Source organism: Cyprinodon tularosa, unplaced genomic scaffold (assembly GCF_016077235.1).
Source record: "Cyprinodon tularosa strain WSP-4 unplaced genomic scaffold, ASM1607723v1 ctg8, whole genome shotgun sequence".
NCBI lineage: Eukaryota > Metazoa > Chordata > Actinopteri > Cyprinodontiformes > Cyprinodontidae > Cyprinodon > Cyprinodon tularosa.
The window spans coordinates 3209945-3281156 of record NW_024039562.1 but is presented as its reverse complement, the minus strand read 5'-3'; the positions used below and the strand labels follow the sequence as shown (position 1 = coordinate 3281156).

The 71212-nt window shown below is 38.1% G+C and overlaps 4 protein-coding genes across 7 annotated transcripts; 3 read left to right on the top strand and 1 right to left on the bottom strand.

Annotated features, from left to right (window-relative positions):
• Positions 1–23774: 23774 nt before the first annotated feature.
• Positions 23775–26031, top strand: trh (thyrotropin-releasing hormone). The gene is made up of 3 exons (XM_038271495.1): positions 23775–23923; positions 24409–24621; positions 24987–26031. Exons 2-3 carry the CDS (start codon positions 24429–24431, stop codon positions 25595–25597), a joined length of 804 nt encoding a protein of 267 aa, XP_038127423.1. The 5' UTR covers positions 23775–23923; positions 24409–24428; the 3' UTR covers positions 25598–26031.
• An 8831-nt stretch (positions 26032–34862) lies between these two features.
• LOC119774093 (NACHT, LRR and PYD domains-containing protein 12-like) lies at positions 34863–39972 on the top strand. Of its 2 annotated transcripts, none has more exons than XM_038271416.1 (10): positions 34863–35056; positions 35135–36701; positions 36783–36944; positions 38157–38330; positions 38418–38591; positions 38685–38858; positions 38978–39151; positions 39237–39404; positions 39491–39564; positions 39678–39972. In XM_038271416.1, the coding sequence occupies exons 1-9, from the start codon at positions 34912–34914 to the stop codon at positions 39558–39560; spliced, it is 2808 nt and encodes a 935-aa protein (XP_038127344.1). In that variant the 5' UTR covers positions 34863–34911; the 3' UTR covers positions 39561–39564; positions 39678–39972. The 2 variants fall into 2 exon arrangements, with proteins under 2 accessions (XP_038127344.1, XP_038127345.1); XM_038271417.1 differs by having other exon boundaries at positions 39691–39740.
• Positions 39973–41110: 1138 nt separating this feature from the next.
• LOC119774092 (ceramide synthase 5-like) lies at positions 41111–53113 on the bottom strand. The gene is made up of 10 exons (XM_038271415.1): positions 52812–53113; positions 48542–48644; positions 48221–48351; positions 48051–48108; positions 46223–46273; positions 46001–46093; positions 43816–43944; positions 43603–43709; positions 43372–43528; positions 41111–41663 (listed from the first exon to the last, which is right to left on the bottom strand). The coding sequence occupies exons 1-10, from the start codon at positions 52988–52990 to the stop codon at positions 41520–41522; spliced, it is 1152 nt and encodes a 383-aa protein (XP_038127343.1). The 5' UTR covers positions 52991–53113; the 3' UTR covers positions 41111–41519.
• Positions 53114–61012: 7899 nt separating this feature from the next.
• slmapb (sarcolemma associated protein b) lies at positions 61013–71005 on the top strand. 3 transcript variants are annotated; one of them, XM_038271310.1, is made up of 10 exons: positions 61013–61276; positions 61510–61571; positions 64094–64222; positions 64319–64393; positions 64479–64781; positions 65829–66099; positions 66256–66427; positions 68594–68728; positions 69904–69991; positions 70383–71005. In XM_038271310.1, exons 2-9 carry the CDS (start codon positions 61520–61522, stop codon positions 69985–69987), a joined length of 1221 nt encoding a protein of 406 aa, XP_038127238.1. In that variant the 5' UTR covers positions 61013–61276; positions 61510–61519; the 3' UTR covers positions 69988–69991; positions 70383–71005. The 3 variants fall into 3 exon arrangements, with proteins under 3 accessions (XP_038127238.1, XP_038127237.1, XP_038127239.1); XM_038271309.1 differs by having other exon boundaries at positions 61014–61276; positions 61513–61571; XM_038271311.1 differs by lacking the exon at positions 69904–69991 and having other exon boundaries at positions 61014–61276; positions 61513–61571.
• The last annotated feature ends 207 nt before the right edge of the window (positions 71006–71212 follow it).

Genomic DNA, 71212 nt, shown 5'->3' with positions numbered 1-71212 from the left:
AATATTTTTCCCCCAGATTTCATTTCCAACTTTAGCTGTGTCTGTTGCTCTGAGAACTCCATTATCTCTCAATAAGCCGTGAAGCGCCTGAGTGTTTCTTCAGCTGGAGACCATGATTAGTGCCCTGCTACCACATGCTACAACTCACTTATCATCAAGCCTTTCTTTGTCTCTCTCTCTTTCCTCTTGTGTGTCTGTCTGCCCTTGGCTTCGCAGCCCTCTATCATAGTCAGCTGGTGTCTGGGACCAGACGTAAATCATGTTAGATTGAGCTGATCTTTCTGTCTCATGCCCAGCTAAGATGGTAGATGTGAAGTTCTGAATAGTCCATTTCAAATTGAAAATATATTGAAAAAATTGATTTCCATTAACACTGATAACACTAGAGGACAGAAGTACTTTTTTATTCTTCTTTCAAAGACCCTTGAAACCAAACCTTAACCGTCTACTTTGTTAATACAAATGAGCAAAAACAAAACTGGTTTGTTTTCTTGTGGAGCTTAAGTTTCTAATGGTGTTTTTTTTTTTTCTATGTCCAATCTAGCAGCATAACAAAAATTCTTAGTGCCAAGGAGAAGCCCAACAGTTTTACTTTCACAAGCGGAGCATGACAGTTCTTCCTATAGTGCTCCACATGATATATAAATAGGGCTGGGTATTTTAGCCAAAGTCCTGAATCGATTCGATTTTGATTCATACAGTTCTAAATTGATTAATTTTGATTCAATCTTTTTTTATAAAAATGAAAGTGGTTCAGCTGTGTTTCAAAATACTTTTTCCTGTCATATTAAACACAAAGTGCAAACTTGTAAATCAGACAGTTTAAACTTGAGATGTGAACAAAGCTGTCTAAAAGTGCAACTTGTTTGTGAAAAGTGAAAAAGTGAAGCCTCACTCGAGCAAGCAGACATGACACAGCAGACATGCATGAGCTGCATCTCCACTGAACAAACCATATTTGCAGCGTTGTCTGTAACAACTACAGGGTGTTTGCTGGTCAGCCCCCACTTGTTAATGTCTTCAGTCAACCTATTGGCTATATTTGTAGCTCTGTCTGGCTCGAAGTAATCTTGGTGGTCTGTAGCACAAGATGCGAGGCGCCACTCATTATCAATGTAGTGAGAAGTCACCTTAATGTCACAGATCCAGGACATATTCTTTAGCAGTTTTAAATCCAAAATGGTTCCAGACATCAGATTTCAGTTGGGCACTGTGTTACTTGGGTCGGCGTTTGCACATGCCTGCTCATTTGAATGTGAACGACAGTAAAACTAATCGATCTCATACCCTACACATCGATTCTGCAAAAATGTAAAGAAATCGATTCAAAACCAATTAAATCGATTTTTTTACCCAGCCCTATATATGAATGTAATAAAGAAACTATTAGCTCTTATTTTGGGATTATTTTGGCAAATGTAATGGTCATGGAGGTGGAAACAAAAGAAAAACAGAGGAAAAATAGAAAGGGAGAGAGATGAGGCAAAAATGTTTAAACAGAGAGATAAGAATAGAGGAGAGAAAGAAGGATAAAGAAAGTACCAGATTCTACACCTGCAGAATAAAAATGAGAAAGAACAATGGAACAAACAGAAAAATTATTGTAGGTACAAAACGCCAAAGCACACAGTATATAACATCACTGAATAATACAAAATATCTGTATTTAGTAGCACCCCTAAATAAATATAAATGTTATCATTATAGATTTGTAATTTAGTGTTAGTGTTAGGATTCCAGTTTGTGTGGGTTGTTTTTTGTGTTCTCCTCTCTCCACCACCAGGCGGTGCCCTGTCCTCGTTGTGCCTCCCTGCACACCTGCGGCTCGTTGGGTCATTACCAGAGGAGTACTTGAGCAGCGGGTTGTCACCACCTTGACGCCAGGGGTTTTGCCAGTATTGGGTACTCTAGCCAAACCGAGATTAGCATTGTCTAACCTTAGCATTGTTTCTCTGAGTCTGAACTTGTTTTTTTTCTTTGTTCTTACTGGATAAGCCTGGACTTTCTTTAACCCCCCCCCCCGATGGATTGACTGAGTCACACTGAGCAAGCGGAAACCTCCACATGATCCGTTCAAGTCCACTCCTGGAAAACCAAGTGACAGTCTGCTCCTTTACTCCTCTGGGTCCAATGTGTGTCTGCCTGTCCGCTCTCCAACAAACAGGATCCAAGGATAAACCAAGAGTCCCCCAAAAGTGAGTGCCTCTCCAGCAATATTAAAGCCTCAGTCTATTTTCCCTCTGTCCCTGAACTGATCACTGTGATATCCCCTTCAGAGGTTCCGGTTCACCAGTCCGCTGAGTTCCAGCATTGTTTCCCCTCAGATTTTCAATCTCCATCAGAGTTTGCTAACCTATAATAAACCGGTTAAACTTATACCCTTGGTCTCTGAGTGGTTCTCTGCATGTGGGTCAGATCTTTAAAGCTACAGTGTGTAATAATTACAGGGATATACAGTCAGAAATGTAATATATTATACATAACTATGTTATTCATCATCATCTACGAGCTCAGCCTCTTAACCTTAATATTTGTGTTGCCTTAGAATTCGTTATTTATAATTACATGGAGCGGGTCTCACAGCCATGGAGGCAGACATCTTTGCGCTAGGGCAGCGCAGAGCCAACAAACTAGCGATTGCGAGATCGCCCATTACGCTCGAAAGTAACTACGGCAAGTTGAGAGAGATGAACTGAGACGGTACTGAATACACAGACTAATGAAATACTATCTGTAAAATTATCTATGTAAACAAACCTCATCACTTGAGAAGGTAGGTGATGCGGACGTCGTGGAAGACATTTTGTCCCGTAACGCTCGCCGCACTGTTGGGGGGGGGGATGTTTATGTTGCTGCGGTCTGTAGTCTGGACGTTAGATGTCGCTGAAAATTACACACTGTAGCTTTAAAGCCTAATATGAAAACCAGTGGGTGTACATGGAAGCAAACCAGTATATGTAAAGTTATACATACATAAAAAAGTGCTCACTAGTGGTTTTGAGGAACCAAAGACCCCCCACCCTTTAGCAGAAGCCCAACTCCACCCCTTTTGTTTTTACATCACATTTTCTGGCTTTAGAAGCTTGTTTTTTTTTTTTTTTGTAGATAAATAAATCACAACCCTTAAGTGTGAAAGCTCCAGAACCAGAGGGTCCCTTATGGATCCAAGAGCGTGGAAATGCACAGAGTAACAAAAAAGCAATGTACAAGCAAATGAAGCTATAGCCTCAAGGTGTTAAAACACTGTGTGCAAACCATCCATATCCTGAATTTAACTAGAGGGACTGTAGACTGACAGCTGAGTCCATTTCCAGTCTCCCAGCTTGAGCATCCTTCAGCATAGTTAATCTAATTGGTAGAGATCTTAGGCAGCAGCAAAGTGTATTAAAAGTATATTTATCACCAAATGAAAATGCCACAACATGCAAATGTTCTTTTTTCTATTGTTGAATTTCCCTACACAGGATGGAGCACTTATGTCGTACTTATTGCACAGAGGAAAAAAAAATACACTCATAGAATTTCTTTTGGGAATCTTGCAAGACAATATAGCAGTCTGGAAACTGTTTTGTATACTTGGTTCACACCCTCCCCCCTCTTACTCCGTTTTATGGTCTTTTATTAAACATATGTATTTTCTGCAGAAACCTCAGTATGGTAATGTAAAAAAAAAAAAAGAAAATGCCCCATATAGTGAGAAAAAAGAGAACGTCTTCAGTTCTAATGGTTGATAAATTCTTCATGATTTTCTTTTGCACACATTTTCACAAGTTCTTACCGGAGTTAACAAGGACTTGTCTGGATGATACGATTGGGGGGGAAAAAGACTGAGGCCTCATTAACATCATATAAGAGGAATGAGGAAGATGAGAAAGACTGGCCCTTAGTATTTTTTCTGGAGGTTCCTTTAATCTACCTGCATCACCTTCGCAGAGGTGTCCTAATATGATTCAGTCTCCTTGAAAAGTAAGATGACATGGACAATTTTTTTTTAGATTGCTTAATTTTTTTTTCACATGCATTAATTCAGGAAAAAAATGACTGCGGATTCAGTTATTGCACTCTGGAAAAAAATGATTCCTTTCATGCACTTTATAGAGTCACGGTTTTCAAAGGAAATAGCTCAGTGGTTTTGAGAAGAAAGACGAATGTGAGTAATATGTAATATATTGGAAGGGAGACATGCACACAGTTTGATAAGCATAGCAGCTGTGGGCATGCTGGAGCTCATCGATGGACTTTTCAGTGGCCAGCCCAAAAAGTATTAAAACAACCTAATGGCTTTACAAAAAAAAAAATCCTATTTTATGGCTTCTCTGTGTAAGTTTTAACCTAAATGATCAAAAACAGAAAACCAGAATTGTAGCAATAGGGGCTCCCCAAAGTTTACACAATCTAAAAAAAAATGAGGCCGTGATATGCTTCCTACATTTCACACATATGCAGGCACATCTCAAGACATACAGCAAAGAAAATCTGTATTTGTCACTCATTTTAGGGAGTGAACTCCTAGTTCAGGCAAACCGTTCAGACTGGAACAGGCAGGTAGAGAGGTTGAGAGGCAGAACCGGTCAGGATCAGAAAATCAGAAACAATAAAGCACGCTAAAAATCCTCTCACCACTGGCACAACAGAACGAGAATAACCAGGCCCTGATGACTAGATGCAAGCAGCTTAAATAGAGGCAGGAGCAGCTGGCAATGAGCAGTGATTAGAAACCTGACAGGGTTAGGCAGGTGAATAGAGTTAGTAATTAAGCCAGTCATGAGTGCCAAGATCACAGCTAAGTGATTAATCAAAACTGAAACAGACTGTAGGCAGTTTTTGCTTGAAAGTCAGGTGCAAACTTTTATGCAAACATGTTCTCATCCTCTTGATGTTGCTTTAGCATGATGCACTGTGACAAAGTGGTTCAGTTTGTGTTCACCACTTGTCCCTAATTCTTATTTCTGATTCATAATGCTTACATTTAAATATTAGTTTGTGACTTTGCTTCACTGACCACTATCCCGGGTTTGTTAGTGTTAGCATTATGTTGCGTTTTCCATCTATTTATATGTTTAGATTAAAGCTACTACTTCTGGATTATTGGTTGAACTTGTGTATTTTATTTCAAAGTATATTCATGGTTTTTGTTTTCCTTTTTATTCACCATTGTTTGTCCCAGTATTTCCTCTACATTGGCTTGATGATCTCATTGATTACCTTGCTGGGTTTTACCATTTAGAGGGTTTTCTTTTGAGTAATGTTTTTTTTTGTTTTTCTATATAGTAACTTTTTGACGTATGTTGTATCACATTGTTTATTTTGCAGACTCTTTCGTCATGTAGATGAGTTTCTAAAGATTAATAATTATATTCTTGTTTCTCTGTTTAGACTTTGTTTGTTTTTCTTCTACCTGTTTATATGTGGCTTGGTCCACTCAAGTGCAGGTGTGTTGCCAATAGGTTATACAAGCACTGAGTTCTTGGAATCTCAGGTTGTCAGAGTGAAAAGTGTCAAATCAAAATTCTCTAAGGAATTTGGAACTGACCATACTACTTCACATGCACCAACAATGGAATCCATTGACTGGAGAAAACGGATTGTAAAGGGTCAAATTAATAAGGCAATGTTAAAGATGGCATGTAGCGACAGGAAGATGGCGGTAGGAAGTACAGGTGTGCTGGTCGCTCTGCTACTTTACACATTTTTTGTAAAGTCCACACTGCCGATAAAAAACTGCTATACTAAGGACACAATTTTTAATAACATTTTAAACAACTGGGTTGACAAAGAGGCGCATTGGCGCAAGCAAACAAGCAAGATCAATGGCGTTTTTGGGTATGGAGAGTACACCTTGGCTGTTACACTTGCCGTTTCAAATCGCTACCACCAAAGGAAAAAACGCAAAGAAACGCCTTGTAAGAAATCAACAAACATTGCGATGATAATATGCCTTTGCCTACTTTTGTCGGGTGACATCCACCAGTGTCCAGGTCCAACTGGTCAAACAACAGACAGAGCAAACCTTCCTGATGCGACTAACGCTACCTGTGGCTCCAGTGCATCCCCAGCGGCGGTGCTCCCAGGTGGTGTCTGCAGGGACCCGGCGATGGCTCAGGTGAACCCCTGCATCGACCTGAGATGGACCGATAGGATTGGTTCCTGTTCGGATGGTTGTTTGGATCTGCGGCGTGATTCCCCGGGGAGGCAGCGGTTCACGTACGTGGAGAGTGCATCAGCCGCTGCCGTTGTCAACCCTGAGCTTGGTGGTGCTTCTGTGCGGCGCTCGAGTCCAGACGGTCCGGGATTTCGCCGTGGTTCGCTGGGTGGACGTCCTGCAGCGACGGGTGCGTCTCCCGCGGATGTGAACGGCATGGCGGAGGGACCCAACGGAGAGAATCCTTGTGGAACCGGCGCAGTGAGCACCGCCAACATCCATAAACGCTACACAGTAAATAAAGCGATACGCATGAACCGGAAGTGGAAGGTCGTTCACACTGTAAATAATGCACGCATAATCTGGGATCATAAAGTCAAACCAAAAGGTCTCTTTGGCGGGCATTTAAATATCCGAAGCTTAAAATCAAAAAGCGAACAAATTATCCACATGATGACGGAATCAAATCTGGATTATTTCTGCCTATCTGAAACTTGGCTGCATAATAATTCCCCTACTGCTGCGCATTTAGTTCCGGGGTATGTCTCATACAGGAGAGATAGAGCTGACGGCAAAGGGGGAGGGGTAATGATTTATGTGAGAGATAACATACAGTGCAGTGAAATCCAGTGGAAAACTCCAACTGATTTAGAATGTGTTGGAGTAAATTTATCTCTTGCACCTCAGATGTCTCTCACATTAATAGTCCTATATCGACCACCATCTGCAAAGATAGACTTTTATGATAAATTCAAAGAAATTTTAAAGCAGTGTGATTTCAAAAAGGAGGTTATAGTGATGGGTGATTTCAATCTACATTGGGACAGTTACAGTACAAGGAAAAAACTTCAGCAAATTATGGATGGATTTAATTTTGTCCAGATGGTTAATGGACCGACACGGATTACAAACACTTGTAGCACTAAAATTGACTTAATCTTTACCAATCATCCTGAACGGATCACAAAATCATACAATATGTTGACTGGTCTCTCAGATCATAACATGGTGCTGATAACAAGAAAGTTAACCAGACAGCGATTCTCAGCCTATTCCGGAAAGAAGGAGTTCATTGGCATTCCAAGGAATAAACAGGAACAATTTCACACTGCAATAAGAAATATGAACTGGGACATTTTACTATTGGATAATAAACTAGAAATAATTAGTCAGAAATTCACTGAATGCTTACAGACAAAAATTAATGAATTTGCAGTGACAATTAAACACAAAAGCAGAAAGTGTTCTCTTCCCTGGCTCAGTGACGACATCAAACAATTAATGAAAGACAGAGATAATGCCCTTAAAAAAGCCAATAAGTCCAAACTATCTTGTGAGAGACAAAAATTTGTTTCATTACGGAATAAAGTGACAAGACAACTACGAAAAGCAAAGGCAGACTTTTTTATCACAATTTTTAAAAACTGTCATGGAAACCCAAAAGCTATTTGGGAACAGATTAATAAATTAACAGGTAAAACTGTTCCCAGTAACAATTTAATACAGTTGATGAACAATGGCATGCTTTTGCAGGATCAGTCTGATGTGGCACAGACACTAAATGAATATTTTGTTGATTCTGTTGAGACCATAGTCAAAAGTTTTCCTGTGAAATATAACAACATACCTGCCATTAGTTCAGAATTGTTAATTGAGCCCCCACTAAATCCAACATCTGTATCCATATCCGATGTGGAAAAGGCAATTAAACAGCTTAAGTATTCAAGAGCAAAAGACGTGTATGGGATGGACACACACATGTTAAAACGAATAGGTCAGTCAATTATTGGTCCACTAACACATATCATTAATATGTCACTAGACCAAGGGAAATTTCCTGAGCCATGGAAATTTGCTAGCGTCATTCCCATATTTAAAGGTGGCAACTCTCTTCTGACATCTAATTATCGACCTATTAGCATTTTGCCAACAGTATCTAAAGTTTTTGAAAAACTGGTTGCTAAACAAATCATTAATCATCTTAATTGCAGTTCCTTTCCTTTACACTCAATGCAGTTTGGATTTAGGGTTAATCATTCTACAGAGACGGCAACAAGTTATTTTCTGGAAAAGGTTAAATCCAATATGGACAAAGGAAGGATAGTGGGAGCAATTTTTTTAGACCTTCGTAAAGCTTTTGATACAGTTAATCATTCCATTTTACTGTACAAACTCAGTACATTTAATTTTTCCCCCAAATTCATTAGCCTCATTAGTTCATACCTTTCATCTCGTTCTCAAAGTGTAAGAATTGACCAATACAATTCCACCCCCTTACTATTATCAACTGGTGTTCCACAGGGATCAATTGTAGGACCAATTCTTTTCAGTCTATATATTAATGATTTACCATCTGTGTGCAAGAACTGTGACACTTTGATGTATGCAGACGACACAGCTATCTTGGCTTATGGAAAATCCACAGAGGAAGTTGCCGCAAAACTAACTGAGGCCATGTCACTGATGTCAACCTGGCTTGAGCAATCCTGTCTGCAACTGAACATATCTAAAACAGTTACCATGTTTTTTTCAAAAAACAACCTCATAAATATAGAACCTGAAATTTTAATATCTGGAGAAAGATTACAGGTCGTCACTGAATATAAATATTTAGGTTTACATATAGATTCGCATCTCAATTTCAAAACTCATATCCAAAAGGTTCGTAATAGGATTAAGTTTAGTTTAGCAAACTTCAGATTCATTAGGGATTTTCTTTCAACTGAAGCTGCTAAATCATATTTTTTCTCCATGATTTTATCCCATATAACATATTGTATAATAAGTTGGTCCAATACTCACTCTACTACAATAAAACCATTAGAAACATTATATAAACAAGCATTAAAAATACTGGATAAAAAACCTTACCACTACCACCATTGTAGTATTCTGAGGAAATATCAGTTACTTACCTGGAACAATCTTATCAAATTCAAAAACATCTGTTTAATTTATAAAATCAGACATGGTTTAGCACCACCTCCACTATGTGACTTTGTACAGTTCAGATCCAGTGAGGTCAGGGTAACCAGAGGGGCAGTGAGGGAAGACTGCATCCTCCCCCAGAGAAAAACAGCCTTTGGTCAGGCTGTTTTCTCCGTAAGAGCATCTCAACAATGGAACACAGTGCCAGAAACTATCAGAGACTCTTTGTCATTCTCTTCATTCAAAAAGAATGCAAAAAAATGGCTTGTAGAGAGCCAAATTTGTGGACACTAAGGTTTTTAGTGTGTATTTAAATAATTTTACAATATATTTTTAATAATTTTACATACATTTTACTTCTTGACCATAATGTTTTTATGTAATTGGTATTGTAATTTAATCTTGTGATTTTATACTTGTGTTTATTTTTAAGGTTGCCTTTTTAATATCTGGCTGGGGGACTACCGATGAAAATTAGCACTCCTTAGCTAACTCGGGTATATTTACATTGTTTTAATGTTTATTAATGTACACTGTCCCCTTTCAAATAAACAATAAATGAAATGAAATTAAAGATATTTTTCAGTAACAAATAAAATAAAAATATCTTTTTAAAGATTATCTTTTTTAAACTAAAGGGTTTATGAACTTTTATTTATTTGGAAGCTGCTCATTCCTACTACACTTGCAAAGAGGAACACTTTAAAACTAAGATGGAGCAGGAATCTTTCTACTTTTTCAGCCAGGCCTTAGGTTAGATTTAGACTATTTAAAATCAGATAGACTTTCACACTTCTTCCACTTGTTTTTGAGGCTTTTTTGAGCTATGAGTCAGAAGCTGGATTTCAGGCTAACCAGGATATTTACGTCCAGAGCACTGATCAATGGGAGACGCAGGGGAGCTGTTTTTCTGGATGATCCACACATAGATCCTCAATATGATGTCAGACTAGCAACAATCCTCAACATATGCTCACTTGGAGAAGTTTAAAAAAGACACCTCTGATATTCTCTATATTAGAGGATTCATGCTGGCTCAAATGAGAGCCCTAATTGGAGGCAAAAAAAAAAAAGAATCCTTGTTCAAACCTGCCTTACGGTTCATTAATGAAGGCTATTTCCAGTTGTAACTTAGATTACTTTTACTTATCTGCTTTCTTAATGACTATATACCTAGGTTTTATGCATATTAACCCACATATAGAAAAAGACTTGCTTTTTCACATTGCACCTGAATAAAAAACAGATCGTTGCCACACCAGGTGGTGATTCTCCCTGCCGATCTACTCCCAGGAGACAGCAGGTGGGCTTGCTCTGTCAGTTATGGTGAGGTCTGCAACTTGGAAACAATTCTTCAAATCTTTATTGGCTTCTATTGCTGAGCAATGGACCTGCATCAATACAAACAGAATTTCTTTCCTTTACATTAAGTTCAAATCAAAGCTCAACCCATTAGGTGACCACTATTGTTCTTAACTTTCCCTTTATAATAGATGCTTTGTGTAGTTGAAACAACAGCTGCCATTTCCCAACGCTGCTTTGCTTCCATCTGAATTTGGCCCATGCTGTATCAGTCCCACATCTGACCCATCTCTTTAGAGGCCAACAAGGCCATCGTTTACAGCGAAGAGCTGGGCCGACAGGGTTGTATGGTCCACCAACCTAATTTTCTTAGGTATAGATGAAGATGTAATGTCTGTCTGTGCACTTTGGAGAGTTTCTAAAGGTCAGACTGTAGAAAAAGTGGACTTAGGTAGCAGATAATGTCTTGTTGAGATTGAACTCCTGTCAGAGCTTTCTAGGATGCTGATGGAGGTGTACAGCTTTTAAAGTCAGACATTGACAGGATTACTTTAAAAGTACTAGCTTTTAACTCTGAATCAAATCTCCCTAAATCAAAGCATTCCATTTAACAAAAGCCTTGGATAATTAAGTGCCTCTTTTGTGGGTTATATCATGGAACATTGCTTGAGGTTCCCCATGCATTTTAACTATCCCATTTCTCTGATAAAAACAGTCTGCATAAATTATTCAAAGGCTTAAATCTTTAAAAGACTTTGCAGAACCCCCCCCCCCCCCCCCCCCCCCCAAAAAAAAGGGCTAAACTAGACCACTTGCCATTTTGATTTATCAGGTAAAAAAGTTGTTAACTTGAGATTTCTTTTTACTTCTGAAGAAATGTACTCAAACAAATAAAGTACATTTATAATGAAGTCCTACCTCCTGCACTGTGATTGGTCCAGCAACATCTGGCCAGAGTTAACGGCAGTGTACCAGACTAGATTATAGTATAATTCAGTCTAGCTGCCAAGGCTAGGGCCTTGTGGAAGTCACTGCCAAAAAAAAAACACTTCTAAAATTGAGAATGAAATTATGCAACTGCAGCAAAACATTAAAGCAATTTACAAATTTTCAGCACATAAGTGCAAGGCCTGCTTTTGGTAACACAAGTTGCAGATATGTTGATGCTGTTGTAAGTATTCTAACCTTTCAGCAAGAAAGTCCTTTCTTTCATCCCAGTCTCTAATTTTCCCTGCATGAAATGTTCATATTTTTCCAGTGCATGAATGGGTTCTTTCTGGGTACCCCAGCTTCCTGTCAAAATACAAAAAAATGAACTTTAGAATAACTGCCCTAACCAAATTGCTAGGACTTAGAGGTACATGTGTGCATAAATGGTTGTTTGTCTTTGTATTCGTGTTGACAGGTGGGGGACTACTAACTTGTCCAGATGGTACTTCACCTCTTCCCAAACGGCAGCTGAAGATGAAGACCAGCACACTGAAAAGCTGTAAGAATAACCAGGTAGAGAAAGTAGTCCGATCGAAGAAGACAAGTAGGACTTATTTCTTTTAACTGAGTAAAGTGTTTGAATCAATGGAGGACTTTTTAGATAGGTGCAGGCTAGTCTAGATTCGTGATATTTTTTATGCCAGTTCTCATTTTCACATTTTTCAGATTTTTGTTTTCATTAGATAGAATTTACATCCAAAAAAAAAAAAGATCACACAGAATAAAAAGTCACTGAAGGTCAAGAAAATGCAGTCACAATGTGTGGCAGGAAGTGATATCCAGGGATGAATCACCAATCTGCACTGGGCAGCGATATAATGCTGGAACTTCTTTGGTACAAAACTGATAAAAGATAAAAGAATGACTGGTCGAAATAAAATATACATATTAAACACCTTTTGTTAACAGTTACTGAGTATGTGGATTTACCTATATTGTAAATAGCTGCCTTTAGAATGGAATAAGATAAAAGATACCATTTGTTGTCCTACAGTAAGGAAATTTCAGCATAAAAAAAATAATAAAAATTTAATCAAATATCTAGGCTTACTGACAAAAAAAACCCAGCTAGATTTTATAAATCTAGCTGTACAGAAGAAGCAAAAACATCTCAGAAAATAAAAAAATGTGTGGTTCTCAATTAGAAAAAGTATTATTAGAGGAAAATTAGAAATGGTAAAATAAAATAAAAATAAAAATTAAAAACACCTGCCAATTTAAAGAGAGGAAAAACTGTGCAACAAGCACTGTTTTATAAGCAAACACTTTCGTTCCTGGTGAAAACTATAAATATTTATTAACATCTGTAGCCATTGACATGTCAAATAGATGCATTAATTTGATTAGAAGTAATGCAAACAATTCTTATTTAAAACAAGAATCTATGCAACTAGTTCAGTAGAATAAAAGAGAATATATTTTCCAATATTTGGGAAATGTAGATGTCTTGGGGGCATGCAGATCACAACATAGCAAACAATAAGAATAAGCTTCTAGAGTAAGGACAAACTTAAAATATAGAAATATATACAGTAACGTCAATAAAAACAGAATATGCAATACACAGATTAAAGAAATGTGTAGCTAAGTGGGGAAATTTAAAACATACAGAAAATGCATTTATATTTGTGCATGCAAACAAAAGGCTACAAGAAAAGAACCTACCTGTATTAAAAAAAAATATAAACACTTGTTAAGTTTGCTGTAGGCAGTGATGGAGGAAGGATCTGCGATAATGTTTCTCTATGCACCCTCTGTAGGATGCAGCAGTATTTCAATGAAAGTGCTCTCTTATTCTGCAGCAATCTTATGCATCCGATGTGAGACATTGTTATTTTTGCCAGATTCCCTACATCCCACTATCTGCATGAGTCAAGGGGACTTCCAATGACAGAGAGGGCCTTCCTGTCGAGTTTTTTATAACCTTTTCGCCTCAGCTGTAGAAATGCTGACAGCTTTCCCAACTTCACAATATAATATAACTTCGGTCAAAGTCAAAAAAAAGTCTCCAGTAGAGCCTCCTCAGCAGGTAGTCTGGACGGACCCTCCTGTAAATAGTATCAGCCTGGATTGATTACCTTTAATAAAGGTTATTTTCCCTCATGTGCAATTTTTTTTTTTTTTTTTTTTTGCAAAGGCTTTTTGCAAAATAGCAAAATAAATTATTTATCAGGAAAATGAATACAACAACCTGGTTGGTAAAGATCTTACATGTCTATTTAGGAAAATAACACTCTGTAAGCTATAGACTCTGTTCGGAATCATTCTCTAAAGCTCTAATCTTCTAGTGGTTTATGAGAAAGAAGGAGCCTATGTAGTGAATATCAAATATATTTTTCTATTCAGAGTCAACATTTTTTCTTTCCTGTGATAGAACATTACTTTGCCTGATAATTCAAACTTTTTTTTCCCCACAAAATAAAAAAAAAGTAAATTCTACATCCTGAAGGAATAATTTTTCCCACCTTCACTTAGTTAACAGAACAATATGAAGTCAATCACAAGCATATTCAAAATTTTAGATGGACTGTGCATATTTGGTGGTTGTTCATAATGACAGCTTCAATGAGTTTTTTCTATGCACAAAAAAGATGAGCTTCTCTTTTTTTCTAGGACAGGACATTTAACAAAGGTGGGACAGATGGCTTTAAAAACATGTAACTGAAGTGATTTACTAAATCACTTTACCTTTGTTTCTCATGACTAACTATTGAGCTTTGCAGTAGGAAACCTGATTTCACTAAAAGACTATTTAAAAGGAAACATAATAGAGTGTTGATTGTGGAGTAGGTGGCTTTATGGCTTGTTTGGATATATGTACGGTTTACTAGTACAAGGAAACACTCTCTACAGTGCTCCAGATGGTAAGAAATTAAATTACTCAAACGTGGACTGAACACAATCAATATGTACCAAAATTGGTTCTTCCATTGTTGGTTATTCACTTCTATGGACTAATTATTGTCTAAAAAAAGAGGAAATTAACATTGCTTGAAAAACGTTGTATGCTCTCCTTATGCTGTTAGACAAGTGTCAGATTGCAGCATCCCACTTTGTTTTAGGCAAAGGAGAGGAACAAGGAGAACACCATTGCTAAAAAATAAATGATAAGAAAGCCAGACATGAATTTGCCAAACTATATGTTGACAAGCCACAACGTTTCTGAGAAAATGTCCTATGGAAAGATGAGACAAAAATATAACTTTCCGCTGAGGCTCATCAGCTCTATGTTCACAGATGGAAAAATGAAGCAAGTCAAGAAAAGAATACTGTCCCTACTGTGAAACATGGCGGAGGCTCTGTTATGCACTGGGGCTGCTTTGCTTCTACTGGCACTGGGTGTCTGAATCTCTGCAGGGTACAACGTCATCTCAAGACTTTCAATAGATTATAGAGAGAAATGCGCTTCCCAGTGTCAGAAAGCTTGATCTTAGTCTTACAACAGGAAAATGACCCAAAACACACAGATAAAAACACCCAAGTATGGCCAAGAGGAAAACATTGGACTACTCTGGAGTGGCCTTCTATGAACCCTGACCTAAATCATATCGAACATATTTAGAAGGAGCGGAGACATTCTGTCTGGAAAAGTCATCCTTCAAACCTGAGACAAAAATATCTTCTTAGAGGAGCAGAAGTCTCATTGACAGTTACAAGAATTGCTTGATTAAAGTCATTACCTCAAAAGGTTGTGCAACAAAATAATAAGTTAAAAGGTCCATCATCTTTTTCCTAGCCTGTTTAATGAATTTATGTTTTTAAATCATTCCATTGAAGCATTGTTGAAAAGCAATGTCTGAATTTAATTTTTTTATTTTCATAGATTTTTTATTCATTATAACTTTTGTCAGATTCAAGTTGTTTCAGTGACCATTGAGGGTTTTTCTTTAATTAAATCAGTGATACCAGGTGTTTTGTCCAGGTGTGTCGCAGTGGCCATCCGAAGCCAGTTCACAGTTTCTTATTAAACCTGCAATTAAGTTCAGCCTTTTGCACTTCTATGTCAGTCCTTGGGATTTGCACTGTTATTGCAGCTGAAATCAAATATTTATTGTATTTTTTTTTCTTAGTTTAGCTATATTCGACTATTCTTCAATTTGGCATAAATTCCATTGTTTTGACTTTTACCTCTATTTCCTCACATTTGGTTTCCCTTTCTTTATAACGGCAGCATCTGGCTTGGCATTGTATTTAACTGTTAACCATCCTGAATGGGGGCCTTGTAGCCTGATATTTTGTACAACTTATACATGCCTTATTTATCTGCTAGACACAGCGGGATTTCAAAGGCGGGACTTTTTGTAATCTGGCCGGCTAAAAGGCTCTGGCTCGGGTTCTGGCCCGCTAATGTTTAGTGATGGGAGTAACGGCGTTAAAAGTAACGGCGTTACTAATGCTGCTACCTTTTTTTAGTAACGAGTAATCAAAATGATTACTCTTACTGTAACTATAATGCAGTTACAATTGCCGACACCCCTTTACTGCACATTACTCAGGTCGCACAATTAACCTTTTTTCATGATAGGACTTGTGCACGCGTCATGAAAGAGGGGAGGATGGAGAGTGAGGAGGACTCCAGCGGCAAAACAGCATTTTCCAGATGGAAATACCGGTGTTATGTTGAGCTGCGTTTCCCCATCAGATACGGTTTACCCTGCATCTCCGCACAGCTCGGCGGCACGATTCACCACGCCAGCGACAGGAATTGCGCATGCTCGCTGTAACAGCCGCCCTGTGCTTGCGCCACAGGGGAACTACGGAGAGCGTGAACGATCATTAGCCTATATGCAGAAAGAGAGATGGATGGATGGATGGATGGATGGATGGATGGATGGATGGATGGATGGATGGATGGATGGATGGATGGATGGATGGATGGATGGATGGATGGATGGATGGATATAGCTACATGTTGCAGTATCAGTAACAACCCAAACACAGGATTTCAGAATTAGACATCCCCAGTTATTAATTTCATACACTCGCAAAAGTAACGCAATAGTTACTTTTACTAGTAACTAGTTACCTTTATTGTGGAGTAACTCAGTTACTAACTCAGTTACTTTTTGGGAGAAGTAACTATTAACTTTAACTAATTACTTTTTCAAAGTAACGTGCCCAACACAGCTAATGTTTTTGTAATTTTGCGGTCCATTAAACATGTCAAGCCGTTGACCTCTCCAGAGAACGACTTCTGCCAGTTTTGCCCTAACAAATCTGGGGATATAAGGTGTGCTCTCTGCAATTTTCTGTTTCAGATGCAAGCTTGTTGTTATGCTAGTAGAAAAGCGCTGCTGCATTATGGGTAATTCTGGCATTATGAGTCGCGCATAATTAAGTCCTACCTCCTGTACTGTTATGTGAACAGCCACATCTGGCCAGAGTTAACGGCAGTGTATCAGACTAAATGATTGTGTAATTCAGTCTGGCTTCCAAGGCTAAGGCCTTGAGGAAGTCCCTGGTGCCAAAATCATGTTGCCTTTTAAAGTCTATACATGTGGCCATATGTTTAATGGTTGACCATCTCTCCTAAACACAGCGATTGATTACGTTTTTACAAGAACTAAATATATGTTCTCTGACGTCTATTTTATCTGCTTTACTTAGTTTGGGAAGCATCTAAAAAAATCATGGCTGTCTGCTACCTTTTAGAGTGGGGTGTGGGAAAAATTTGACGTGGTGAAATATCGCGATTTTCAGGCATTCATTGTAATTTCAATCTTGCAGCTTCTAACATTTTTCTCTAAAACATTGGGAGTAGATGTTGACAGCACCGTAAAGCCCTTTTGTTGCAATGTGTCATTTCTGTAGTGTAAGCAGTCACAGTGCTAGATGCTGACTGATTTAAACCCCGAACAGCATGGCTATCAAAAATACAGAATAACTGAATGATAAATAAATTCTGATGAACATATATGACACTTGGTTTTTCATCTCTAAATTTAAGTATGATACTAGTTGGGTAGAATGTTGCAATATATGGTGGTATTGCAATATCATGATAATATCATATTGTGATTGAAGTATTGTGATGCATTTCATATCACAACACCCTTACCAATACTTACAGCTACTTCTCAATTATTATTATTTTTTTTAATCTTACCTCTTTCCTAGGCTAAACCATTAAAGGACCCAACTGTTGCTGCCATCTATCTTTTGATCCCTTTGACTTTACTAATAGCTCAGAGTTTTTCTGTAAGAAGAAGATAAAAGTTTTACTTCTGCCTTTAACTATTTATAGAAACATCCTCCTGTTAAAATTGAGCTATTTCTCTCTACTGTTGCCTCCTGCTTGCTCTCTAGGAGCAACTGCTCCAAGAGCAGTAACTTGATGCAATCAGATTCAAATTTTATGTAAATTGAATCCAGCTGCACTGTTTCAAACTGCAACCTATGTACCTGAATTAGAATCTGTCAACAATTTGGATGGATTGATCTGTGGTGCTAAATGATGAAAAGTAGCATTGAGATAAGCATATAAGAAATAATGGTCTTACATAAAGCACAGGCAGCAAGGTTAAATGAACATTTATTTTTAGGTTTTTCGAAAGCATTTCCTATGGGCGATGTTTAAGAATGTACAAAGTGAAAAGAGGCTGCATTTTAATCACATAGAGTCAAGAGAAGAATAGCAGAAACAATTGCCCCCGCAGTTATTCCATCTGCTTGTATTGTTCTTTTTTTTGTAAATGAAGATGTCCCTTTGACACAATGTATCCTTCAGGACCCGTTCAGCTCCTTCGTCTTTGACACATGCTGGCTTTTAATGCCAGTGTAAAAATCTAACAATGCACTCGCATTAGAGATTAATTGGAGGCTTTGAATGTGCTTTAAGGGTCTCACAGGAGGGTGGGACCTTACATGTCAGGTGTAAAGACGTGGACACCCACATGGATCAGATATGTTTTAATTGCCCTACTGTCGCTGCATGTGTTAAACTGAGACAAAGGAATTCAAAGAGAGAAGCAGACAGAGGTTGGCACTTTTAACTTGGATGATATAACTCTTTAGTGCCTTATTGAGTGTAAAAGTGACAAATGAATTCTTATAGTGTAATTTGAACTCTTCTTTAAGCCCAAATCTGCAATCTTGTTTTGTTTTTTAAACATGTCTCTTTAACCTGGCAGAAAAATGAGATTGTCCTGTTCTCCTCATAGTGATAAGTCAACGTGACTGTGCAATAAAAACTATTTTCATAACCTATTGAATAATAACCACAACAGTTCTGATGTTTTGAACAGATCAGGTCTAAACTTCTTTGAAATATTGGATGTGACAGCACTCTGATAGCAAGCAATTATAGAATTACACAGTCATTTCAATTCACACTCATTTTCAACCCTGACTGGGTGTGACTATGAAGTTCCTCGTCCTCAAAGTCGAGGAGCTCTGCATGATGGAGAAATCACTCTACCTAAGGTGGAGAAGAAACAAGAACTACAGTGTCCTGAAAAAAGTGCTTCATACAGATTTCTGCTCCTTTTGTATGTTGTCATGTTTATGCAACCGGTTGAATAAAAAAGAAATAAATTTCAGATCATTGTTTAAATTTGAGAATTAGGGTGATGTAGGGTAAATGAAGATTAAATTTATTAAAGGGAAGAAATTAAAACAACCTGGCCCATTTCAATACATTATTGCGCACCTTTTTAAATCATGACAGAGATTACCACAATTATTCTTTAGTTTTAAAAGACCCAAACAATCCTTATTACAGGATTAATCCTTCTGCCCTTTGGACTGCTTTTAAAGTTTCTTTTTCAGTTTCAGTTGTTTGTCATTCTGTCATTCTTTTGTGTTATATTTAAGACGTGTTGCATTTTTTTAGTTACTTTCTATTGCCCCCTTGTGCCAGTCTCCTTTCCCATAGCTCCCTTCTTGGTAGTTCTATCCATAGCTGCTCCATATCAGCTGATTAGCCCAGTCTTTGTTCTGTCTCCCATATATACTGTACAGTTCCTGGTTGCTAGTTTGTCTTCCTAATTTGACTCCTTATGTGTTTTCGCTTTTTGGTTTTCTGCATTTTTTTCTTTGATTTTACTTCTGTTTGCCATTAAATCAGCAAAAACTGCATGAGGAGGCAGAGGTGAGTTTTTGGGTCCTCAACCAACCTCTAAGTTGACACCAGGTGTAAAATTGACAACAAAAAAACGAACACAGAACCTGTCTGACAACATAAAGTAGGCTAAACTGTCTGAAAAACTAAAGCCCCTCTCACGCCTTGATGATTAGCCAGCGTATGCCTGACATACGGAAAATCGGCCAAAACGCTGGCATAGGTTTGATAAGGTATTGATCAGTTTTGTAGAAGTTACGAGCAAGCTGAAGCACGCTGGCACAAGTCGACATATTACATCGAGAAATTTTGAGCATTTTCTAAATTTCTTGAAGTATGCCAGTGTTTGCCCCTACTCATACTTGGGCCATTAGTTACATAGTTACAGGTCAGTTATTTGATAGTTGACATACGCTAAGTGTAAGTTACCCCTAAGTCGTTGTGTCTAGCTTATCCAAAACCTACGAGTGCATAACTTATGCGTAACTTATAAAGACCTTATCTCCAACGCATATCAACATATTTGACGTGTTCCAAATGAGTATTGAACATATTTCTAACTTACAGCTAGTGTATAATGGCATATTGTCAGCATTTTTTTATAAAAATGGGTTCACAGGCGGAAACCGTCAGTACTCCTCCAGACGTAGACTTAGACACTTAGACTTTTATTGCCATTTTGTATACACAGAGTGTATACCAAACAAAATTTTGACCGTTTCTCAATTCACAAGAACACTAGTACGGACTTGTGTCCTCACCAAGTATGTTTCTAAGAATAACACAGGAAAGTGTGAACTCTGGGAGAATGGGAGCACGCAGCATAAAAATGGTTCAATTGGAACAGAAGCATACTTGTGACGTCACCACACTCTCTGCTCGTCGGGAGTTGCATTTCACCTTCTGTTATTAATAGTCTCTAGATAATAATAAGTTCTTACCTTTTTCGTTTGGGTGGAGAAATAATAATTAACACAGTCAAATAAACACAAATCAAATGAACATTTGGCCAAATAAAACAAAATAATCGCCATCGGTCTGTTTTTCAGTGTAGTCATGTTTTACTGATCGTGACTGGCTGGATGTGCTCTTTTCATCCTCTGACATGGGAGTTGGCTCGGAGCTCATCTGCCTAGCTGTGTGTTTCCTGGACGGGGCCGCCTTTTACAGCTGCCTTTTGTATCTCTGCTTCTGTCTCCTTGAACCCCAGTCGGCCTCAGCAGATGGCCGCTCACACTCAGCCTGGTTCTGCTGGTTTCTTCCTGTTAAAAGGGAGTTTTTCCTCTCCACTGTCGCTACCAGCATTCTTAGTGTGAGGGATTGCCTTCGAGTCAACAAGTCAATGCAATTAACTGATTTTCCTTAGATACAAAACTTTGAATCAATTTGACTGTATGATCTGGTTGAATTGTAAATTGCCTTGAGATAACATGTTTTGAATTGACGCTTTATCAATAAACTGATTTAAATTGACCCAACGAAAGACAAAACTGGAGCTGAAGAACTGAGACATAATTACAGCTTGATGTAGGAACTAGTTAACATCAGGAGGCAATGGCAGGATCAAGCAAAGACATGTAAAACTATAGGTAAGAGTGGAAAAAATGCATGGCAAATATCATAATCAGGAGGAGATAAGGAAGCTGGAAGGGGGAGCAAGGATTGAATGAACAAGAACAGAGAAAAACACAAGGGGATTTTAAACCAGGAGGCCAACAGAAAAATATAGAATAATACATACATCTAACAATATTGGACAAAGGGAAATGAGCTGAAGAATATAACATTTGATACACCTTTTCCTCTGACCCCAGCTTTATGATTTACTCCACTGACTCACTGCCATCTGGAGTTATATAATAACAGCAATGAAATGGTAAAAAAAAAAAACTCAAATGAAAAACCACGACTGAAATACCTGGAGTGTGTGACATTCAGACAGGAATATTTCAGAGGTTAGGCATTGGGGTGTTTTGGAGCTACTGTGCTTCTTCGGGACTAGAATGACTTGAGGATTGACGTGTAATACCTGTAAAGTGCTTAAAGAAAGTTTTTAGCCCAGGTCAAAGAGACAGAGCTTTCAGAAATATTTCTATCCTTCCAGGGAGAAAACAGTCAGAAATAAATTCTATCGTTATCAGATGTGCCACCTAGCAACAACCCTTTGTGTGAATGCACCCAAGACCAGTTCAGTACTAAGAACATCAGACACACCAACCACCCACAGACCCAATTTCTGACAGCTTCCTGCTGCTCTGCAGCATATGAGTTCCTCAATCTTTCATCCCCCCTGCACAGACACATCATCAGATTAATGCTGTGTGTTTACATCCGCATTTTTGCAATTAGGTTTCATCTAAAACTGATGGTTACATGTTGATTTCTACAATAAATAGCAAAATCTCTCGACATGTAAAGATAAAACTATCAAATCAAATACCCAAAACATTGATACAACAAATACAATATTTATTAAAACAACAATTCTGTGTGTTTATTTCAATCCCAACACAATTTTTACTTAGGAGTATCTGTATTACTTTTACTACACGGTAAAATGATCTTTTGTGCCTTTTTGCAGCCTTGGCTTCCACGCAGAGCAGATACCTAAACCTACATTTCAGTTGTTTTCCTGATTATTTATCATCTTGCCCATCAGTTCAGGTGGACAGTCATGTCTTGATAATATACTTTCTTCCATTTTCAGATGATGGATTGAACTATGCTATGTGAGATGTTCAGACCTGAAGTTGCTTCATAAGTTGAAACTGCTGCAAACCTCCCATGTCTCCTTGACTGTGGACAATGCGCCTTGTTCTCCACGGTGCTTTTTGTTTTTTAATGTTCTATCTGAGGCTTTTTTTGGTTTTTTTAGCAGACCTGACATTAAATGACAAACATTTGGAACTTCTTAGAATTTGCACCAGAGTTTATGAGAGAAATTTAAAAAATTATCAATTTTATTCCGAAATTGTGAAAAATATATTTTTTTCATGCTTTTTTAAAATAATGTATTACTTCAATTGAATCTATTTGAAATCCAAATTAAATAGTTTGTTTTTGAAAAAGTTTGGGAAGGGGATATGTATACATTTGTTGAATAAATTCGTTTTGATTTCTTAGTTATTAAAGATGGTAATATTCTGTAATATTGTCTGTTTTAAAGAAAATAAAGAGAAATTGCAGAATATACTAGGTTGTAATAAAAACCTCCACACTACATAATTTCTCTCTGTTTCCTCTGGTTGCTTCAGCATCCTTTGCTCCCATATTAATATTTAAAACTGCCAGCATGGGTGGTTCTAGAGAGGGGCCAATGGTGCCGTAGACCATGTCCTGGCCCCTGTACTGAAGACATAATACTCAAATTCTAATGATGATATGCGTTGGAACAAAAATGGTTACTGATAGGTCTTTTGGATCTATTTAATTTGTTTTCTTTACAAATTCTGTTTTACTAATTATTAAAAAATCAATAAGGTGATAGCTTTAGTGGTATTGTGATAGGATCCCTGTTTTCATCTGGTAAATGTTTTTTTTTTTTTTTGTTTCAAAACAAAAAATGCTCTCTTTTTACAGCTGAATTGATCCGTTTTTCTTGAGTTCTAATTCAGATTTTATCGAAAACTTTAACTTAAGTCAAAAATATGTAAAATTCCTAAATTATGATTGTCTATTGACCTAATAAGACATAGAATTTTAATTCAACCTAATTGAATATAAATTTGACTTCATGCAGCTCTCTTAATATATTTGAATCCCTTGCCCTGTTTTTTTTATTTCATGCTTTTTTGGGCCCCCATGGACACACGCGGCCCCCCTCCTGGCCCCCTAGTACATTTTTGTCTAGAACCGCCACTGACTGCCAGTCTCTGACTCTGGCACATTCAGCAGCGCCGCATCGTGACTATAAAGTTTATTCTTTGTGCTACAGCGCCAAAGCAGCTTTGCTCACCATCCTGTCTCCTCTGACTTTGGCATTTATATATATATAAAATAAAGTTCATCTCACTTCAGTCATGGGAGACCTTTAGGTTTCTTAACAGGGACAAATAAAAGAAAATGAAAGTCTGACCTGAGGAGACAAACTAGATAAAGAAAATCGGATTAAAATGAAACAAAAGCATTAAAGTACATAACATCCATTAATGAAAACAATTTTTTTTAAACTAAACCCATAATAGCCTTTAGTGCAAGGTTTATCTTTGTTTTTCAAAAAGCCAAAGTGGGAATCAGTTCTTGTAGAAGCGTTCATTCACATAACCCATTGCGCACGAGTTGGTGACATCAGTAGGATCGAGGGATTCAGAAAAATTACTCCGGGGATTGTGTGACGGCAGTGATCGGGGAGTATAAAAGCGAGGGAAGACGCTGTCAGCTCATAAACCTCCAGGATCTGTCCTTAAGGACCACCAAGAGCTCAGAGAAGGGGAGAGAAACCATCATCATCACTGCCAGCGGTGCCTCTGGGTGGGAACGAAGAGAACTTCAATACTTTTCAGGTGAACCTGCAGCTTTGCCTTCAAACACTTAAAACACAATCTAGATTTGAGTGTATGCTTTATTTTACCTGGCTGCATAGAGTTTTTCTGCATCTAAGACTTTGAAATATTTTATGTGTGTATTACAGTCTTACACTGCAAAAAAGTTAAGAAAATCTTCAATTAAGTGCATTTACCCTTAATTTTACCCTTAAAAAAGATGATTTGCCAATAGAATGAGTATTTTTTACGCTTACAAGAAGATAATTAGATAATATGTCCTTGAAATAAGACAATGCAATTTTTTTTTTATTTTAAATGTAAAGTGTCTTACTTTCCTCCACAATTCAAGAAAGAAATCACTTATATTAGGAAAAAAAAAATACTTACGGTATTTAGATTTCATTTTTTTGCAGTGCATACGACTAACTTATTACAACTCCTCTTCTAATTGAAACATGACTGGTTATAACATCTTAACTAGATTTTTTTTCTTTCTATCTTAGTCCAGGGAAAAATAAAAGCAATGAAACCGGCAAGCCTCTTCGTCTTGGCATCTTTTCTGATCTGCAACTTGGCGGTGTCAGAAGAACAGGGTCTCCCTGCTGAGGATGAGATGGACCGAAGTACCACTATTGACAACATTATACTACAGAGGGCACAGGACATCCTGTTACGCTCTATTCTCAAAAAGCTGCAAAATGAAAACGACAGAAATGGTGCGTAAGACTCATGATTTGCGTATGTTTTGTGTTTTTTTAAGAAAGAAAGTCGACAATGAAGCAGATCAGAGTGACTTAGGTCTCAAGAGGGAATTATGTTTTAAGTAGATTTTGGGAAAATATTTCCTGTGAACATAATTCTGAATGTATCCATAAATAAGTAGGCTATATGTAATAATGTTGGAGATTTTATTTGTATCCCCAAAAGGTGTTTGATTGCGCAAGAAGAAGCTATTTTGTGCGCATTTTACGCACGACCCAAAGTGTGGTGTTACTGTAAAGTCATTCCTGTCGCACTCTAGCCTACAAATCCAGTAGGTAAAATAATACTAAAGAAGTCATCCATCCCTTTTTTTTTCCAGATGGGATTTTCTCTCAGCCAGAATGGGTGACAAAAAGACAGCATCCCGGTAAACGGTACTTGGAGGATCTGGAGAAGCGGCAGCATCCGGGCAGAAGAGAAGGGGGCGACGACGCGCAGCTCTGGGATGTGCAGAAAAGACAGCACCCCGGCAAGCGCGAAGACGAGATGCATTCGTTCCTGGATTTCCAGAAGAGGCAGCATCCAGGGAAGCGCTCCACCGTGGAGTACATTCCCGACAGCCCCACCGCACTGCTCGGCGAACTTTCAAAGCGACAGCACCCGGGCAAGCGCTACCTGGTGCTGCACAGCAAGCGCCAACACCCAGGTAAGCGCTTTCTGGAAGAAGAGGACGGAGAGGCGGGCTTGTTTGAGGATGGAGAGGAAGATGCGAGCGAGCTGGAGAAGCGTCAGCATCCAGGGAAACGCTTTTGGGATAACTCCAGTCCGGAATTAAGCACCAGCAATCCATGTGAAGTTTTGGACTCTGACAGCTGCAGTAAGACCAGCCTGCTGCTCGACTTTCTGGAAAACATCAACAAAAGTCAGGAGAAGAGACAACACCCCGGGAAAAGGTTTGCACCAGAGGAGGATCTGGAGGAAAGAGAGTAGCAAAGAATATACACAGCTCCTCTGCTTTATATGTATTATAAATAAGTTATCAGAATGAAATATTAAAAAAAATATTTTAATTATTTAACCCTTTGAGCCACTTTTCTTTGGCACACAGTTTGTAACATTTACGCAAAGGATTAATCTGAAATTCTTTGGAGGGCTTGTGCGTAATCTCAAAATCTTCGAACTTTGCTGTAAATACAGATTCAACAGAAGGGATATGCTGATGTAGATATAGTTATTTTTCAGTTATGTTAGTATTTAATTATGTTTACTGGAATATTTATGACACAACATAGGATTATAAGTACTGGCTTAAGCAATGTTGCCTCTGTGAGGGAGCAAAGCTCTGTCAGTGTAGCACATACCCTGAGTCCAAAAATAATGAAAACTGCCTCGCTTGCATTAAATAAATTTATTGAATGATTGAATTGTGTTTTATTTTGTACTAATGTGAGATATAAACTATTCTACTGCAAATTAAGTGTGACATTTTTTATTGTTTTAAATTGCCCAGAGGGTTGAGCTTAGGATGCATCTGGTAAGCAATGGGGGGAGTGAGCTATGTGCAGCAGATTGCAATGATGTTGCAGCTATATCAGCTGTATCAATTCCATAGCAGTCAGCCAGATGTATTGAAGCATCATTAATGCAAAACAATAACGGAAATATGTCAAGTGCCCCCACTTTAATTAGAATCCTTCCATCATTAGTGGTCCTTATTTAAAGTATCATTTAGGATCAGATGATTCAGACAAAACGTTTCACTTTTGGCACACACATTTAAAAAAATAGATGTTTAAATTTCGCCAGTTAAAGTGGTGTAACTATTTGATTAAATGTTTTTTCTATTTTGGCTGATTTAAATTCATATCTATGAATAGAAGATGTGTAAATTCCAATGCTGAAAATGTTCCAATTAAGTTTGATAAAAGACCTTTTTAGTTAAACATACAACCTTTTTACATCCAGTTTATTCTTCATTTTAAAAGGATTGAAAAATAATAATTAAAAAAATAAAAGTTTACTGAAGTTGTAATAAAAATTTAAAATTTATTCTAAAATGATGCCACGATTTTCTGTTTCTTGGATAATTCTGCCTCCGGGTTTGAAATCCCAGCAAGGTAGCAAAAAAAAATTTAGAAGTAGTGCTGCCACTAAACTAGTCCGTCCGTCCATCCATCCATCCATCCATCCGTCCGTCCATCCATCCATCAATTCATCCATCCATCCATCCGTTCATCAATCCATCCATCTGTTGAACCATCCCTTCATCATTCCGTCCATCCATCCATCCATCCATCCGTCCGTCCGTCCGTCCATCCATCCATCCATCCGTCCATCCATCCATCCATCCATCCGTCCGTCCGTCCGTCCGTCCATCCATCCTTTCATCCATCCATCCATCCGTTCATCAATCCATCCATCTGTTGAACCATCCCTCCATCCATCCATCCGTCCGTCCATCCATCCGTCCGTCCGTCCGTCCATCCATCCATCCTTTCATCCATCCATCCATCTGTTGAACCATCCCTTCATCCATCCGTCCATCCATCCATCCATGCATCCGTCCGTCCGTTCTTCCATCCATCCATCCGTTCATCCATCCATCCGTCCCTCCCTCCCTCCCTCCCTCCCTCCCTCCATCCATCCATCTGTTGAACCATCCCTTCGTCCATCCATCCATCCTTCCATCCATCCGTCCATCCATCCGTCCGTCCATCCATCCATCCATCCATCCATCCATCCATCCATCTGTTGAACCATCCCTTCATCCATCCATCCATCCATCCGTCCGTCCGTCCGTCCATCCCTCCCTCCCTCCCTCCCTCCGTCCATCCATCCATCTGTTGAACCATCCCTTCATCCATCCATCCATCCATCCGTCCGTCCATCCATCCTTCCATCCATCCATCTGTTGAACCATCCCTTCATCCATCCATCCATCCATCCATCCATCGGTCCGTCTGTCCGTCCGTCCATCCATCAATTCATCCATCCGTCCATCCATCCATCCATCCATCCATCCATGCATCCGTCCGTCCGTCCGTCCGTCCATCCATCCATCCATCCATCCATCCATCTGCTCCATTCGCTCGTCCAAAGCTGTTCTCTCTGCTTTGACTATTTTCTTTTATAAATTCTGTTTGAGGAGGTATTTTCCTAGTTAGATTTGCTTTAATCATTCCCACCCACTCTTTTAATGATAGTGGCTCTAGTTATAATCAACTTATGACAGTCTTTTGACTTGCTAAAAGAAGAATCAAGATGTATTCTCCTAAAAGAATGATGCTTGTTGCAGAAGGAAACACAGCCACAAATATTTTGTAAATGCATGTGAATCTTGATCAAGTAGAACATCTTACAAGATGTTTCTTTTACACACTGTCTCAAACTTTTTGATACAGAAAAACTTTTTTAAAGGGTACTAATTTTTATAAAGGTCACAGATGCTGATTTTGAAAACGTTGTTTATTTCACTAGTCCTGATTTTAAATGACCTACGTCCCTCTACTTTCCACATCTCTTAAAATTTAAATATAAAAGGGCAATAAAGGAGATTGAAATCTCAACAAAACTTTAAACCTACATTCCATATGTATAGGAAAAAATGGATCCTATAAATTTATTTCACACAGACGGACAGATGTATTTCAGGTATTCCTGAAGGTTGCTACTGAAGCAACCTTTAATAATTTAACACCTCATTACAGCCATGTGTTGATTGGATCCATACTTCACCTAGATGCTCTTATTCATGATAAAGGATCCCAAACCAAATATTAAATGTGAGTCACTTAAGCTAAAATTTAGAATGTGGCATTTAGTTTTTTTCAGTTCATTTCTTTAGTTCTTATTCAAAATGCATTCAATATAATACAATCACACAGACAGTTAAAAGTGTTTAAAGGGATGTGCCGGTGAAGATTCCCAGTCATCCAGGTCATAGTCATTCCAAAAAAGTTTCCAACTTTGAAGACGTTTCGCTTCCTAAACTTCCTAGTTTTTTCAATTTAAAATGTCAGAAATAGCCTTAAAATCAATGCTGTTTCTGACATTTGAATTGGAAAAAGCTTCCTGAATAGGAAGCAAAACATCTTCAAAGTTTGAAACAAAATCCAGTGGATTGTTTTTGAGCTTTTTTGGAATGTTAAAGGGATTCATCACCATCTAGCAGTGCACCTAATGAATGAAAAAAGTTACAGACTGGTGCCTGTGTGAGACCTATGGACGCTGTGGAGTGACATCTATTAACAGCAGGTAATAAGTTTTGCATCCAAGCTCATCCAGCGTAGGCTAACAAACTAGCCCTCTCTGCCTTTTTTCTAAGGGTTTAACTTTGTGATGAAAGTTGGTGAGGACATTCGGGTGGTGGCTGATGGACCTACAGTTACTCGACCCGAAAGCTTTCAACAGGGTTTTGAAAAAATACAGATCCGATGATGTTATACTGATAGGTGGGGCTCAGGAGGAGAACGAGGGAGGAAAAAAACACATACTCAAAACGCTCTGAACACAGACAGCTGCACCCAACCCCAGTTACTGCTGGCTAAAGTAAATGAGCAGAAAGGGGGGAAAAGCTGATATTATTGGTGGGCACTGTCCCAGCCAGTCCTCCAGAAAGTTAAACCTGTGCTTGTTTCTAACAGAGCAAAATAAATGACACTGTTATATTGAATTACATCAGCAGACAGTCTGCTCCCTTGTAAATTATCTATATTCTAAAATCTAAAATGTTGTTTTTTAATTACTTATTATTATTTTCATTTTTTTATTTGTTTCTTTAGCCTCTCACTTGATATAAAGTACAGATGTTCCTCCATTGAAGCAGAAAGTGGAAGAATGAATTATTAAACAATTGCTTTTGCTTGTTTTTAATTCTTTGACCACCAGCAGCACATTTCCAGATACAGCTAAAAACATGTAGGTGACATGTAAGTTTTCCTCTTTCAACTTCTCTAATCGAAAATCCAGACTCAACATGGCATCTCCCATTGGGTGCACCACCCCTCATGTATTTATAAACTACTAATTTGAAGCTATAAGAATGCTCCCAGACTTTCTTATAGACTTTCACAGTATATGTATTCATTCAAGCAAAACAAAAATTTTGCAAATGAAAAGCCAGAATTGTTAGACACTGTCCCTTTAAATCTAAGAGAAACCCTACAGATTTGTATGAGTCATTGTGAAGAATCTCTTGCTTTTTCAACTATGAAGGCATTATACTTTACATTCAATCAACTTGGTTTAGTGGATTTAGGTGACATTAAGTAAAGTGAGTTTGTTTATTCGGTGGTAACTCAGAGGATGGTGGTTCTGCGTCCCTGCTTGATCTCCTGCTAGTTCCTCACTTCAGTTAAGTACAAATTGCAATCTACTGTATATAACTATACATAAAACTTCATTTTGGTTTCTACCCCAGTTGCAAGGACATAAAAACATAGACGAAGATTTTGACCATGAAACACACTGAAGTCTCTGTCAGTCAGCCCATCTTTTTCATCACCTGAATCAGGATACAGACATAACCCATACTGATGACATCAGCACTACAGGAGAGGCTTTGCTCCTCTACATATACAAGCTCTAGAGAATAAAAACATTCAGATACCTGTTTAAAAAAAAATAAGACAAGAGAATATCTTTATCATTTCTAGGTTTTAAACCAAAGTAATTATGAAACTGTGCATTATTTTTTTTCTCAACCAAAAACCAGTTGAGCACCAGCAACAGCCCCGTTTCTGAAAGGAAATTAAATTTCTTCCTATCAGCTAATATGTCAAAGAGATTGTTCAGTAACTCCTATCAGTAACATCCAGGTGCTGATTCATAAACAAATTAACTTTTGACTCAACTTTTTGCAGGTATAGATATAAACAGCGCCCCCCTGTGGTACAACTCGAAATCAAATGTGTTTTAAAAAGAACCTCTAATAGAAGCAAGTGGTTCCATTTCGATGGATACAGGAACCTTTCTAACCTTTTTCACACTATTAGTAGGCAGTTGGTTAGTTTTTATGTTGAAAAAATATAACCTTTGAAAAAGCATTTCTTCAACCTCAAATCATCATGTTTATATTTTTTTATTTAATTCTTTAAAACACACTAACTTGTATTTAACTTATTTTGTGTTCATTTACATCATTTTAAACAGTAAATCAGATGTTATGATCACCATTGAATCATATTTTTACCAAATAATTTCTTATTCTAACTTAAGTAACTCTTGGAGGTGGTACTTAACTTTACTTGAGTAAAACTTGTTACTTCAAGGCTAGACTATTGTAAATCTTTACTATCGGGAAGTAAGTCCACAAACTGTAGTTAAAAGCCTTCAGCTGATCCAAAATGCTGCAGTCAGAGTTCTGATGAAAATTAAAAAGAAAGATCATATCTCTTCTATCCTAGCTTCTCTTCATTGTCTTCCTGTTAAAAACCAGAATACGTTTTAAAATCCTCCTTCTCACATATTAAGCCTTAAATGGCCAAGCTCCATCTTATATCAGAGATATGATTGTTCCTTATGTTCCTAAAAGAGCACTTTGCTCTCAGGTCTCCGCAGGTTTACTATTGGTTGCTAGAATTTCTAAAGTAGAATGGGAGGCAGATCTTTTAGTTATCAGGCTCCTCTCCTGTGGAACCAACTACCAGTTTTAGTCCATGAGGCAGACACCCTGTCTACGTTTAAGAGTAGGCTTAAAACTTTCTTTTTTGATAAAGCTTATAGTTAAAGTGGCTCAGGTTAACCTGAGATATCTCTATAGTTATTCTGCTATAGGCTTAGACTGCTGGAGGACATAGGGACCCCTATTTCATCATTCTGCTTCATTCTATCTCTATGCTCCCACTCCTCAGAATTTGTTAGTTCAATCTCAAACGTCATGCTCTCTTCACTTATTGTTCACTTACAGCTTAAAGTTTTACAACCTAGCATACTGAGCAGGAAATGTCTTCATGTTTCTTATGTAAAAATCTGCCCACAACCTTCAGAGGTAGCATGCATGTAGAAACACAGCAGGCCTCTTAAATTCGCCACACTTACTGAACTGAAACTAAGCCTTGTTTATTTTTTCTAATGTTATGTTTGAATGTATGTCCAAAGAATAATGTATGAATTTGGTACTCTGGAGTATAAATAGGTAATCATCCAGAGGCCCACTGTTGGAAATATGTTTTCTTTCCTTACATCAAAAATAAACCTGTAGAGTTTGCTAAAGCTTCTGTCACTTAAGCTCTGCGCTTTGGTTCAACACTTTAAGTTAACAGACACTGCTGACTGGTCTGATGTGAATCAGAGGACCAATTTGTAGAAAATTAGAGGTGGTGGAGGCTCTGTAATGCTGCGGGCCTAATTCACTTTGAAAGGCTGTGGGAATCTATGAGGAACTCTCCTTAGTCCAAAACAACTTAGATTAAAAGTAAGGAGAATTTGATCCAAGTTTTCTTTTTTGTGGAAAATATGTTTAAACTATATATAAACTCATATTCATCTACAGGACCTTTTATGTAAATATCTTAATCCTGTGAAGATTGCTAAATCAAGCTTTTTTTCTGGTCTGGTCTCTGGTCTTCTCTAACTGTTCTATTTAAGGCTTCTACTGAACTTTCTGAGGAATTTCTACAGTTTTGAGTTGGAGAACTTCTCCCAATAGAATAACTAGTGATAAAGGTCTCTTCATGTCAGTTAGGGATTGTCTAACTATTATGTCCTGCTGCTTTTAAGCCTGTTTATGAATACATTTTAACAGACATTGTCAAATGTTTGAATCCAACAAACTGTTTTTGAAAAAAAAAGTTTCAATTCGTTGGGTTATTTGTTTTGTTGTTGATAAAGACTTAATTCCAGATGTGTCCCAGTTGCTTTTAAACATGCTTTGATTCAGTTATTATTAAGACCAAACATTAAAACCGTTCTGAAGCTTCAGACTTATTTCCCAGCTGCCGTCTCTTTCCAAGGCTCTCAAAAAAACAAAAAAAACTCTTTCCAGATTCAAAATGTTTTAAGATACAACGGTCTTTATGAAAAATTTAAATCTGTGTCAAAGAACGGTCTATCTCTGGACTCTGAGATTTTAAAAGACCTCATTATATAATGCTTTATATGCTACATTTGATCCTGCTGGTCATAGTTATCTTTCATCCAGGCTTTAGCATGGTGTTAAGTATTAAATAAACAGCTCTAGAGTGTTTCAAGTCTTACTTAATGAATATTAGCTTTGTTCAGATGCTTATTCCTCAATGGCAGTACTTTTTACTTGATGCATTCCTCAGGGATCCATCCCAGGACCAGTCTTGTTTTTCTTACATATATTGTCCAAAAGAGCCTATTTTAAGGAAATATAACATACATTGTTCAGCTGCTTTGCTGAAGATATTCAATTTTAGCTACCAATCTATAAAAATATATATATCTTTAGAGCTGTTTTTGGCAGTCTTGCTTATCCAAAAGCCTGGATTAGGAGAACAGATGTTTCCAATGACATTCTTGAGCTTTTTTTATATATTTTTTTAAATCATTCATTAACTCTTCTGTCAGATATAGTGGTGTATTATTTGAAAGCTAATTTAAAATCACAAAGCAAACCAGATAAGTTGTCAAGATTAGATTTTTTTTATGACAACTACTTGCTAAAGTGAAGCATTGGTTAATTTTTTAGGATAATAAAAACCTGAGCCATGCTTTATTTCATGAATTAGTGTAAACTAAGATCTTTTTTTATGATTGTGTAACATCCTGTTGCTTATCCTCTAATATGAATGACAAAACAGGAACATATTACTCCACTTTTGGCTTCTTTCCATTTGCTTCTTCTTCGTTTGAGAAGTTTTTAATTGCAACTATTTTATTGGGTTTTAACTGTATCATCCCCTTACATTCAAAAGATCAAATACAGCAACATGTAACCACAAGAACATGAATATCAATCAAGCATTTCCTCTTAGGTTTCAAATCAAGTAGATAGATGTCATTGTGATCTCCCTGTTAAAGCCCCAACATTCCCAAATATTCCACTGATCCATAGAGATGCTCAGAATCTTAAGATCTATAAGTGCTTTTAAAGACTCACCTTTACTCTCTTGCTTTTGAATTAAATCAATGTATATCTCAAATATATATTTTGTATTTGTTAGTTAATCATTTTGCTAATTAATTATTTTAGTCACACCCTTGTTGTGTTCCCTTTTTAAAAGCTATAACTTTAAATAATAGCAGTCTTGCTGTGTAGCATGTTGGTACAACTTGTCACGGAGTGCTGGTGTTAGACCATATTCTGTGATGAATCATATTTTGTGACCCAAGGGTGTGATATTTATACTTCACCATAGGCTTCTTTAATGCTTATGTATTAGTCGACAGTGGCGTCGGATGTAGGAGTATGCCCTGAAATCGAAGGATTGACGACTTTCAGTGTCGTTGTGTCCTTGGGCAAGACACTTCACCTGCATTGTTTACTGATGGTGGTGCCAGCGTACGGCAGGCCCGCTTCTGTCAGTGAGCCCCAGGGCAGCTGTGGCTACAATGTAGCTTGTCACCATCAGTGTGTGAGTGTGTGCATGAATGACTGAATGTAGTGTAAAGCATTTTGGTCAACTCTACTGACTTGAAAAAAATATAATATATAAGTACAGGCCATTTAGTCCTATGTGTTTAGGTTTAGGTAATAATCCTGTGAGGTTAGGGTTAGTAGAAAGCAGACTGGTGAGGAGACTGTGCCACAGCAGGCAGCTTGAGTCAAAACATAATATATATAGAGAATATGATGGGTCACAGATTTTGTTGCAACACAGAAAGAAATTTAAAGGGTTAATTCACATCTAGATGAATATTTCCTTTTCTAAGTGGGCCACTAACTTTTTTTTTCTTTTTTTTTTTTTATATTTCACTTATTTCATTTTTTTTCAATAACTAAAATAAGCCTCCCCCCCCATTGTACTGCAAAAAGAGATATAAAAATAAGTTTTTTTTTTAATTAAATAAATGTATCCCCTCTTTATTTAATTCAGTAAATAAAATACACTGTCAATTGAATTAACATTTTTATGAGATAAATAGATATTATGCACTTGAAATAAAAGACTGCAGTTATTTGTGCTTATTTTAAATGCAATTGTCTTATTCCACTGGCAAAGTGTCTCGCTTACCTGCTCTATTCTGGAAAAAAAATCCAATAATTTTAAGAAATATTGACTTACTTCAATTTTTTACAGCGTACCTGTGCCTGTAAGACATTACTCAGGGTATTTTGACCCTCTCCCACTTCCTGGTTTTAATAGCTTGTTCCGTTTTCTGCTGTTGCTGTTCTTCGTATGGTTCTTCGACCGAATCAGAAACTTCTGCTCGCTCTCACACAAAAGTTTGCATCAATTACAGGTTTTATAAATTTACTTTCTTTCCATCGAAAGGGGAAACAGATTTACGCGGTCGTGGTACGTTCACGGGTCTCTTTTCTAGGTAGGAAAACTGAATACCCTCAAGCAGGAATCCATATGGTCTGCTCTGAATGATTTGTTATATTTTGATGTTCCTCAGAGGTGGACAGAATGGACAAAGCTGAAGTGTTGGCTCGCATCCTGCAGTCAGAGGACACCTCAACGGTTCTTGGTGGACAATGTCCTGCCAGCGTCATTAAAAGCCGGAAGTGTGTCCCTGTCACCGCTAAAGCTCAGGGTGGTGAGCTGGGCTTCCTAGATGAGGCCATCCGGACTGCCCTGACTGGTCAAACCAGAAATGTTGTATTGGTTGGTTCTGAAGGAGTGGGGAAAACCACAGCTCTGCACAAACTTGTTGCAGACTGGGCTAAAGGAGACTGCCTTCAAAACTTTGCACATGTTTTTCATTTCCAGTTCAGACGCATGGGGTCTATAGCAGATGAGCTCTGTTTGGAAACTTTAATCCAAAAAAGCCTCCATCAAATCCCAGCAGAGTCTGCTGGTTTGGTTACAGAGAAGCCTGATGCTGTGTTGTTTGTTTTGGATGGTCTGGATGAGCACAAGCACAGCCTGGACCCCTCGGCCCACAGCCTGACCTCTGACCCCACACAGCCGGTGTCCGTGTCCTGTCTGTTGGCCAGTCTGCTCCACGGATCCCTGTTGAAGGGAGCCGCCTTTCTGGTGGCAAGCAGGCCCACGGCTAACCTGAAGTTCCTCAAAGGGACTCAGGTGGAGGTGTTGGGCTTTCAGAAGCCCCAGAGAGAGCTCTACTTCAACACCTTCTTTACTGAACCCGCTGCAGCCAACAGAGCATTGGAGCACATGGAAACAACTCTGGGCTTTTATGATTTCTGTGCTTCCCCCAGGTTTTGCTGGACAGTCTGCTCTATTTACAAGTGCCTCATTTATTCAGCTGCCAAACTTCCCGAAACATTATCTCAGCTGTTTATAGATATCCTGGTGCACCTGATTCAGAGTCTTTCCCTTACCAAGGCCTGCAGTAGAGGGTTATTGTTAGCCCTCGGTAAAATGGCCTCTCACTGCCTCCATGACCCACATGCATGCTGTTCTAAAGACATTCTTGATTCCTGTGGGTTTCAGCAGCAGCTTACCGCCTTGGGAAGTTTCTTAAAAGTGCATGATGAAAAGGAGTTCTCCTTCCACTCCCAACTGATGCAGGAGTTTGTCTTGGCTGTGGCTTTCTTTCTCGATGCGTCAACCTATGAAGACGTAGAGAAAATGCTGGGAAATCACAAAGGTTGTACAAAGTTACTAGATTTCTTTATGTCAGGGCTCTCTGAGCCTGTCCAGTACAGATCGCTGGAGGAGTTGCTGGGGATATTCAGCAGTGATCAAATTAAAGGTTTTAAAAGCTGGTTTAAAAGCAGCTCAGAGAAAAAACTGAAGGATTACAACAAATCTGAGCACTACAGATGTTTCCATTTACTGCATCAGGTGCAAAATGAGAGCCTGGTAAAGGAGATCCTCACCCCTCCCGCACACCCGTGCATCTTTCACGAAAACCTGAGCCTCGCCGACTGTGCAGCTCTGAATTACGTCATCACATGTCTGGGAGAAAGGGAAAAATTAAGTTTGTCCAGAACTACAATATCAAAAGAGATTATGGAGGTGTTGCTTCCATCTGTGAGGCTGTCGCACACTGTGATGTAAGGAACGTGTTTTTGAAAATTCCTTGTAAAAGCCTGGTGTATTCAGGATCTTATTAAATGCAATGCTTTCTCCTCCAGATTGTCAAACTGCTCCATCCATATAGAATCCATCCCTCTACTGGCTTCAGCTGTCTGCATGGGAGCCACCAGGGAGCTGGTTCTCTCTCACTCCAACCTCAGAGATGAAAAGGCTCAAGTCCTCTTTACAGGACTAAGACGAGCCAAACTGCACAGACTAAAGTAAGACTAAATCCTTTTTTAAATGACTTCTGTTTATGGGGTTTTAAGAAGTTTTTACCCGCTAACAAATTTTACAGATGTTTTTGGGAACATTTCTTCAAACAGATACTCTAAATAAAAAAAATAAAAAAACATCTTAATCCTGTGTGATTGAGCAGATGTTTTAGAAAGCTAGGGTCAAACTGACTTTTTTACCTGATTACTAACAGACCTGCAGAATTATTGAAAAGAAAATTCATTATTCTTGTTATTGTTACAAATCCAACGCTGAGGAATCAAAACCACTGCAGGCTCCATTTGCCTCCAAGAAGATTAGTATTCTCTGATATTTTTAAAAAGAAAATATCGGCACTGATTTTGTTTTTTGTATAATCACACTGATCCAGAACAACGTGGTATTCTGGATGATATAGGTACTGAAGAGGAAAGGCTTCAGCCTCTCAATCTCTCATAGCCAAACTAAGCAAAGCAGGTAGTAGGGCTGGCCTATTTAAATGTTAAAGATTAGGTTTAAACAGGGTTACTGTAAAAAAAAAAATAAAAAATTTCAAATAAGTAAAAAAAAATACAGATTTATAATTATCAATATCAACTAAATTGAAGAATCAATTTTTTAGACATATTGCGCAGCTGTAATTGGAGGGGGCCTGCACTGAATATGTCAAACCCATCTTAGACTGTCATCAGCATTTTGGAAAAGGAAAATAAATCGTACATTAGTCAAACAAGGTGGTGGCAGTGTGATGGTCTGGGATAGTTGTTCTTGATCTGTGTATCTGGGTTATCGTTATTTGAGCTGCTGTGACCCTTTACAGGCTGTTCATTCAATCCACCCACACTGGTTGGATTGGACGGGTTGTTTTAAATAGAACGAGGGTGAAGATTCCTTCACAGTGATGTAAAAGAGTTAACTGCTAGTTATGAACACACCTGATGGCAGCTTTTATTGAGTGGTAGATCCAGTTCGTAGCTTAACGAGGCAACCGTTTTTTTGTTTTTTTTTAAAGGCCAGGTTGCTTTGGAAAGATTTTCTCTGTAATTATTAGAAACATTTTAAAAATAGCTTGTATTTACTCAGGTTATTGCAGATACTGAAATTTGATTGATTTGAAAATGTTTAAGTGCGACTAAAAATTAAAAAGGAATAGAAAAAATATATATATGTATGTATGTTTCACCATAATCTGAGTTGTTGATCTCTCCAATCTGAAGCCTTAATGTCTGTGAACTGACTGCGTCCTGCTGTGGTGACCTGGTGTCTATGCTGACTTCAGAAACCTCCCAGCTCCAGATTTTAGAGCTGATGTTTAATCCGATCTCCGACCAGGGCTTCATGACACTGTGTGAAGCAATGCATAGTCCAAACTGCAGACTGCAGGAGCTCCAGTGAGTACTGAATCTGGCTTCATTGCAAATAGCCATAGTCTGATCACCTACTTGATTTTGTAACATTTTCTGAATCTTATAAAACAGGCTTGGAAATTGTGACTTGACTGAAGCATCCATGGAGGCTTTCGCAGCTGCTTTGTGTTCTGGTGAATCCCGACTGAGAAAAATCGACTTAAAGGATAACGAGATTGGTGACAGAGGAGTTGAAGCTCTTTGCAAAGCCCTGCAGCAGCCAAATGGTAAACTGCAGAGCCTCGGGTACGTCAGTTTCAACATTTGAAAACCCCAATCGGCTCCTTTACTTTTTGTTACCCGAGGTGGTTAGATTTCATAAAAGCTTCTTTGTTCCAGGTTGTTCGATACCTGTTTAACAGGGGTGTGCTGCTCCCATCTGATGAAGGTCCTCATGTCTGAACACTGCTCTCTGTCAGAGCTTGATCTGTCATTGAACGATTTGGGACAGGAGGGGGCGCTGCTGCTTTGCCAAGGCGTAAACAGACCCAACTGCCCCATAGAAATCCTTGGGTAAAGTCCTCTGCTATGTTATTTTACACTCCATCAGTCTTAGTTCTTACATTTTTAGACGCAGATGAAAGCAAACGTTCCTTAAGCAGCCCTGCTCTGCACTCTCACTGTCTCTACAGCTTGACGCGGTGCAAGTTAACCCAAACGGTCTTCCAGGAACTGGGATCGGTGCTTAAAAATGGAACATGCCAAATCAAATCTCTGCTTCTAGCCATCAATAAGGTGGGAGACCAGGGGGTTAAATATATTCTGGAGGCTGTTGCTCATCCAAGCTGCTTGCTGGAGGAGCTGAGGTGAGTTTATGACCAGGAATCGGAATCCTTTTTTAAAAAAAACCTTTTTCACTTTGTGAATCTGTTTGCTTCCTGTCTAACATAGTTTGGAGATGACTACTTTGACGGATGCCTGCGTAGAAGACCTGTGTGCTGCTCTCAGAGCCAATAATACCCTGAAGCTCCTAGAGCTGAGAAACAACTCTCTCACCGACGCTGCCGCCCCTCCCATCGTCCAAGTTATGAAGGAAAAACACAACATGAAGGAATTAAAGTAAGCCTAATTCTCTTTAGTCAGAACCTATAAGCACATTTTGTTCTCAGCAATCTAACTGCTGCTTTGATTTCATTTCAATTCAGCCTGAAGTATAACGACTTCAGTGAAGATGCTCTTTTAATTCTGGATGAATGCCCCAACATAAGATATTGAGGAGGTAAATGCCATCAAGTCCAATTCCACCTGAAAACCTCAAGTCAGGCTAAGAAACATCTCTTAAGTTCAGAACAATTTGTCCTCTTAAATATTTTTCTTTTCTTTTTTTTTTAGATCACTTTTCAAGGATTCAGGAAAACGACCAAACTGAGAAAAAAGCAGCAGCTTTTTCAAATGTAAAAAGAAATTGCCCCCTAAACATAATAACTGGCTGCCCATCTCTTGGCATCAACGACTTTCATTAATCATTTCCAGTATTTGGCAATGATCCTATGGCTGGGGGAGGGATGTGTCCCGCTCTGGTCAGTTTGACACCAGATGTAAAATATTCACACTTTCTAAAATCGTATTATTCCACAGAATATATTCCCAAAGCTCACATTTTTATAGAAAATTTGAACTCGTGTTAATATTTCTAGTAAAGGGAATTAACCTCAAGTAGCTAACATATGTCTCTCAGTATATAGGAAGGTAACTTTTGTAAAAGGGCAGTGACTGCTACTTAAAGTGTAAAATACAGGTCTTTGAGATGTTCTGTTCAGTTCTAGAAACCTAAATCCATTAAACAATCTTCAGGCTGCTCTGAAATGTAGAGAGCTTGATACAGGGCTCTGTGTGACTTTCAGAAAATATTGTAAAAGACTCCCTTTGAGTATTAAAAAATATTCCTTCACCAATTATCTTTAGATTGAAAGTTGGGGTTTTCTAAATGTCCATGTAGGAGAATGTGTCACTGCAGTAAAAGATCCGTCTGTTTTGTTTTTGTTTCTACACATCCCACCAGAGACAACAATGGTGGCCGAGCAAATGTCTAGATCTAGTTCAGGGGTCTACAACCTGTGGCGCTTTAGACATTGTACAATGGCTCTTCGTTACCTCGGCTAAAAACGATAGAGAACACACTAATCTTTTAAAATATATACTAACAAAAGTAGGTTTTTCCATTTTCTCAGTTGCCTAATTGCATTGAACCTCCAAAATAACTGGACCGCAAATATGATAAATATTGACTTAACGCATTTTTCACAAATTCTAGTAACCCATTAAACATGCATTTGTCTTTTTGCATATTTTTTTCTTCATTTTAAAACCTTAAATGAGCAAGATATTAAACATAAGTTAATTTTTGTTTTTAACAGTCATGTTTGCAAGTTTTGTGAACAGTACTGAAATCCTAAATGACTCTTTACATTATAAAGGTTGCAGAACCCTGATCTTATTAATGTTGTTTAAGATGCACATCATTTATTGAACAATCTTTGAGCTGTTCTGGATGCCATGGAACATAGAAGCCAACTAGAGGGGGAGGACGCTCAGTTCAGAATAGCTATGCTTTAATAGATCCAAGATTTGCTCACCTAAGCAGGACCTGTGTAATGTGCCTTATAGTATATTATAAATAAAAATTTACCAACAGGATATGTGTGGTTTCATGTAGCAACAAAACAGAAAATGATCTGAGAAAGTCGCCTTGGAAATTAAGGCAACTTAGTCAATGAGGCTCTGATAGCTTAAACGCTAAAGGTGTTGAAAGATAAAAGTTGGCATATCAGAATCACTGGATTTATTGCATTTTTTTGTTTCAAATTGAGAAACCTTTGGGATGTTTGAAATCAAAAGCACACAAGCATATTTAACTATAATACAACAAATACGATGGAAGCAGTGATTTGTTTCACAGCAATCAAATACATAAACCATTGTCGATAAGAAAATCTATTTACATGCATAAAGCATTGTAAGCAGTTCTTCAGTTGCTGAAATTCTCATGTGTTTGTGTACTTTGTGAGAAAAACAGCAGATGTAAACATTTCAGGGTCCCAAGGCCGTGCACCAACCATTGAGTTTAACATCTTTGCATCATCTTTGGAAAAATAAATCGAGGTTCACTGTGATAAGGCACAGAGTCGGTCTCACATGAAGTAAAGGACAGCATTTGGAATAAAGGATCTTCTCTCAGTGGTCATGAGTTTCTCCGTTAAGAACACCGGTATGGCTGCTGTCCTTCAGTTTGGAGGGTGGACAACAGTTTTTACTGCCGTTGGAGGAAATGTCCTCGTCCGTGCTGCTCTCTATGTCGCTGCGATCGTCTTTTGATACCTGAAGAACACAGAAATGTTTATAATTTTTGCAAAAAACTTCACATCTGTTTATCTTTTGTTCATCTGAAGGACATATTTCTTATTTGTAATTTTAGTCAGGAAGAGCTATGGTCATATAAGACCTACATGTAAAGTACAACATGTGGCATCGCTTTACAAAATGCTAAATAAAACACTACAGGAACGTTTTTTCTTTACGAAACTTTTTTTGGAACGTCATTGAACAGCGCTGACGACCCGGTGAGTAGCATATTTTAAAAAAAGAACGTTTAAGGTTGTTTTAAGGACATTATCGGACATGCACAATGGAAGCCATTCTGAAGCAGCCAGGGGGGGATTCTGCATGAGCCAAAAAGCAGAGACAGGACCAATTGTCAAAATGTTGGTGTCGATCATTCGATTTCATCCTGGACACTACAGAAAATGGGCTAAAAGTGTTAAAAACCGGAATTCTCCTTTAAGACTTTTTAATGCCACTAGAAATAAAAATTTAAGACCAAATTCACAAGAAACACAAGAAAAACCTGCTTGCGACAACTTTACCCAAAGGTTTATTTTAACATAAACCACTGCACCAATGTTTCAAATTTTGAAAAGCTTTCCATACAGGAAGAAAGCTAAAAACACACAAATGACAGATTTTAACAATTATTTACCTGAATTCACAAACTTTGTTTTAGCAGGGAACGAAAATCAGTTTTAAAGCCACAACATAACCAGTGCAGTCTTTTTTGCAGCCATTTTTCTTTGTATCATTTTCTTAATATGTTTGATTTGGTGATAAGTGGAGGTGTTGCAGAGACAAGGCTGGAACAAAACTGAGAAATACCAGTAATTCTCTGTAAGTCGATTTTGACAATTTGTGTTTCGCGCTTCGCATGCGACTCCACTGCCTTAATTCCCATCGTTCCGAGCTTTAATCGCTTCTTGCACAAAATACACTGTGCCTCATGCATGTTCCCTGGTTTTAGCCATGGAGAAACTCTTGGCTGGAGCCAATTTTCATTACATTTACACTTGCTCATATTTTCCAAACAAAAAGTTAATGGCGCATCTCCCAAATGTCCCGGCCGCAACAAAGCTTTTATTGGTTCCGCTATCGGGAAGGAACCAATAATGGCGAGTCGTTATTTTTTTTAAATAAAAAAAAAATTTGTAAATTTTAATGTTTTATTTAGATTACAAAAATAAATCGTAATAAAAATAATCCCATGTATGATGTTTTAAAAATTAAGACCTACGAAAGACTGATTTAAGACATTTTAATACCAATTAAAGCCTTAGTTTTATTTTGAAGAATTCAACGCCTTTTAAGACTTTTTAAGGACCTGCGGGAACCCTGTTCATAGCATCTGTAGATTACTGTCATTTAATGTAAAAAAATAGAAAAATGTCACATCAGTATAAAGTCTATGAAGTCTATAAATCATGTACTATAACCTATACAATCCATCACAACAAAATTTGTGTGATGGAGTACGAAGAGTGCGGCAGGTGACTTCAGTTTTTTCCGGCCTATTAGCAATCCAGTGAATAAACAGAGATCAGTGGGCTTTGCCCTAAATTGTCCCCATCGCCCTATAAGGCAGGAGCATCAGGATGCGGGGGTTCAGAAGGAGGATGGAGATGTAAAATAAAACATTTTGAAAAAGAGCATGAAAACATTTCCAGTTCTCTGCAGCAGCTGTGTGAAGCTGTAAACATACCTTTCCCTTGAAGATAGCTTTGACAGCAATGCGGGTGATGGTGTAGAACCAGATGATGTGAAGAACCTGCAGGACCAGCAGAAGCCCGTTCAACAGCCACCAGGCCCGATACGGCCCAATAATCTCCCAGCTCTCAAACAGCACGCTGTGAACAATCCTACAAGGAAAGCACACCAACAATTTAGGAAATGCATTTATTTTATCTTCTGTAGTTCCTGGATAAACTCTCACCAGAAAGGATAGATGACGAGCCGTGCGATGAAAAAGCTAATGCTGAACACCACAAACATGGTGTCACATAGCCTCTGGTATTTGGCATAGTTGGCCAACTTGGCTGCCTTTGAGAAATAAGACAAACAATGCAAAGCCCTCAGAAATAATCAAACCAATTCTTCTTTAAGTTAATGGCTAACTTGCATTTCAGTGGATGATGCCTTTATTTACCTCGAGGAAGATGTCTGACGCATCGTGCACACACATGACCAAAGTACCAGCTCTGAGCATGTTGTTGCCATAGGAGATTGTGATGAGGAATATGGTGGCCAGGTGGTGGACAAGCATGATCATGAAATCCTGACATCGACACAAAGAGACAAAAGAATAAAGAGATATTTACTTCTGAACAATGGTAAAACTGTACATAGTAATACGACAGGTGAAGTTATGACGCTGTATAGATTTTATAGAGCACAGAATTCAATAACCAATATGGGAAATAAACCATTTGGAATAATAAAAGCCCATTATTCAAATTAGTTATTGTGGTTAACTTTAATTGATCATGTCCTGCAATAGTTTTTCCAGCAGACTGTAGAGCAGTGTGTTGTCTAGAAGGCGTACAGTGTTTTCTAAGCCTGACACAATAAATCACATTAATCCTGCCTTATCTATTAGTTTTGATAGTCAAAATCAGATTGTTACCCAGAGCAACCTTTATCAAACCGGCTCCTCCGGCAGCACCGCCCTGCATGTTTTGGATGTCTCTCTGTTGCAGCACACCCCATTCAAATCATGGCATGACATCTTCAGCAACCATCAAGTGCTGCAGAAGCCTGTTAATCATTCTTTTATACGAGTCAGATGTGGGGCAGCGAGGCGCTGTCAAACAATGGAGGGCATGAAGACCAGGATTTATACTCACTGACCTGGAGTATTGGTACACACACTGTAAAATATGCTGTTTTCTTTTAGCAAAACTCAGACTTTAGAGTCTGTGTCAGATGTAACATAATCTACTTATAGCAGTAATCAAGACATAATAGATAGAAATATTAGCCTAATAAACAAAGAATAGTTACAATTTTCCCATTAAAGAGGAAATTGTTTATTCATATTTTGTATAACCAAGTGTATTTTAAAGGTTTTTTTTTTGCAAAAAAATTTGTAACCAATTATTTTTCTTTAATCCACATATTTTTGTATTTACCAAAAATGCATAATAGATAAATTAATAGATTAGAGATTAGATTAATATATAATGTAGGAGTACAAACCACCTTTAAGCTTTGACTTTACGTCATCTTAAAAGTTTTCAACTTTTAATAATTGGAAAATACCAATATGACGGTATTACAATGCTAACAGATGGTAAAACACAACATCAAATTATTTTATATGCAGGTGAACTTGCAGCTGCTGATTCTGATCGTTTACTTTATCCAAATAAACATGGAAATCATATAAATACCCTAAATATTAAAGGATTTTGTACCTTATGGTATACATTTTTTTCTGAATGTCTTTTTTTAAAGACTTCCTTAAAAACAGCACCATTTCTAGGAATGTTTCGTAACAAAAAGGATCCAACATGTTAGTAAACCACGTGGCCATGTGCAGACGCAAGTTACTGAAATATACAAAGAAAGCAGAAGGTGTGTGACTAACCATGGTGTTATTATAGTTGTGTACTGGTTATCTACACTGAAATAAAACAATTGATTTCCATTAATTGAACCCTCTACTCTGAAAACACCCTCATTAAAGTCCAACCCAGCCAATGACCCTTTGCAAGAGGTTACAAAGTAGTTTGAAAGTAAAGGCTTTGTTCTTTATTGCATCACTCAAACAAATATAAAAATATTTAGGACTGCACAGACAATTTTAACTGTGTACTTTGGTCCAGTAAGATTAAGCATTCAGTAAAAAAAGAAAACACCCAAAGTTGAGTTGGTTTAAGTAAAGGATCAATACGATAAAACTCGTCTCATTCCATCTGTATGGGGGAGGTCCTGTGGTGCTGTGGGACGGTTTTTCTTATGAAAGCCCTGATAAAGGCTTTTTTCTTCCTTTATACTGATTGCAAAAATGACATATTTTTTTTATCTGTGTGTGCAGTTTAAGATCTTATTTTTTTTACTGAAAAGTATTCCATAAAATTAAGCAATTTAGCCGAGTTAAATAGGTTATATTTAATCTAATGTGCTATCTGTATGTTATACATTGTTTTGGTTTTTTTTCCGTTTTAACCCACTACACTTGCATGCTGAAGCATGTGATGCCTTGACACCAATACAAAGAGCATAACAAGACAGCAAAGAATACAAAAACTAAAACATGACATCTAGGAAAAATGCCTTTAGGCACAAAATGATTTATGGGGCAAGTCCAATAGAGCTGGTTGTTGACTCACCTTTCGTTTAATATCTGTGAACTGGGACACCATCAGAGACCAATAGAAAGCCAGCTCGGCAACATAGTAGTTGTATTGTCCTGGACTTAAAGGCTTTAGTGGGGAATAGAGAAAACAAAGCTTTGATAAATATGCATGCATATTAAACTTTGAATAACATGGAGCTGGACTGATCAGAGTAACTCTGTGAAAATAGCTAATTGTTCAAATTAAACTGCCGACCTGAAAAGGGTAGTTGTACCAACAGTGTCTAGTATCCCACATCCAAGGTGACTAAAAGAGACAAAACAAATATGAGACCAGTTAAACATTAAAGAAGAAACAAACACACTGCATGATAATACATGCAAACATTGCTTAAGGAGATTAAATTAGGATATAACTGTTGGTAATTATTATCAATTTATTACTAAAACATACTGTAATAAAAATAGACTCCAAGACTATTTGTACAGGAGGGTTTTCAGTCCCATCGCAGTAAAACTACAAATGATATTACTTTGATTGGGACTTTATTAGATAAACACCAGTCAAAACAAAACTAGACGTGTTTTTTATTTTATTTTCCAGATTAAATAAATGTATATGCGTCATGCCTTTGTATTCATCTCCAAGGAAATACTGTCTAGACCCACATATCCCTGCAAATCACAGCAGCAACTCTTCACTTTAATTATCTTTGCAAAGCTAGAAACTAAAAATGTTCCCCAGGCCTCCTTAAAGTTTATTCAAACTCTATGGAAAGTATTTTTGCAAATTAGTTTAAATCCTGCCAGACATCCCCATTTGGATTTGAGTTCTATTATTCTATTCAACAAAGACATTTAGCTTCAACCTTTGCAGTGCAGATCTGGCCGAGTCAGAGTTGTTAGCTAGTTTTACTGTCCTGTTGAAAGTGGAGCTTCAGCATGATTGACAAGTCTTTTGCAGTCTATAGTAGATTTTCTCAGTACTGCCTTGTATTCAGCTCCATGCAGCTGATCTTGCCCTGCTGAAAGAAGCCACCACAGTGCTTCAAAGGATGACATCCAGTGTTAGCTTTCCATATAGCCTGTTGCTATTTTCCCTGACCAGAGCACCTTTATCTTCATATTTACCGTGTTCATCACAAGACTTGTAGCAAAGACTGCAATGGCTGGCTTTGTACAAGATACAGTATACAGAGTGCATGACTAAAGGTCATTGGAGACTCAGACTCTGCCAGAACCAAGAAACATGTTCTCTTTCTCAAAGCAGGGAGAGGAAGAATGTGATTCTTTGCTTTTAGTGTTGGCTCGGAGGTCGTTTTAACTTCTCAGCTTTGTTGTGTCCAGCAACTATTTTGCCACTCAGCCACCCACGGACTTTAACCATGCTTAAAGGAGGAATTGTCCTGTCCTGCATATTTCTTCTGTCTCTCCTTGCCAGCACCTCTGTACTTTGGTTTCTTGTAAAGTACAAAATGTTTGGGACCGAACCAACTTTGTTCTCGCTGCTGCTACCTCCAGTAAAACACGTTCCACGGTTCCCGTGGAATACGTACACCTCTTAAAGGCTTCTCTCAGGAATTAGCCGTTAAAAATAAGGCTTCACAGTGGCACTTGCCTTTTAGCAGGAAGTTCCTTGGTTTGAATCTGGGGTTAAATACTAGAGATAAGCAAAAGCCCCCCATGGATAAGTGGGTATAAATAACTGATAGATTTATGGAAACCAATTCTTATTTTGCATCCTCTTCAGCAGTTTTTCCTCTCCACCGTCGCTACATGCATGCTTAGTGTGAGGGGTTGCCTTCTAGTCAATGAGTCGATGCAATCACCTGGTTTTGCTTAGATAGAAAACTTTGAATCAATTTGACTGTGTGATCTGATTGAATTGTAAATTGCCTTGAGATGACATTGTGTGAATTGGCGCTATATAAATAAACTGAATTTTATTTTTACTAATTAGCGTTGGTGTCTTACATATAATCCAAATAAAATATAACAGTATTTATGGTAGTAACATGGTTAAATGTGAAAAGGTTCCAAATTGTATTAATACTTTTGCAAGAATCTGCCTGATTTCAACTTACCGTCCACAAATGGCTAATGGCATAGATAAAAATCACCAGGTAAAAGGTGAATCTCCACCTGTAATTAGGGGGAAAAGAAAGAAAAAACAACTGGTTTGAGAAAATATCTACAATCTTAAAAGAAGATAGACATCTATGTTGTTAACTCTGCATTCCTTTTTGAGACATACATGCTTTCACAAAACTTCTTCTGCATGCTGGGCCTGTCCTGGTTCCGGCGGACACGAAACCATCTCTGAATTTTCCGTTCCTCCCAGTCCAGCTGCTTGGAGAGTCCCTCCATTTGTCTCGCATCTGGGCACTAGTGGGGACAATTGAGCAGTGGCTTGACTTTACTTCAAAAGTTGCTGCTTGTAAAACCACAAAGGTATTTCATACAACAAGAGGTGCTTACTGAACATATAATTATGCCTGCGATGGTATGCACCACTGCAACAACACTGTGCTGCTAAGTGTACAGAAGCAACAGAACAAACACAACCCCTATGTACCGTGTTGGACTGATAGAGCCTCTCCAGGACGGCGTTAGGCTGAGCTCGTCGGGGCACTCCTGCCTGAATCTGAAGTATGTGGGCACAGGGTTTGGCCACTAGCCTGTGTACACACAGACAGAGGGGCAAAAACCAGAGGGTGGACACACACACGTTATGTATTAAAGAGACATTCAGCCACAGAGACATTTAAAGTCACAGTAATTTAGCAGTACAGTTCCCCCATAATAACACGTTTGACAGGAATGACTGTATCCGTCTATGACAGAAGGACAGAGAGCAGAATAAAGGCTGTTAAAAGGGAGGGACAGAGACATGTCTCAGAGCCAGGAGAATGTTGCACATAGTCTAAACAGAGTGTGATGACCTGTCATGTGAGAGTATTGAGTCCGAGTTCAGGAGAGAAAAACTCTGGCCAAAATACTAAAGCGTGTCACAGGATCATCTGGTTGAGCTGGCCATTGGTATTGATGAAACACAGAAACCGTATAGAATGGCATTGTGGTAAAAACCTGCTCGTCTTGATTTGGTGGAAAATCAAGTCCTGTTGTATCTTTATGCTTCTGACATCCTCCCTGTTTGAATAATGTATGTATACTGACATCAAGGATCAGGTATTTACTATGTTCTGTTGCATGAGGACAGGGTATGTTCATGGCCACCCCAAGGCAGAAATTAGGCTTTTCCCAGGACCCCAAAACTAATGAACCGTTTGAGGATTTTTTGCATGTATAATGATTTCTATATAGATGTAACAATGAAACTTTATAATAAAATAATGCATTTTTCCCCAATATATCTTTAATTATGTAGAAATCATAACTTTCTACATAACCTTACTCTTGGAGCCAGACTGACGCACAGATGAAGAAGCATTTAGAAACAAACACATTCTCACAGACAAACTTATCTTTGGAGAACAAGCCGTTAGTGATAAGATTGCACTGGCCTTCAGTCTAGAGCACAGATGACCTCATTTACTCTCCAACTTTCCTAAAATGTGATCCGAGTTCTACCCAAATCCTCAGGACGGCCTTAACTCTACCTGTGACTATTAACTTCTCCAAACTCTGACTAATGCAGAAGTAGCTGAGATCTGTCATGGTGGAAGCATGATCGGCATGGCCTGGCAGTAACCATAAAAAAAAGGAGTCTGTCAGGTCTCTAACGCTGATAACATCAGTGACTCTTGCAAACAGAAAAGCCTGTAAGCACAGGTTTAAGAGAGAGGAGAACGGAATAACCTTAAAATTCATTTGTGAGGGTAAAGCTTATTTTTTTATATACACATTTTGCATATAGGTAAATACATTCACATAGTTTTACATTTTATTCAACAATGTACTTGGTTTCAAGAAGCTTTTAATTTCCATTATTTATTAACATAATTTTTCTTTTTCTTTAATATTTTTTGCTATTTTACGCTATTTTGTTTGATGTTGTTCTTGAATTACAGGTTATTTTTGCACATTGCTGTTATAGTTGGAACCAAAAACTATATTTAGTAACCATATGACACTCTGCCTATAAATAAACTGCATACTAGTTTATTTTTACTACTTTAAGTAACACTAGCTGATACATGGAGGCTTGGGTTTTCAACATCTGGTTTTGTTTTTCTCCTACAATTAAAAAAGACTAACTGCACATCTGGCAATGGATCCCCAAGTGGTTGTTAAGCGATTTAATTTAAAAATCATAGGGAACGGTGTCAGTATCAAGCATCTGGCATCCTGAGGTGACTGAATCGTAATAAAGTGCCTTCATTCTGTTCTTATTGGGTTGCATGAAATTAAATGTTAAAATTGGGCCATTGCTATAAGGTTTTGACATCCCCCAGGTAAATTTGGTAGCATGTGCAGTGTATATGGGGTATGAACCCTGTCACACGCCTACTGCAGAATATTCGGCACATTTAGAAAAACCATGGCAACATGGGTTGGGTGGATGTCGAATTTTGTACACTACAGTGTTGAGAGTGAAATAAAGTGATACTGGAAGGTTTTTTTTGCCTAAAGCAGTGCAATTTTTTTCATGACAGTGAAATGAAACATGATATGCTTCTGCATTGCTTCACAATCCTAATTCAAACCATACTAGTTCATACAAATTTTCCAATCAGATCCAATCCGATACAGATCCGCTGATCGTAATTCCAGTACAGAACAATTTCAGAGCACTCCAAATCTTTTATAATGTGTTACTATTGCAGCCATGTTCTGTAGCTAAACTCATCACTTCTTATCTGCAGTTTTTCTGGTTTTACATGTTTTGTGTTAGATAAAAGTAGATAAACAAGCATTTGCCTTTTTCTGCAGTTACATGAAAGCAAAACATTAAAATGTTGCCCTTCCCAGGGGCAGAGCTAGATGGGGGCCAGGGGGGGCCATGGCCACCCGTACCATTGTTTTTCGTCCATGGTGGCAGCAGTAATACTCTCAAGGGGACTGTTCAAATTTATTAAAGATTTGAATTTTTCATATATTAACTACTTGACAACTAAAAGCTGTGTTTATGCACATCAAAATACTAACATTAAAGTTGATATATACAGAAGTCATGCTCTTTTCAGAACTATATTTTTGTGCCATATGAGGTAAAGAGAGAATTGTCTCTGCAAGTCATCTAGAAGTCTTCAGGGAAATCATAGATAAATAACTACTTTAATAACTTAAAAATCCATTAAATGTAGATATTAGTAGACATAAATATGTTTTTTATACAGATAATTTTTTTTTTTAAGTATGTAAGTAATGACAATGGAGATGTTCGCCCCAGAAATTTTGTCCTCTACAACTTTAATTAGTCAGCACAGATGTTTAAATACATGTGTGGTTTTTGTTAGGAAAGGCTCTAGTAAAGTATAGTTAGTCTTTATTTACAAAATATGGATGTTGTGGTCATTCCTTTTGGAAAGTCTAGATTGACCCTGAGGTTCTGGCGCCTATTCGCTTTCGGCCCCCCTCAGTGTACATTGGTTATTGCCTGGCCAGACTTATTAAAATTTTCTGGCTCTGCCTCTGGCCCTTCCTCCAAGAATCTACAGTCTACAATAATCATGATGTCTTATCTGGATAGGGCCCCAAAATAAATGGCACTTACTGCTTCTTACAACCTTTGGTCGGCTCTGCTTTCAGCAAAGCACTCACAGCAAAATTTGAGCTCCGTCAAATCACTTTTAGTATGGAAGAAGATTAGGGCCACTGAAAAAAAAAGTTAACAGATTTTTAAATATTTCAGTTTTACATGGGAAAAAAGCCAGAATTCTGACTTTAATCTCAGAATTCGAACTTTTTTCTCAGAATTTGGACTGAATTCTGACAGCTAACAAACATGTTAGCATCAAGCTGTAGCCATGTCTGTGTTAGAGACTAGTTCTCTTGTTTTAATTAGCTTCTGCTCCTCCATCAATGAAATAGCATCACGGGGATCCCTCTCGCACCTAAAAAGTTGCTTTATTTAATCATTTTGAGTGATTAAATAAAGCGAGTGCCCCACATGTCTTCCTTCATGGTGCCCATCTACATTAAGATCCAAAATTCTGAGATTAAAAGACAGAATTCTGAGATTAAAAGTCAGAATTCTGAGATTTAAGTCATAATTCTAAAGATTTAAAATCATAATTCTAAGATTAAAAATCATAATTCTAAGATTAAAAATCATAATTCTAAGATTAAAAATCATAATTCTAAGATGAAAAGTCAGAATTCTGAGATTAAAAGTCAGAATTCTGAGATTAAAAGTCAGAATTCTGAGATTAAAAGTCAGATTTCTGAGAATAAAAGTCAGATTTCTGAGAATAAAGGTCAGAATTCTGAGAACAAAAGTCAAAATTATGACTTTTTTTCTCATACTGAAATAAAATGTAAAAGTCAGTTAACTTTTTTTGTTCTTTTCAATGGCCCTAATCCTCTTCCGTACTTTTAGTCATCGTCTAACCGGAATCCTGAAAGGATGTTTACCAATTCTTTACATGCTTGACTTCATTTAATTAATTTATTTTCACAAAACGACTGGAGCGGGCAAACTTTCCCAAGAAAAGGAGAAGAAAACATGCCTACATAGAGCTTTTTCTCTGCTCAGAAAGAATGACTCATGTCCACATTCCTGAAAGAGGCAACTTTTTTGCGGCTGGGCTGCAGTTTCCATTTTGTTTTATTTTGGTCCTTATGAAACATGGTTTCTGGGCAGTAACGGGCCCGCGAGGCTCCAACAGCGCAGGAACAAAACGTGCAAAGAAGTAAAAAAAAAACCAGCTGAACAAACTGACCTCTCGAAAAGCATCCTGAGTAGTAAAACCCCCGCAGCCAGAGGGAAGGCATGGCAGAGCATATGCTGCAGTCTGGGGTACTCCACTCCAGCTGCTGGCTGCTCCAGGTCTGCCCACGAAACATTTTCAGGAAGCCAGAAAGTCTCACTCCAAATCCAGGCGGAGATAGAAGAAGTCATCGGGGAGCAGAAAAGAGTGAAGCCCAAAGTAAAGCAAGTTGTCGGTGAAGCGTTGTCTCCCGGGCTCCTCGCTGAGCTTAAACAGCATTACTAACTCTCAATGAGGAAACTGAACGTTGGACTCTGCCAGGCGACAGGCTACGCCCACCACTGTTTACATACAGCCCCAGGCTTAATGGACTTATGCTGCCAATTAATGTTAGCAGCATCACACTGCAAACACACCTTTCTCTAACATTTTAGAACAACTATTTAAAAAGAAAAGAAAAAGAAAAGAATTTTTCAGTTCATTTCTGCTGAACTCAAAGTTTTAGTAGACATGACACTTTATTTATTTCTTTCATTTGTCAAATTTCTTATTTATTTTTGTGTCCTTTCAAAAATGATTGATAAACATTATTAAGTCTAAAAAAGAAAAACAACTTGAAAATAAACATGAGCCGCATTCATGGACAGAGGCCTTCTGCTAAAAATAAATCTGAAATTACGGCTAAATAAAGAAAGTTAAGGCTAAAATGTGAGATATCATCAAGTTTCTGTACCAAAAAAATAATAAAATAAAACCTGTCAAAGAAAATAATTTTTTACTGACTACTTTAACACCTCGTGTATGATTTTAAAGTAAAATATTAATAGGTATTGATTATTTTCAATGTTTTCATGATGTACCCATAGACATACTTATATATCATTATCAAGAGAGAGAGGGAGATATTTCTTGATTCTTGAGTGTTTAGATCAAATCTCAAGGTTTAAATAAAGTAAATTAAGAAAACATCAAATTTTAAAAGTGATGTGGCCATTCACAGGTTTGTGAATTATTAATATCTAACCACAAACTCCTAATTTTTAGTTTTAATTATTCAATTCCTCGATTAGAAGAGCATTATCACTTTCACACCATGCTGCAGACTTCCTTAAACAAAGGAAGCAGACAGTGACAACATATGATGTTTTATTGATTTTTTTTGTCCTGCCTGTATGTTTTAGTTGTTTCCCTTTAACATGACTATGTTAGAGCCTTTGAGGCAACATCGGGTATGATGTTCTGACAGTGACCACAATGACATGGCATTTTACATTTGTTGTTTTATCATAAATGCTATTACATGGTTGCCATCTCCAACAGCCATTCTTTAAAATTAATAGAATTATTTCTATTTCTATTATTCTGATCATATATGTTATGTAGGAATAAGACCTCAAACAAAGTTTATACCACTATATGATTGTTTTTATCATGTAAACACTTATGTAGTGTTTACATGATAAAAACAATCTTTATAATGAAATTTAAGTGACCTTAAATAAAATTAATCAATCATACTAGATTATTAAAGAGGAAATGTGTTATAAAACAAAACTGAAATGAGAAAAAGTGTCCTCTCCTTATCATATTGATTTATTTTGTCTCTTCCTAAGCACCTTCTTCAGATTTGACTTTTTATGTGATAGAATAACAGATAGATAATTGAGAAGGTAAAAGAAAATCCCACATTGTTTCCAAATTCAATATTAATAAAGCTTTATTGGTTTTTAACTCAGATAAAACCAATAGCCTTCGGAGGCTACTTTATGATTAATTAGACTACACCTATGTCTCATTTCCCCCTGACAACGTCTGATGGTTTCTTAGCATGCATCTCTGGCTGCTCTCTGACATATCAATGGATGAAAGCCCATCACCTTCAACTAAAATCTTAAAAAAATTGAACTGCTATTTTTCCCAGCCAAACCAACCATGCACTACAATATTCACATCCAGAGTGGATACCTGTCTCTGACTCCATCAAAGGCAGAAAGAAACTTCAGTGTCATGATTGGTGACCGGCTGACCTTTAAAGATCTGTTTTTTTTTATCTTATCGTTTAGCACTACTGAACATAAGAAAGATCCATCTATACCTAACCCAACATACTACCCAGCTCCTGGTGCAGTCTGTGGTTATCTCCAGCCTTGATTATTGTAATGTACTCTTGACTTAACTCCCTGTCATGATTGGTTTAAGCAATCTGACCCACATGCAGAGAACCACTCAGAGACCAAGGGGAAAAGTTTAACGGGTTTATTAAATGTAGATGGATAATAGAAGTTGGATCTGGAACTCAGTGGACTGGTGAACCGGAACTGGAAAGTCTGAAGGGGAGATCACAGTGATCAGTTCAGAGACCGTAGGAAATTTGACTGAGGCTTGAATATTACTGGAGAGGGGCTCACATTTGATGGGGGCTCTCGTCAATCCTTGAATCCAGCTTGTGGGGGTTAATCCAGAGAAGAGGGAACTCATTGGAGGGAGGACAGATAGACAAGCGTTGGACCCAGAGGAGTAAAGGAGCAGACTGTCACTTGGATTTCCGATGAGGACTTGAACGGATCATGTGGAGGTTTTCCCCTGCTCGGTGTGTACTCAGTTAATCCTTCCAGGGGGAGAAGGTCCAGGTATCCAGTTACTCAGGAAGGCTTCCTGCCGAAGAGCAAAGACAAAAACCAGATAAGACTCAGAGAAACAAAGCTTCGGTTAGACTCTGCTAATCTCAGCTTGGCTAGAGTACCCAAAACTGGCAAACACTCTGGCGTCGAGGTAGTGACAGCCCACTGCTCAAATACTCCTCCAGTAATGATCCAACAAGCCGCAGGTGTGCAGGGAGGCCTAACGAGGACAGGGCACCACCTGGTGGTGGAGAAAGAAAAACACACAAACAACCCACACAAACTGGATTCCTAACACTCCTAGCATTGTTCAATAAATCCATTACAAATGATCCAAAACGTGACGACGTAGCTGGTCTTCAATCAGCCAAAAAAGTCTCACATCACCTCTCTGTTACTTGGACTTCACTGGTTACCTCTGGCTGCCTGCATCAAATTTAACTCCCTAAGGCTAGCCAACAATGTGCTTAAGGGTATGGCTCCCGTCTACTTGAACCCTCTTGCAAAAGAGGTTGCAAATGTCACAGCTCGGTTACTCCTTTTAGCAATGGATTGTTGTATAGCAGTGCCTACATAACGCTTAAGGCAATCCAGACTGTTTTTATAGGTTTTTCCAAGATGGTGGAATGACCTACCAAGCGCTACAAGAACAGCAGCGCCCCTCTTTATCTTTAGGAAAGTCTTAAAGACCAACTAAGTCGCTTCGGATAAAAGTGTCTCCTAAATGCATAAACATAAACATTTGTTCTCATTGTAAATCCAGCTGTTCTGTGGAGACATCAGAGGTTTGTTAGAGAACAGAACCCTAACTTTTATGGATGAGTGGCTGAAAGCCAAAATAATTATTGTTTGCAGTTTACCTAAAGCCATAGAAGCTATACTGTAGGTAACAGGTGCTGAAGGAGCTAGTTGTATGTTTAAGAGTTAGTTGTAAGAAAAAAAAACTCATCATTCTAAACATTACACCCCCTCTGTTAAAACTGCTGCTGCAGAGCTAAACATTCACAAGCCCTGAAAGAATATATTAGACCTGCAACAGAGGCAGTTCACCTTCCACAATAACTACTTACTACTAAGAGAACAATTACTCTGACCAGACAGCCAGAGCTAACATTGAATCAAGGTGTATTTATCTCAATGAATGGGCTAGTTAAAGTCTGAGCCTAAATATAATTGAGCATCTTTGGCAAGACAAACAATGCTAACAAAAGGCTCTTAATACAACCTGACTCAAGTTGAGCTACTTGCAGAGAAAAATTTGAAAGAAACATATTCTTCATGTAGGGGACTAAAGACTTTAATAGCATCAAAAGGCAGCTATACTAAATATTAACTCTTCAAGGCCAAATAAAAATGTTCAAATCAAATGGAGCATTTTCCTTTAAATCCCAATAAAATACACTTACTGTAATCTGAAAAAATATGAAGCAAGTTTAAAGGATATAAACAATTTAGCAAAGCACTGTACATGATCACCACCCAGGGTGCAGACCAGGAAGCAGAGTTGTAGTTTAACACACATCTCTGCAGCTTCTCTACTGTTACCCACTCTTTCCTCCATCCAGACAGTGTCTTGCCCACGACCAAAATCTAATAAATTAGCAAAGATTCCCAAAGGAGTAAATCATGATAATCTAATTAAAATCAAAATAACTCCAATTGGGGAAAAAGTTAAAACAATTAAATGCGGTCTGTTTAACATAAGATCGCTTTCCTCTAAAAGTCTACTAGTTAATGACTTGATTTGTGATAATCACATTGACTTGTTTTGCCTTACAGAAACCTGGCTGCAGCAAGAGGATTATGTGAGCATAAATGAGGCAACTCCTTCAAGCTTTTTCAATTTTCACATACCCAGAAGTTCTGGGCGAGGAGGAGGAGTAGCAACAATCTTCCAGTCTGACTTACTGATTACTCCCAAAACAATTAATACCTACAACTCTTTTGAACATTTAACCCTTAATTTCCCTGATCCAAATTTCAAGGCAAGAAAACCTCTTCTTTTTGTAACTTTGTATCGTCCACTAGGTCCTTACTCTGAATTTTTAGATGAGTTTTCAGAGTTCCTTTCTGATTTGGTATTAAATACTGACAGGGTCATCATAGTGGGAGATTTTAACATCCATGCTGACATTGAAGGCGATAGCTTAAGAGCAGCCTTTAATGCTATCTTAGACACTGTTGGCTTTGTTCAAAATGTGAATAGTCCCATGCATTCTCATCTTCATACTTTGGATCTTGTGCTGACATACGGCATAGAATGTGAAGAAATAACAGTATTTCCTCACAACCCTGTCCTCTCTGACCACTTTCTAATAACCTTCAGGATTACTTTAACAGAGTTCTCCTCCCCAAAAGAAGGTTCAATTTTATTGGATCTTTATCAGATAGTGCAGTTATAAATTTTAAAGAATCTGCTTCACTTTCTCTCTCCTCTGTGTCGCTGAGCAGTGCTGCAGAGTGCAAAAGCATAGCTTATTCCCCTTCACAGGTTGATGATTTTGTTGATGGGGTTGCTAGTTCTCTGCGTATTGCCTTAGACAACGCAGCTCCTTTGAAAATGAAAACCGTTAAAAATAGAAAGCTTGCTCCTTGGTTTAATGCAGAGCTGCGTACTTTGAAGCAAAATCCTAGGAAACCGGAGAGAAAATATCGCTCCACAGGCCTGCGGGAGTCCTTCCTAGTCTGGAAAAATGGTTTACTGCTGTATAAGAGGACCCTTTGTAAAGCAAGAGCAGCATACTTCTCCTCATTAATAGAGGAGAATAAGAATAATACTAGATTTCTTTTTAATACAGTTGCCAAACTCACCCAGAGCCATAGCTCTGTTGAACCGTCCATTCCACCTGCTCTTAGCAGCAATGATTTTATGGGATTCTTTATAAATAAGATTGATCTTATTAAAAATAAGATCATAAGCACTCCTCTATCCGCGATTGTACCTGAGGTAGTCATGGAATCTGAACCGGGTTTAGACTGCTTTGATCCAGTTGAACTTTCTGAATTAGCAAAATTATTGTCTTCATCTAAGCCTTCAACTTGTATGTTAGATGCAGTTCCAACCAGGTTATTTAAGGAGGTATTCCCTTTGATCTCCTCCTCCATTTTAGATGTGATTAATCTATCTCTGTTACAGGGATATGTACCTAAAGCTTTTAAGGTTGCTGTAATTAAACCTCTGCTTAAGAAACCGTCTCTTGACCCAGATGACTTGGTCAATTATAGACCTATATCCAATCTTCCTTTCTTATCCAAAATTCTTGAGAAAGTAGTTGCCAAACAAGTTTGCGATCACTTACACCATAATGAACTTTTTGAAGAGTTTCAGTCTGGCTTTAGAGCTCATCATAGCACTGAAACAGCTCTGGTGAAAGTCACTAATGATATTCTCATGGCCTCAGATAATGGACTTGTATCTGTGCTCGTCCTGTTGGATCTTAGTGCTGCATTTGATACAGCTGACCATAATATTCTTTTAGAAAGACTTGAATATTTTGTTGGAATTAAAGGAACAGCACTAGACTGGTTTAAATCTTATCTATCTGATCGAATTCAGTTTGTTCATGTTAATGATAGATCTTCAACACGCTCAAAGTTTACCTGTGGAGTACCACAGGGATCAGTGCTAGGACCAATTATCTTTACTTTATACATGCTCCCAATTGGTAGAGTTATTAGACAGCATGGGATTCATTTCCACTGTTATGCTGATGATACCCAGCTATATCTGTCTATAAATCCAGATGAAGCTAACCCATTACATAGATTACAGGCATGTCTTGAAGACATAAAAACCTGGATGACTCTTAACTTTCTGCTTCTGAATGCAGACAAAACAGAAGTTATAGTCTTTGGACCAGAGTCTCTGAAAAAGAAACTGATTAGCCAGTCACTTCATTTGGATGGGATTAAACTGATTTCAGATAATAATGTAAAAAATCTTGGTGTTTTTTTTGATCAGGACCTGTCATTTAAATCCCATATCAAAGATGTTTCTAGAATTTCCTTCTTTCATCTGAGGAACATTGCAAAAATTAGAAATATCCTGTCCAGGGGTGATGCTGAGAAACTAGTCCATGCCTTTGTTACTTCAAGGCTGGACTATTGTAATTCTTTACTATCAGGAAGTCCACAAACTGTAGTTAAAAGCCTTCAGCTGATCCAAAAGGCTGCAGCCAGAGTTCAAATGAAAATTAAAAAGAGAGATCATATCTCGCTTATCCTGGCTTCTCTTCATTGGCTTCCTGTTAAATCAAGAATAGAATTTAAAATCCTCCTTCTCACATATAAAGCCTTAAATGGCCAAGCTCCATCTTATATCAGAGATCTGATTGTTCCTTATGTTCCTAACAGAGCACTTCGCTCTCAATCTGCAGGTTTACTAGTGGTTCCTAGAATTTCTAAAAGTAGAATGGGAGGCAGATCATTTAGTTATCAGGCTCCTCTCCTGTGGAACCAACTACCAGTTTTAGTCCGTGAGGCAGACACCCTGTCTACTTTTAAGGCTAGGCTTAAAACTTTCCTTTTTGATAAAGCTTATAGTTAGAGTGGCTCAGGTTATCCTGAGCTATCTCTATAGTTATGCTGCTATAGGCTTAGACTTTTGGAGGACATAGGGACCCCCATTTCATCATTCTGCTTCATTCTCTCTCTGTTCTCCTATTCTGCAGAATCTGTTAGTTCAATCTCTAATCTTCTGCTCTCTCTGGTTTTCCTCAGAGTAGCTTTGCCTCGTCTGTTCCTGTTTGGCTGTGACTCCATCCTGGAAAGAAACATCAGCTGTGCTGCTTCCATCAACACCCTTGTTATAGATGTTGGAGATCGGCCTGTTTTCCAGTGTGGTCCTGTTTCTCTGACCGTGACTGAGTGGATGTGCTCTCTTCGTCCTCTGGCATGGGAGCTGCCTTGGAGCTTGTCTGCCTGGCTGTGTGTTTCCTGGACGGGGCCGCCTTTTACAGCTGCTTTTTGTATCTCTGCTTCTGTCTCCTTGAACCCCAGTCGGCCTCGGCAGATGGCCGCTCACACTGAGCCTGGTTCTGCTGGAGGTTTCTTCCTGTTAAAAGGGAGTTTTTCCTCTCCACTGTCGCTACAAGCATGATTAGTGTGAGGGATTGTATTTGAGTCAATGAGTCGATGCAATCAACTGGTTTTCCTTAGATAGAAAACTTTGTATCAATTTGACTGTATGATCTGGTTGAACTGTAAAGTGCCTTGAGATGACATGTGTTGTGAATTTGGCGCTATATATATAAACTGAATTGAATTGAATTGAATTATACAGATATATTAGGATCCAAGACTGTTACTGTAGTTACTGTTGTTGCTGTGATGTACAAACAGGACACAACATTAGAGGAGACGGATGCTGCACATGTATGACGTACAGTCTTACAATATGTGTCATCCTCTAGGTTTATACATCAGTACCAACCAATGCTAGAGCTGCTCCAGAGCCTGAACAAAACCCCTCTGTGTCAGTGTGCAGCTGCAGCTTCCGAGATGCCCTATATGGATCTGTGACCCAGTGTGGAGGGGCTTTAGACTTCAGACACATAAAAGGGGGGAGTGGAATCCTGTGTTTCAGGACTGTCTTTTTACTGAAATTGAGCGCAGGGTGTTTATCACACTGTAAGTTTTTATTTTAATCCACCTAGTTCAAATTCATTATGAGTGTGAGTCCAGATACAGCAGAGAGGTTCTGTTTACTGTTCGTCATCACATCATTGTCAACCCCTTTCCCTGCTTGGACTGCTCCAGTGTGCGTCTGAAAAAATCTGATAGTTGGGGAAGAGTTCTTCATGTCAGGGACTGCTTAGCCTCAGCACACAGAGCACTGCAGCTCCTGGATCACCTAAGGTAATATTATATAAAGAGCTTTACTTTTTAACCTTCTAATCTGTATGTATTATGTCATCTGGTCTGTAGGGAGATTTTAAAGCTGCTGTTTCTTTTAGAAATAACCACTGTCCTCATGGATGAGAGTGCACTTTTGTGCTTTTCCCAAAGGAATTACATCAATAATACCAAATAATTCTGTTTGCCAGGTTTTCTGCTTATAATCTGTTTTTTTTTTATTCTATTAATTTAAGCAGATATCAAATGGATCAGAAAGAGCTGAGTGATCCGCTCAACAACGTTTCTTTGATCAAAGGTAATCCAGCTCTGTTATTCTGCATCTCTACATGCTTTTGCATAATTATTTAAGCTGATTGAGTTAGTGATATCTTACTTATATCTTATACTGCGATGCCTTTTCTATAAGAATACTTGTGTAGTATGAGTAAGATCAGCATTTGGAGCTATTTTTTGTATTTAAAGCATATGATTCTGTATGTGGCCTTATTTTAGAGGATGACCTCTTGTTCTAGCTTATTAGAGGATGAAGGCACTCTGCACAGAAGATGGTGCCGATAACGCAGTGATGGTTCAACACAAGACCTTTGTGCAAGTGTATGGATGAATTTGTAATGCTACACTGCACACTATGACGAGATAGAGCAAACAGTGTCCTCTGTTTCATTTTAGAGAGACACCTTCAGACTGAAGGTTTTGGAGCTGTAACCAAATATCACTGCTGGCAAGGCTGATCAGCGCTTTCTAAGAGAATAATGTGGACATTCAGAGAAGCTCTGATTCACTTTGCTCTGACAGCTTCATAGGGGGCAATAGACGCCAGGCAAACATGGACCATGATGGCTCTAGCCTTAAGCATATGTGCTAAAAAAAGACTTTTTCCTTCATTTTGTTTTCTTTCTTCACCCGAGGCAGCGTGATGCTCGCTGTCCCCCTCCGGAGCTCAGCCGGTATTTTTACTCATAGGCTAATCTATAACTGCTTTGTCACTTGTCATTCTGTGACACTAAAAGCCAGAACTGTTAATGTTTCTAAAGATAACCTGTTGCAGTCTGATGTGAAATATCCCTCTAGTGTCTTTTAAACATAGTGAACACAAACAGCTGACCTACAGGACAGGGAGCCCACTCACATTCTGGTTCTCGCTCATACATATGCAAACATGCCCTCTCCTCTTTTGTCTGGCACGCAGCTGGGTGGTCATGTGCTTTACCCAAAGGATGTCACCAGCCTCTAGCCATTCTTTCACACTTGTTCAGTGTAGGGATGTCGACGGACAAATGCAACTTGTCATGGCACTGCAACGGGTCCATTTATGGTGCTTAAGCTTGATCTACCCGAGCTCTTTGTTTTGGGCCCCAACCAAACATTTGTCCTGGGATTAGGTCATCTCTTTTATTAGCCATGGTTGATTAAAGAAATTTCCAAAGCTGAAATATTTGTGGGTTTGTTTCCCCCTCAACCAGGAAACACAACAGACCCATGACGACATTGGAAGATCCATTTCCTTTGTGCATTGTTTGTTGTTGTTTTTTTTTTATTGCTATTAATAAACTATGTCGATGTGTCAGAAAGCGGTGTTAGGCAGGGGTGATGGACAGTTTGGTTTAAAAGCTTGGACAGAAAATTCAGATGGCTGCAGTTGTGCCTATTTCTGGATGAGCAATTAGTTTATGTAATAGGCCTATTTCAATATCTTGGGAAATCATCTTCCAGCCCTGGTTAAGCATTTAGGCCTACAGCTGAATATATGTTGTCAGATATTCTGCTCCTGTATTCTTGCAGAAACTCTTCTCATCATACAGTTCATCTATTCATTCATCCTATAAAATTTATGGCTTTTAGTTTTGCATTTGAACAGTTGTTTTCCCAGTGGGGGACCACATAACCACAAGAAAAACAAAAACAAAACAAGGCTTGGATGCTCAAGTTTAAAGAAATCCATCTGCATAGACTAAAACCACCACCCGCCAAGCATGGGAGTGCAAGCATCATTCTCTTGGGTTTTTTGTTTTGCGAATGGAAAATTGGGTTGAAGGATGAAGAAAGTAGATTTTCATCTCAAATCACCAGCTTGATGCCTAAACCCAGAAAACATCTGGCTGGCCAGGTTCCTCACAGGAAAACGTGATTCAAATACATCTGGCTATAGCAAATTAAACCGAAACTATTGATAATTGGTGTATGAATATATTTAACCTTGTATATAAACTTAACCGTGTATTGATTTAGAAAAATCCACTATAAAACAAGATGTGAGCGGCAAGTCTTTATCTTAAAGGTATAGTGGAGGATTTTAGCGAATTTTTGTAAAGACCTGCACTCTCCACAAAAAAAAAAAAAAGCACTTGCACAACCTGGTACCCGAACCCGACTCCCGAGAGGGAACGCTTATTAAATGCGAGCCCATTTCTCCTTGTGCGTGCTGTGTTTAAAAGTTGCTGTTTACATCGACAAGCTTACTTTCCAAAGGAAGATTTGCAATTTTTCACTATGTCAGACACCGCTAAGCGAAAAATGGGGATGGGCTCGTAGGACGGCAGCAGAATTATTGACAATTAGGAGGACCACTTATTTTGATGATCCTCCCAGAAAAAGAACATCCTCCACTATGCCTTTAAAAAGCATTACAAGTATAGTATAATCTACTATATGCCAGCCTAAAAAAGAACGATTTAAATGCATTGTTATAGCTTTAAAATGATATTCATGCTGATGTCTGTTAATATTTACTAGTACTCTAACTTAATTTGCAATCCTTTCAACCTGAAGGGAACTCATCTCTGCCAACAGTAACTTTTTAAACTTTTGTATGATCAGATGATCTGACCAAGTCCAACATGGGTTCTTCTGGTGAATCTGAGAAATTGATTCAGCGCCTGAATGATGAACTTCGAGAGGCTCGGGAGCTAGCTAATACAGAGAAGCAGAAATACATCGAGCTACAAGGTAATGAACATACCAACTATTTAGATTCAAATTGCATTCATGCCACAAAATACAGCCACGCTGACTGTAGGTTAAAATAAATGATATTTTTAAAAGGTGTTCTGGAAGAAGAGAGGAGAGAGCATAAGCAACAGGCTGACCAATCTTCAAAACAAAATAAACTTCTTCAAGGTACATTTTACATTCATAGACTTGAAATGTTAGAGTGATTACATGGTACATTGGCTTATCTGAACAATTACTTGGGTTTGCACAGGCCAGCTCCAGCAGCTTCAAGATGAGGTGGATATTCTCAGGGAGCAGATGAATGTCTCCTCTGGTTCACGTGAGGACCTACAAAGAGCAGAAGATGAGGTGAAGTCTCTGAAACGGGCCCTGGAGTCTGCTTCTGCAGAACGGGACCGTGACGTTGCAGCAGTCCAGTCTAACCTGGCTACTGCTTCCAAGGACCTGGACAAGTGGCGCCAGACTGCCAGCAAATACGAGCGGGAGATGGAGGGCCTGCGACGTGATCTGGAGCAGCAGAGCAAGCAGTGGCAGAAGACGGCCGAAATACAAGGTACAAAGTGGTGCAATTATTTCAAAAGCAAATCAAACTATTGTTTTCTCTACTGCTTATTAGGTGGTTTCAGATAGGAGTTGCTTGAGAAAGTAAAACATTTTTAAGTCCTATTTCAAAAAAACATGTTATTTCTAATTGATTAGATTATCACAAAAAATCTGTTATTTCATGAATGGAATAAAATAAGTGAAACCACTGTAATGTAAAGATTAAAAATAGAGCAAGTGAAACTGAAAGTTAAGTGGAAAAGTGGAAGGAAAAAGTGAGGTATGGTAAAAAAATAAAATAAAATAAAAAGCTGCACCAGCATCAAGAAAAATGCAGCCAAAATCTTTTTTTTTTTTTTTTTTTTTTTTTTTTTGGGATTTTCTCCTCTTTTTGTCATGATTTGGAGTGCCATATCATGTGCTGGTGTTGGTCCACTGTGTTTTCTGAGGGTCATAGTGAACACAGCTATCTACAAAATTTTAGGGAACCTTATTACAAACTTTGTGGTGATGTTAATTTAATTTTCCAGCAGGGCTGGCTCTGTCCACGCTGCTAAAAGTACCAAAAGGTGCAGTCTTCTAAACTCAAGGCACTTTACAGTCACTTCAATCAAGTTGTGCAGAGAATGAAATTCATTTACTTCTTAGAGGTCTGACATTTCTATTTAAGACAGGGCTATTTTTATCTTATTTTATTTGACAACGTTTTAAGATACAAAAATTTAGATTTTTATTACTCGTAAACATCAGTCCTTAAAGTTATAAGAAATAATTCTTTTTTTTGCCCTATATAAGGAATCAATAAAATAAGAGTTTCACTTTCTATAAGAAGTGGTGAAAACGGTTTGACAATATAAAAATTTCTGAGCTGTACTTAAATTCGTTATGTTCACTTTTTTAATTCAGTCACTAGTAACAAATAAATTTTTTGATGATAAATTCATTGAGATTCCTCACTTCTGATGTATTGCAATGCTTCTTAAAGTCTGCCTGCAAATTAAAAGCAAACCATCTGCTTAAAGAAAGCATGATTACATAAACCACTCTCTTGTTGCAGCCAGTGAGCTCCAGTCTATGCAGGTAGAGTGTAACGGTCTCCAGAAAGAGTGCTCCATCCTGCGATCCGACAAACAGGACATGGTGAATAAGCATCAGAAAGAAAAAAACAGCTTGCAAAGCGAATGTGCTTCACTCAGGGCAGAGAGGGAGGAACTCCTCAAGGCTCACCAGAAAGAAAGGGCCAGTGTGCAGAGTCAATGTGCAGCACTGCACAGTGAAAAAGAGGCATTGCTGCAGAAACAGCTGCAGCTGGAGCAGGATCTTGTCAGGTCAGTGCACTGCAATATATTATTAAGGTTTAGCTTTACCCCCACATTTAGCTCTGTACCTTTGGCCAGCACCATTATGATCAGCTAAACATTAAACTAACCTCTGCTCATCCTGTGGCACTAATGTTTGGTTTTGCCTTTTATATTTTTTTGTAGTTTGCGTGGTCAGAACACTGACCTGAACAGCAAACTTAAACTCCTGGAGGAATCCCAACAGGAGCTGCAAAAGAGTCTTGTGGCCCTAAAACTTCAGCACCAACAGGATAACAGCAATCTGCAAACCCAGCTGGATGAGGCAGAAAGCCACTGTAAGACTCTGCAGAAAGAGGTACATTCAGGTTAATGTCTAAAGATCCAACTTCAGGGTTAATATTTAGATCAAGTCTTTCGTTTACTCTGCATTTTACTCATATTTTTAAGAGCCTCATCAAAAAAGTCAAGCAAAATGAGGATCTATGGTCATTATAGTTCCACGTTATATCTGGCGTGCGGATCTGCAGCTGCCTCTGGTGTTCTGCCGATCACATGACTTTACAGCCACAGTACTGACAGTATCTTTAACTATTAATGACGCATTACTCTCAGCAAATAGGAAAACTTCACTTTTTAAAGGAAGGGAATTTTTAGCACAGAAGTCACCCGAGGTTAAAATGTTTGCTGTTGTTTTATTCAGACATGATGAAATAAAGGATTTTTTTTTAAAAAGGTAGAACAAATAATTCATGACTTTACCCACAATCTTTACAAGAATTACTTTAAAGGTTTAGTGGAGGATGTTCTTTTTCTGGGTGGATCATCAAAATAACTGGTCCTCCTAATTGTAAATCATTCTGGTGATATGTTAACGTAAGGCCGTCCTATGTGCTCAACCCCAGGTAGCTATCTTACGGTGGTGAGTCTGACATAGTGCAAATCTTTTGGAAAGTAAGCTTGGATGAGCGATGCAAACTTTTAAACAGAGGGTGCACGAGGAGAAATAGGCTTGTGCATGCTCTCGCATGTGTTTATAGGTTACCCACTTGGGACAGTGTATAGGGTTGTGCATGTGCATTGTTTTTTAAAGTGGAGAGGGCGGGTCTTTTTTAAAATTAGGGAAAATCCTCCTCTATAACTTCAAGAGATGTTTTCCCCAGTTCAAGTAGCATTTATCATTATAAAATCAGACCTAAAACTTTAATCGTGCCACAGCTAAAAAAATTTTATTGACAGGCTTTTTATAATAAAATGTCATGCAAAGCAGTAATTAGGGAGGAAAAGTCCTGTTTTTTTCTTTTTTAAACTAAAATAGGCCAAGCTGGACTTTTTCTCCCTACTTACTGCTTTGCATGGCATAAGTTATTGTACAAAAAATTAGCCGTGGCAGGTTAAAGTTTTAGGTCTGATATTATAATGGCGAATGCTAGGCTAATTCAGGTTTTAGGCAGGCATAACTACAACTTGTCTGCATATTCTAGCCCTCATGTCAGTAATGAAGGTTTAAATAATGGCAAACAATAACTAAACATTTCAACATACAGTGACTTGTATGAGTAATTCATAATCAGTTGGCTAATTTTGTCACATAACAACTACACATTTTATTGTATTCTATTGGGATTTGATGCGGTAGACATACAATTTTTTTTAAACTGATATAGCTGAAAATTGTTTGTTTTTGTATTCAAATACTTTTTTGCAAAACCACCTTGTGATTCAATCAAGTTTTTAAAATAATGTGTCAACAAGCTTTGCAAATTGAGCGGAAGGTTCTATCTGTATTTTTCTAGAAAAATAGGTCAAACTCAAATAAATTTGACAAAAACTATGTCCCATTCTTAAATTATGAAGACTTTAAAACATATGATTTCCTTTGATCTGAACCACCGCTGGCAGGGCCAGTGCCTCCCATAATTATTATTAAAGTAAACATCAGCCCCACTATCAGATTCCCTTCTAGAACTGTTCCTTCTAAATAAAAATATCACCACAGCATAATGCTGCCACCACCATGGCTTACTGTGTTGAAGCTAATAACTATCCTATGTTTTCCACCCTCTACCCCTTCCTACTGCTATAATTTGGTCTCATCTATATAAGAGAGGTTTCCTGTGCCTTTTACAAGACTTATGGTTTTCTTATGACTTTCTTCCAACAATGCTTTGTTTTTCTCTCTCTTTCATTAAAGAAAGATTTAGATAAGCTTGTAAACACTAACTGGAATCTGGTGGAATCACTGCTGTATATTCCCTGGTGTAATCCTCGAGCCATAATGGGATTATTCACTTTTGTAGCAGACAGGAGTGGCTTTGTAACACAGAAGAAAAAAATAGAAGTCATTCCTAAACTTTCAGCCACTGAAAAGGAAACAGAGGCTTCCATTTTTCAGCGGATGCTCTCAGCTTGCACTGATTAGCTGGACATAAAGTGGATTTAACAGTACAGGATAACTAACTGTTTTTTTCTGAAAGGATTCGTTTTTTTATGAGGATTAATTCTCTCAATTTGTTTTGTTCAGTATGAGGAAGCCCAAATGGAGCTGTCTGGATTAAAGGAGAGATATGAGAAGACTGAGCAGGAGAAACAGGTGCTTACAGATCAACTGGAGGAATTCAAAGCCAACATGAAGGATTTAGAGGAGAGAGGGTCAAAGGTGAGTACTGACCTGCCTGACTCAACCTTCTAAATAACCTCCTCTTTATATGTCACTGACAACACATCAACATAATACAAGTGTTCAAATAACAATCTGTAGTTGATTTAAAAGAATAATTAACACATCTTCTGTGAAGTATGTTTTCTGTAGTCAAGCTTTGCTTCCAATCTGCTGCAAATGTGGGTTTACTGGGTTTGTTTAGTTACAGTTTAAGGTATTCTAAGTGAAGTTTGAATCAGCTCTATGGTTCACATAATGTTTTTTATTATTTCAGCAGTCCTGTTTCAGTCCTCTCATCCACAGATGATTTTGGGCTTGTATTTTAACATTTCGATTTAAATATCTGCTGGTTTTCTAAACTTTTTGGAAAGTTTGGGATTTGATTTAATTGGTTTCTGGTTCTAGATAAGTTTGGGAGCCAAAACATATCGCAGTATGGAAAAACATTTATCCATCCATCCATCCATCCATCCACCCATCCATCCGTCCATCTGTCCATCTAACCATTCATGCACCTATCCATCCATCCATCCATCCATCCATCCGTCCATCCGTCCATCTAACCATCCATCCATCCATCCATCCATCCATCCATCCATCCATCCATCCATCCATCCATCCATCCATCCATCCATCCATCCATCCATCCATCCATCCATCTATCCATCCATCCATCCCTTCCGATACAAATGGTGGGTGATTCCATGCAAAAACCAGACCACTTTGGAGGTCTGGTTTTTTCAGCCAATGTTTTTTAAAAAGACCACAGCATCAAATGGATTGAGAACTCAGGAAATAAGTCTGTTATTTTAAGGTGAATATGAGTGAGTGTCATGAGCCTGGGATGGGGACCAGCAATAGCTCATGCTGAATAAAATCCTGATGTTTACTGTATCTGATAAAAGCATCCAAAGAATGTTTCAGTTTGGAGAAATGTTCATATTAAGCGGAAATCCTTTGATGCAGTGTTATTGGCTGTTACCCAACATATAAACAGCAATTTAAAGAAATTTAATCAAATGTTATGCTGTCAGCTGTGTGTATTGGTCTCTGCATGTAGGTTTTTATATCCACTTAACAGTACAGTACTAAAGAAACGTTGGTTAAAATAAGCTGAACACCTGCAGAAGTCTGTCCCATTGCAGTTGATTACTATCCCTTCCGTTCTGTAGACACCCCTTTTGCTGCCTGTTCAAGCCATAGTCATCGGCCTTATCCTGGCTTTGCTGTTTTGGTGCTTCAGCGCAATGTGGTAGTAAGGTACACATTATTCCTGCCGAGCCGGCCTACATCTATCATTGCTATCCGTGCATTTTGGATCATAGCATGACTTAAGTGGGTTTTCCTCAATTCCCAGAATGCCCTCCTCAGATTGAAACTGTCGTCTAACAAATCTAACCTCTCTAATCATGCAGCTTTCAACATCTGACATCTGTTTGTTGTGTCTGAATGGCTAACGCTTAACAACTGTTCCAGTTGGCTGACATGGTGCTTATTTTTATCCTAAAGCTTTTCTGTGTTTTTCTTTTCCATCTAGTGTGCTTCATCTTGATCTCTTCAAACTCCCTGTGTGAACTTGGGTGATATTCTGATGGGCGGTTTATATTTGGTCATTCTCAGTTTCTTTTCTCTCGTTTGTTGCTCGTTTCAGAAGCCGTGGATGCTCTGGGGGCCTGCGGTTGCCGTGGCTCTTACAGCTGTGACTGCCGCACTGCTCTTCAGAACCTGAGGGCAGACTTATTAAAGCAAGCACACACAGAAGTTTATCCTTGATTTGTGCAGAACCAGCCCCCTATACATATCTGTTATAGTAATCAGATGGGCTCATATTTGTTTATTTCATAAGATGCTCTATTTGAGTTGGCAGAGATGTTTCTAAAAGAATGTGAGTTTGTATGTCTGTTATTTGATGGGAGTTTAGTTGGCCTATGTAAAGTATCCTGACCCATAGGATTATCTGTTAATGAATGTAAAAACTTAAACACATTTATCTAATTCTATTTAGGTATATTTAATTATATTTAAGGTGTATCACTTGGAGTTTCTCTGCTCAAGGCACATTTTGGTAAGTGTTAGAATAATAAAGTGGTCACAATAACAGTCCCTAATAGAGTGCATACTGACTAAAACAGATTGAAGTGTATGTTTGTTGAGGGTGTGGAGGGATAACTTTGTGTTTGCATAACTGGAGGCACAGTTTTTGTGAACCTTATTGGTTTCATTTCCTTTTGTTTTCTCATAAGGGCATCAATAAACACAAATGCAGCAACTTAAGGTTTGAGTGGAATTTTTTTCTTCCTCTGCCTGGTTTCTTGTCTGCTAATGTTTTTATGTGTGTTTTAATTTGCTTTCTGTTGTTCATTTAAGGTTGGTTAACAACAGAAATATTTATCTTTTATTAACTCATGGGCTTTTGGAAACTCTTCAAATCCCCATTAGTAAAATGTTAGTTATGCTATTATTATTATGTAATTTGAACTT

Coding starts and splice junctions, on each gene's coding strand:
- LOC119774093 (XM_038271416.1), top strand. CDS start 34,912: ATGGTTCTTCGACCGAATCAGAAACTTCTGCTCGCTCTCACACAAAAG. Junction 38,331..38,417: donor TGCAGACTGCAGGAGCTCCA/GTGAGTACTGAA, acceptor CTTATAAAACAG/GCTTGGAAATTGTGACTTGA. Junction 39,405..39,490: donor CACAACATGAAGGAATTAAA/GTAAGCCTAATT, acceptor ATTTCAATTCAG/CCTGAAGTATAACGACTTCA.
- trh (XM_038271495.1), top strand. CDS start 24,429: ATGAAACCGGCAAGCCTCTTCGTCTTGGCATCTTTTCTGATCTGCAAC. Junction 24,622..24,986: donor AAATGAAAACGACAGAAATG/GTGCGTAAGACT, acceptor TTTTTTTTCCAG/ATGGGATTTTCTCTCAGCCA.
- slmapb (XM_038271310.1), top strand. CDS start 61,520: ATGGATCAGAAAGAGCTGAGTGATCCGCTCAACAACGTTTCTTTGATC. Junction 61,572..64,093: donor CAACGTTTCTTTGATCAAAG/GTAATCCAGCTC, acceptor TTGTATGATCAG/ATGATCTGACCAAGTCCAAC. Junction 66,100..66,255: donor CTGGAGCAGGATCTTGTCAG/GTCAGTGCACTG, acceptor ATTTTTTTGTAG/TTTGCGTGGTCAGAACACTG.
- LOC119774092 (XM_038271415.1), bottom strand. CDS start 52,990: ATGACTTCTTCTATCTCCGCCTGGATTTGGAGTGAGACTTTCTGGCTT. Junction 48,645..52,811: donor CTCAGGATGCTTTTCGAGAG/GTCAGTTTGTTC, acceptor GTGTGTACACAG/GCTAGTGGCCAAACCCTGTG. Junction 41,664..43,371: donor AAGCTATCTTCAAGGGAAAG/GTATGTTTACAG, acceptor TGTGTTCTTCAG/GTATCAAAAGACGATCGCAG.